The 72,089-nt window shown below is 46.5% G+C and overlaps 1 non-coding gene across 1 annotated transcript; it reads right to left on the reverse strand.

The window, feature by feature from the left end:
- Positions 1 to 50,441: 50,441 nt before the first annotated feature.
- Positions 50,442 to 50,548, reverse strand: LOC130043140 (U6 spliceosomal RNA). Its single transcript, XR_008795327.1, has one exon. It is a non-coding gene; the product is annotated as a U6 spliceosomal RNA (small nuclear RNA).
- Between the last annotated feature and the right edge of the window lie 21,541 nt (positions 50,549 to 72,089).

Genomic DNA, 72,089 nt, shown 5'->3' on the forward strand with positions numbered 1-72,089 from the left:
CCTAGCACGGGATCCAGTGGCGTGGTTATGGCAAGTGTCATGTTATGCTCCCTTCTGGGAGAGAAGAACATGTGACTCTGGATAGTGGCCGATGATTAGATTATCTCACACCAGCCAGAGGTGGCTTATGGGTGTGACTGCTGTTTCTGGAAACAGGGGGATACGGGTGAAGGATCCCCTTTCCTGGTTCCATCGAACCCTGAGTTCTCACTCAAAAAGTCCCTCATAACTGGGTTTCCTGGGGATTCAGTCATACGTTGAGGCTTGGCCCAAGCGTACGGAGAGTGACAGTGAGCAGGGCGGTGGTTGAGTTCTGGAGGTTTTCAGCTGGCGGAGCTGAGTCCCTTGGGGTGGGGATGCGACAGAGTTTTTAGGTTTGTCAGGATACTCCTATCACAGTGCTCCCATTCCTCTGTGTTTATTTGTGACCTCTTTGTGCATTGCTGGGTGTGACCCAAAAAGGAAAAAAGGACAAAAAGAGAAAGAAAGAAATATGGTTATCATGCTAAGTGAAATGAGTCAGAAAGAGCGGAACAGACATAGACTGACTGCACTCATTGTGGAATATAAACATGAGACTGACACCCAAGGGCAGTACACACAAGGCCCAGGAATATTACTCCATGGTTGCTACCCTGCCTCATGAGCTGGGGATGGGCAGCTGGAAAAGAGAAGAGATCACTAAGTCAATGAGGGTTAGAAGGATCGCTCGGGATGGGAGGTGTGTGCCAAAAATAGATAAAGGACCATAGGTGATAGCCCCTCAGTATCTGTATTGCAAACCATAATGCCCAGAAGTAGAGAGTATGGGGGAGATTGTTTGCCATAGAGGTAGGGGGAAGACATTGATGGGAGAAAATGGAGGGATGGGTGTTAGATCATTGTATGACTGAAACTCAAACTCAAGCTGCAATGTGGTCACCCTACCTGCTGTGCTATCACTCCAACCCAGTGTCTCATTTTTGCTTGGACTCTGGTTTGAACCGAGGCCCTGGTTTTCAGGTTTATGGTAGAGATCAAGCAGGATGTTGCAGTGACTCCTTTGGAATGGAAAAACATGTAAACCTCCACACTTCAGGCCTTCCTCTGTTATGTTTTGAGGAGCCACACCTGCTTTGCTCTGGCCGTACTCTTGGCTCTGAGCTCATCCATACCTGCGAGGGAGGACATAGGTGTCCTTATGGGAATCTGGACTTTGAATCCAGATCAGTCTTGTGCAATCAAGCACCTTCCCGCTGTATCAGCTCTGCACTCCTAGTATTCAGATTTTTATTACATTTCCCTAAGCATTGAGGATAAATATTTCTGAAAAGTTTAGGTGCTGGAGCGATAGCACAGCGGGTAGGGCGTTCGCCTTACAAGCGGCCGACCCGAGTTCGATTCCTCCGCCCCTCTCGGAGAGCCTGGCAAGCTACTGAGAGTATTCGATATGCCAGACACAGTAACAACAAAGTCTCCAATGGAGATGTTACTGGGCCCGCTCGAGCAAATCGACAATCAACGGGAGGGCCTTTAGGCCTTTACCTTTAGGATAATGGCCCTGTCATTGTTCTTTAATAGAGTGGATTAGAGATAGTTGAAATGGACTTGACTGTGCATAGAAAGATTTCTGATGGTTCTATGAAAGGATGGAACGGGCCCCTTGGTCAAAATATTTGACAAATGGTGGGAACCTGGCAGAATGCCCAAACTCCCATCTCAGCATGGTTGGTAGGCAATAACATCAGCTGTGATGACTAACTATAAAGGGTGTTCACATTCATGGATACCACTATCCTCATTTCATTTATATTAGGAGAAAAGATGACAACACCTTGTGTTTGCAAGTGGTATAATCTCAACCCTACTAGCCACCAGAATGATTAAAACTATTTTTGGTCTGTCCAAAGGACCAAGTCTGGGGATATGGTGTCGCCAGCAGGTCAATCTGTACCTCTGAGGTGAATGCATCAGCAGCCTAATGGCACAGTCAGACTTTCAGATACCCCAAAATTGCTTCTATTCCTTTGGCCAGACCCCAAAAACTTGGGGCAAAGTTAACCTAGAAAGTAAAGGGCCAAAAGTTAGGTATGTGGGAGACATACCCACAAACCACCTCTGGGTCAGCTATATAACTGAAGGCATGGCCTCTCTGGTTCCTGATCGAACTACTTAACAGCCATAATCCCAGAGGATCAGAAATGAATCTCGGAACCTAAAAGCTTTTGGCAAAAATGCGTCCTGTTCCTGCAGTATGTTACTGGGGCTGGGCCACTCCAGGTGGGAATAGGTTTCATGTCTTGGCCTGTTCCCCTTGGCGGCCTGGTGACCGTCATCCCCAGAGGCCACAAGACAGTCAGGTTTGGGCCTACAGTTATGAGACACACGGAGCCTCACCAGATGGTGGTGGAACCGGCCCTTACCAACCCTCCCCAGCGAGACCTCGAGTCACTGCCTTCTAACGGCCTCTCCGGCTCCTGATTAAGCTGATTAATGGCCATGATCCCAGAGACTCAGAAACAAATCTCAAAACCCAGCGGCTTTTGGCAGAAATGCAACTGGACCGCATACACGGCTATGGCTCCAGAGGCAAAAGGACTTAATCCAGAGCCTGACAGCTTGCAGCAGAAAAGTGAATGGACTCTGTGTTAAACTACGGTACCATACCTCCCCGGGAGGGACAGGGTGTTGCTCCTTTCCGTCTTTCTCCCCACTGGCAGCAAGGTGGCCGCCGCCTCAGAGCTTATTGGAAAGCCAGGTGTGTGCCAGCAGTGACGGGGCAACTGTAGTCTCATGGGAAGGGGTCGGTACTGGCTCGTCCTTCATGCCCTACTGAGGTCACAAGTTGCACCCCATGAGTGGCTCTCTGGCACAGACATGGCTCCAGAGGCAAATGGACTTAGTTCAGAGCCCGACAGCTTGTGGCAGAAAAGTAAATGGACCATGCGTTAAACTCCAGCACCATGCCTCCCAGGGAGGGAAACGGTTTTTCTCCCTTCCACCTCCCCACCTCCCCAGCAGCAAGGTGGCCACGGCCTCAGAGCTTATAGGAAAGGAAGGTATGAGCCAGCAGTGACAGGGCAACTGCAGTCTCGTGAGAAGAGGGGTGGTACCGGCTCGTCCTTCACTCCCTACTGAGGTCCTGAGTTGCCCCCCAAGAGCAGCACTCCGGCACAGCCATAACACAAGACGCACAGAAACCAATCTCTAAATTATCTGACTCTTTGCAGAAATCCAAAATTGTGTGGCCTCAATAGCGGCCATGCAACATTATATGATTCTCATAACCAGCTATAGAAAACAAAGTATTTCACAATGCCTTTTCAGAAATTCTGATTGTTGGGGGGAAATTCTAAACAATAATAGTGCATCTTATGTCGAAATGATGAATGTAACCAATGTAGAGAAGAGATAAGTAGAAATCGTCTGCCTCACAGGCATTGGGTGGGGTGGAATGGGGGTATATTGGGGTTAATAAATAAAACTATGAAAAAAAGTAAGGTTGAGTTCATGCCCAATTCAATCAGCTAATCAGTGGCTGAATAAATAGCAGTACTCCTACATAAAAAGACCAAGTCTACAAAATGATCTGGTACACTTTGGTGCCCATTAGCTCCTATGTGCCTCCGTTCATAGGGTTGGTTCATACATGGGATTTATTTATTGAAGTATGTTTTATGTAATTAATTCATGCTATACTTGGCAGTTCTTAGGAGTTTGTATTATTTTGGATACCAAGAATGGAACTCAGGAAAACCATATTTAACGCAAGCATTAAGTTACAGTACTATACTCTTTCCCCTTACTCTTGGTTGAAAACGTGTTTCTACAGCTGCATCCTGGGGTTTCCTTGTAGGTTAGAGTTCTCTGCTCTTGTGTTTTCAAGGGGTACAGTGTTCACTGTACAGTGCTCTCTGATGTTCTTCCCAGCCTTTGCTCCTGTCCAGTGTCTCTCCAGCTCTCTGGGTTGCTGCTAGGGCAGTTCCTCTGCATCTTCAAGGCTGGCTTCAGAGTCACTGTACCATCTTGATTAATGACTTCCCAGCGAAACTCATTGTCCCATGAGCCATTCACAATCTACTTGCCTGTTTTACTTGGAATCAACCTGCTTTTGTTTTTATGATGGACGTGTGTGTGGGAGCATTGGTTCCATGTTTGACAAGTGCAGGATCAAGGGACTCCGCCTTAACTCGCTGCCCTGAATTCTGTGACCTGACCCTCCAGCACTTGCCTCTCCTATCCTTTTTCCGATCTCATCCCCCTAGCACCGACTCACCTGGTCTTGCATAATGGTCTTTCTGCCCTTGGAACCTGGCACTTTAAGGCTCCTTGGTGAAAGGGATGATGTCACAGACGGAAGTCTTCCATGTGCACCTTTACTTCCTAATGATGTCAAGTGTATCAGGCCTCCTACGGGCACGCGTTTAAAGGACAAAGTGACACTTCAGTCGAAGGGGGACACTGAAGGCCAATCAGTGGCAGGACATGAAGACCTCTCACGTTCAGTGCCAGTACTGTGACTGACGGGATCGCACCAGATTTGGGGGCACTTTTGTGGTTGTTTTTCACTCCCCCCATCTATTTCCAGTGGGTTCCTGGGTCAGACTTGCTCCAGAGGGTTTAGGAGGATGTAGAGCTTTTTGATTGCATTGGGGGGATTTAGAAAGGCACAGGGCTCTCGGGTGTGTGTTCATTATCTTGGGGGCACCTCCGCCTCCAGGTCTGCGATGGGCAGCATGGCCTGGGTGCGGAGCTGAGCATTGGGGGCTGTGAGTCTTGAGGATGCTGGAACTGCTGATGGGAGAAGTCTTGACCATCCCAACCTTCTCATCCAGGGATTGTGCCGGCCCTGTCCTGCAGCTTTCGGTGTAGAAATGTGTATGTAAAATTGCCAGATCACTTTGAGGGGTATCTCGTCAGCCCCCCGTGGTGAGGGACCCTGTTAAAGCCCGTCTTTTTCATTGGCAGCTGCCAGGAGAAGTCCTGGGGGCCTGATCCTAGCATTTGGCTGAGGGTTGTACATGAATATATAAATGAACGTTGGACTCAGAGAGATGGTCTTGGTGGCTATTTGCAAATTATTTTTGTGAATGTTATTTCCTTCGTAAATACAAAGACTCTCTACTCAACATGTTATCTGTTCAGTCTGTCACTCTCCAACTATCCCAGACCTGGCGACCCCCAGATGTCTGGGTCACCTGATTCTATCCCAGAAACGAGGAAAAATGAAACTTTCTTACCAGTAATATTTGAAGCCAGGCCCTTTAAGGCTCTGGGCAACCGTGCAGGTGACGTCACAGAATCCAGGTCCTTTATCTGAGGAGCCTTGGCATTCTGGGTGGAAGTGCCAGAGGGCTGCAGAAGGTGAGAAGTGGATGAGTGGGCATCCAGTGGAAACTGGGGCAATCGATGCCATCGATGAACAACAGGATGATCGTGATAGTGGTGTGTTTTAGACCTTATCTGGTGGTTCTCAGGAGTCCCTCCCTGGGGATCCGAGGACACTTTGGGGTGTCAGGATGTGAGGCCATTACTTGGGCCCCTCACAAAGCAGAAACTGTCAGAGCTAGAGGGAGCCTCAGTCTCCCCCCAGATCGGATGGGGTGCGTGAGGGGACCTCAGCATTTACTTAGTTTTGGGGCATCTCCCAGCACCTGGTCAGTCACAGGGGTTCGTGATTATCCCAGTAGTGTCCGCAGGACATCCCGTTACTGGCCCCCTTTCATTCCTTAGGCTGATTGTGGAGTAGGGCTAAAGCACGGGATTCCCTCATCAAAGGGACTTGGGGGGCATTCTTTTTCCTCTTGGGGTGTCGAGTCCCACCTGGCAGTGTTCAGGGGTCATTTCTGGGGTTGCTCAAGTACCCCATATCTGGGTCAGCAGCATGAAGGAAAAAAAAAACCTTCCTCTCTGTCCTTTCATTCTTCCTGGGGGTCAGGTGGGAGGAGGGGCGGGGCATATTTTTTATATTCTTCGGGCTCAAAAGCATTTGGCAGAGCCTTTGATTTTCACTTGTCCCTTGTGCATTCAGTGGGTTCTGGGAGTACAGGGAGGTGGATGGGAAGCTTCTCTTTACTCTTTCTTTTTTTTTATTTTTCTTTTTGGGTCAGAACCAGCGATGCACGTGGGTTACTCCTGGCTCTCCATTCAGCAAGCACTCCTAGTGGTGCCAGGGATACCCAGAATTAAACCCAGGTCAGCCGCCTTCAAAACAAATGCATATTTGTCTATGCTATCACTCGGGCCCCAAGCTATAGAGCTTTAAGACAACTCAGTGTTGGGGGGTGGGTCCAGAGTGGTGCATCAGGGCTGTGCTATGCCACAGTGGGTCTGGCAACCAAATATGCGATCTTAGCAGGAAGTAGTTTGAGCACTTCCAGAGTGTGCCCTAAAGCCTCTAATAATGCAATTTAGGATCACTTTTGGCCACCACACCTTTATTGATTTAAATGAATTATCTAGTCTGTAGGAGTACAACTGCAAAACTTAGTTACTACTCCTGCCTCAGTACTCAGAGATCACTCCTGGCTGAGCTTAGGGCACCATATGGGATGCCAGGATTCAAACCTGGGTTGGCCGTGTGCAAGACAAGCACCTCACTTGCTCTGCTATCTCTCCAATCTCTTTTCACAGAAATTTCTTTATTATTTAACTTATTGTACTTTTTGAGGTCACAGCACCACTTAGTGCTCAGGGATTACTCTTGGTTCTGAGTTCATGTATCATTTTTAGCAGTGCTGGAGTGGGTGAGCCTATGTACTGTTGCATATTGACCCCAGCTTAGCTGCTTGATAGAAAAGCACCCTAGCAACTTATTATCTTTGCTAACCCTATATGATTATATTTCCTCAGAAAAAAAGAATTTCTGCCTCACCTGTCAAGATTCCAATCAACCCCCACTGTCCATCACTCCCAGACCAGGGTAGTGCCCTGCTGTTGAGTGAGTACTTGCAGAAAGGGGTTTTACAGGGACCAGCTGCAATAGGTTCTAAACGTCTTACTCTTAGGGGGTTGGTGCAGTAGCATAGCCAGGAACGCATTTGTGTTTCTTGCCGTGACCAGAGTTATCCCCGCCACACCTTGAGCATCACTAGGTATTACTCCAACCCTCCTACTCCGGAAATCGTCTTGACACATGAGCATCCTTTGAACATCTTTTTGAGGTTGGAGTATATCTCCTGTCTTCCCCGCCCCATTTTCCATAAACTTGGATATAGTCAGAGACTCTACCCCTCTGTGTATGTGTGTCTGAGATGCAGCTCCTCTCCTTGGGTCTATCTCACTACTTGGGGAGCAGATGAGGTGAGATTTGGGGCCACACCTGGCAGTGATTGAGGTCTGTGCCCTGCTCTGTGCTCAGGGGACTAGTGGACACTAGGTACCAGGGAAGGCCCTCTGGGGTACCAGTTGGCCGTCATCTGCTTCAGTCTGGTGTGCTCCTCCCTGCCCCTGTGTTCATAACTTCATTGAAAGTTCTTAGATGTGAACATTCTTGAGTCCTTTCCAAAAGTGGCTGTTAGGAGGAAAGGAAGGAGTTGGAGGCTCTGAGGAACATTATGGACTTCAAAATCTCATTTGGAATAAGTGTAATTTTTATTTACCTTTTATTCTTTTATCCTGTTTGGGACACAGCGGTGATGCTCAGGTGTTAGGTCTGGCTTGGCACTCAGGAATCACTCCTGGCGGTGCTTGGGGGACCGGATTGGATTCCGGTGACCGAACAAATGCCCTGCCCTCTGTACTATCACTCTGTCTTCAAGTATAATTTTTCATTTTTTTTCTTTTATAAAATCACTCACCCGTAGGAGTGAAATCATAGTTGGAAAACCTGGCCTGTGAACTCTGAGCACTTCTGGATGTGGTCCCAAAACAAAATAACAAACCCAGAGGATTGACCCTTGAAAACATATTTCTAGATGTTCTAGAAACTAGATTTCACACCGCTGCTGTTGGCAGATTTCTTCTCATTGCCTTTATTTGGGCAGGGGGAGGATTGGATATGCGGGCTTTTGCCAAACCCAGCAGTGCTCCGGGATCACTCCTTGGCAATTCAGGATATCAAGTTGAGTCTTCTGAATTCATGACAAGTGCCCTGCCACTCACTGTCAGCTCTTTAAGGCCCCTGCAAACCTTTGAAATTGCAGCCTGTATTTTCTGGCTCAGGTTTGCACTGGGACGCCCCAGGTGCCAGCAGCCCTGCCCTGACCGCTACCAGATGGGTCTCATCCCTGCCCTCTGTCTGTATCCTTCGCACAAAGTTCACATTATTTATATAGAATTTGAATTGATGTGATTATAGATAGTCCAGGAGTGCAGGACCTGTACTTGAAAGCAGTCTTCCACCTTACAGTCTCCTGTACAATGCAGGATTCCCCAAGCACTACTCAGGTAAGCCAAAAGTTCTGCCACCTGTAACCCCAAAACCCAAACCTGCATTCTACAAAACTGGCTTGTGCAGGAGGTTGATTTGTGAACAAATTATATATAATATATATATATATAAAATACCCACCACACACACACACACACATATATATATATATATATATATATATGTAATGTCATGCCCTATGGTATCTGCCAAAAGGTACCAAAAGGTACCTAGTGTGGTGTGGTGCTGGAGTATACAATTCAGCCGTGTACAAGGCCAGTACCCTACCAGATTATAGTTGTGGCACCTAAAATTTTTTATTTATTTTTGGTTTACCACACCCGATGGATATTAGAGTTTTCCCCGGCTCTTTTCTCATTGATAATGCTAGGTTTGGGGACCCTGTGAGGTGATAGGGATTGAACCCTTTTAAGCAGTGTGCCAGACAAGCAAGTCATGGTCTGTGCTATCTCTGTGGCGATCATAAAAATGCTTTTATGTTATTTTGAGAAGGTCGTGTTCTTTTTTCTGATTAACTACACAATTCACTTTTTTGCTTTTTGGGTCATAACTGGTAATGCACAGGGGTTACTCCTGGCTCATGCATTAAGGAATTTCTCCTTTCGATGCTTGGGTATCCATATGGGATGCTGGGAATCAAACGTAGACTAGTGGTGTGCAAGGTAAACGCCCTACCTGCTGTGCTATTGCTCCAGCCCCCCACAATTCACTTGTTGTGTGTTTTTGTTTTCGGCTCACAGCCAGAAGTACTCTGGGAGTAGTCCTGACTGTGCACTCAGGAATCACTTCAGGGGCGCTTGGGGTACCTATGGGAATTGGGGGTTGAACCAGATTGCCATGTTAACAGACGTTCCCGGACTCTCTGGGCGGCTCTCTCTCCCTGTATGCATTTGGTGTTCTCAATCCACTTATCATCCCGGACAGCTGTTGCTTTGAACCGGCGAAACAAGAATGAGGGCCAAGCTGGTTGCTGAGTAGTTGCAATTTATTCAATCCCTTGTCTCTCCCAGCTCTATCGAACCATCTCTCTAACTTGCTCTACAATGCTCTCTGTGACTCCTCTCCAATCTCCCCAGCCACTCTTACTCTCCGCTCTCAGCCTTCTCTCTAAGTCACAACCATCTCTAACTCTGTGTCTCTTCTTCTCTCAGTCTCCTTCAATCCCTCTGTCTTCGTGAAGCTGCTTTTTTAACTTCTCTCACCATGCCCCCCAACCACGCCTCCACACGGGAAGTGTAATGAAAAATGTTTTTCCAGACTTCCCCATCACCTGCAGCCCACCAGGGCAAAGCACACCTTAAGGTGTGTTTCTCCTCTCGTTAGACCAGCAAATAACTTAATATATTTAGCACAGCGCTTGGGCGTTTGCCTTGCGCCAGGCCTGGCAAGCTACCCGTGACATATTCAATATGCCAAACACAGTAACAGCAAGTCTCAAAATGAAGACGATACTGGGCCTGCTCGAGCAAATCGATGAACAATGGGAGGATAGTGACAGTGACAATGACAGTTTTGCTTCCTAATATTTACCTTTCTGCATGGACACAGTACTAGACATTTTTAGGCTTGTGGGTTGACACTCCTGGGCACTTCTCACCACAAACTCAGACTACAGTGCTCATGCCAGATCAATCACTCCTAATCCCATCAGGGTCCAAGTCTAGTTATTTCTATCTGATTCAGGACAGTATTTGTCCATGACCATGCCCTTAACTTATAGATAAGCATTATGGTAATTTGGCCAGGCACATTTCAATGCCAGGGTAGCTAGCTCACCACTTGCTCTGGGTCCATCCAGTCCATCTTCGGGATCCTGATTTTGGGGATCAAGGAAGTAAAGAACATTGAGGCTTAAGTCAAGAGAGCAGATGTCCAGGAGGTAATATTATCTGGAGATAATCAACTCCCAAGCCACAGGCTTGTCTTTGTAACTGTCTTCCTATATGCATACAAAATGCAATTGCTCTGAAATCGCTAACCACTCAAAGGACATTAAGGAAAAGGGAAAGACAGTGTTTAAAGGAAAAGTCTGATACAGAGACAAAGGTAATTGAAAGGTTGGGGGGGCAATCAACAAAGACAAGCTCCAGAGATCAGGAAGGAAGGACAAACCAATATTATCCTAAAATACCTGGTGATGTTCAGGGGTTTCTCCTGGGTCTGCACTCAGGTATTATTTCTGTTGGTGCTCCGGTATACTCTCCAGGATACTGGGGGTTGAACCTAGGTCGGCCATGTGAAAGCAACACCCTACCCCGATCTACAGTTTCTCTGGTCTCAATTGGAGACAGTTTAGATGAACTTTACTGTACACAGAATGTCGTTTGAAGGGATGGAAGGGACCCCGTGATAAAATCTTTTATAAGTGGGAATTCGGGTCAGCTCCCAAGCTCCCTACATCCCAGCAGGCCATTCCATTTACCTGTGATTACTCACAAGGTGGGTCACAGTCCTGGATTCCACCCATGTCACTTTACTAACATTAGAAGAAAAAAGCACATTTATGATTGGACAGAGCAAAATTCCATCCATCTCAGGGTGGATGGTGCTCAGGGGACCATTTGGAATTCTGGACATTGTACCTAGATTGACTGCATACAACCCACTGTACTAGCTTGTTACTCAGTTTGAAATTATGTTTCTGAAACGACCTCCTGGAGTTTTCCTTGTAGCTGAGAGTCCACTGCTTGTGTTTTGTCAAGGGGTAGAGCGTTGTCCAGAACGTGCTCTCTGATTTTCTTACCGGTCTTTGTTCCTGTTCCATGTCTCCAACTCTCTGGGTTTCTACAAGGACAGTTCCTCTCGTAATCCACAGGGCTGGCTTCGGAGTCACTGCTTTCACCCCCATCTGGATTTAGTACTTCCCCAAGAAACTCACTGTCCCATACCCTACCAGCTACGTACCGGCAGAGTTTGATTTCTTTTGACATGAAAACTCTCATGGCATAGACTACTAATTGGAATCCTTCTCTGCTCTTCTACAAGGAAGCAGCCAGCCCTGGTGGAATATCTCTTCCTGCACACTGTGATAAAGGCTCAAGTGAGCAATTTTTCCCCTATCCCCATGGGGATGCCGAGACAGGTGTCATGTTTTCTGAGGGTGATCAGATGAACACCCTTCCCATGTTCTCAGCACCATCCCCTTCCCTTAAAAGTTCTTCATGGGTTTTACAGCATACAGCCAAAGAGAAGGGCCACATGGAGGGCGGGGATCCACAGCTCCCGAAGGAAAAAAAAAAAACAGGTTCCAAAAAGAGCCGAGATCATCGGGAAGTCCCAGATGGGATAGGTACCGCATCCCGCCTCCCCCAGATGGAACCCCGGTGACCAAAAGCCTCTACAAGCACAGCTCGAGTATGCGGGAACTAGGACTTTTCCTCAAATCTGCCGGAACTACAACTCCCAGGTAACCTCTGATTCCGGAAGTCATGCCCACAGCCCACCCCCCAGCGCCATCTTTACAGCATACAGCCAAAGAGAAGGGCCACATGGAGGGCGGGGATCCACAGCTCCTGAAGAAAAAAAAAAAAACAGGTTCCAAAAAGAGCCGAGATCATCGGGAAGTCCCAGATGGGGTAGGTACCGCATCCCGCCTCCCCCAGATGGAACCCCGGTGACCAGAAGCCTCTACAAGCACAGCTCGAGTATGCGGGAACTAGGACTTTTCCTCCAAACCACGCAGCCACTTATGCGGCCACGCGACATCTCTCTATATACAAAGTAATCAATGGGAAGTAAACCACCCAACATTTCTCTCTGAAAATCAGAGTTAAGTTTGGAGCACAGCCACAGCCCCAGAAACACAAGGACTTAATGCATAACCCAGCAGCTTGGAGCAGAAAAGTGAACGGACTATGCGTTAATCCAAGCCATCATGTCTGCCCGGAGGGGAAAGGGTGTTGCCCCATTTGCCCTCTCTTCTCTGGGAAGAAAGATGGCGGCCACATGAGAGCCTTGTGGACAGCAGGTATGAGCTGGGGGTGTGGGGGCGACTAAAACCTCATGGGAAGGGGGGCGTTCCAGTCTGTCCTTCACGCCCTACCGAGGTCACCAGTTGCCCCCCGCAAGTGGCTCTCCAGCACAGCCACGGCCCCAGAAGCACAAGGACTCAATGTAGAACCCGGCAGCTTGGAGCAGAAAAGTAAATGGACTATGCGTTAATCCAGGCCATCATGTCTGTCCGGAGGGGAAAGGGTGTTGTGCCCCAGTCGCCCTCTCTTCTCTGGAAAGAAAGATGGCGGCCACATGGGAGCCTTGTGGACTGCAGGCATGAGCCGGGGGTGTGGGGGCAACTAAGACCTCATGGGAAGGGGGGCGTTCCGGTCCGTCCTTCATGCCCTACTGAGGTCACCAGTTGCCCCCCACGAGCGGCTCTCCAGCACGGCCACAGCCCCAGAAGCACAAGGACTTAATGCAAAACCCAGCAGCTTGGAGCAGAAAAGTGAACGGACTATGCATTAATCCAGGCCATCAAGTCTGCCAGAGGGGAAAGGGTGTTGCCCCATTCACCCTCTCTTCTCTGGAAAGAAGGATGACAGCCGCATGGGAGCTTTGTGGACAGCAGGTATGAGCTGGGGGTGTGGGGGCGACTAAAACCTCATGGGAAGGGGGGCGTTCTGGTCCGTCCTTCACGCCCTACCGAGGTCACCAGTTGCCCCCCGCGAGCGGCTCTCCAGCACAGCCATGGCCCCAGAAGCACAAGGACTTAATGCAGAACCCGGCAGCTTGGAGCAGAAAAGTGAATGGACTATACATTAATTCAGGCCATCATGTCTGTCTGGAGGGGAAAGGGTGTTGGCCCAGTTGCCCTCTCCTCTCTGGAAAGAAAGATGGCGGCTGCATGGGAGCCTTGTGGACAGCGGGTATGAGCCGGGGGTGTGGGGGCGACTAAAACCTCATGGGAAGGAGGGCGTTTCAGTCCGCCCTTCACGCCCTACTGAGGCCACCAGTTGCCCCCCACTAGCGGCTCTCCAGCACGGCCACAACTCCAGAGCACAGAAACCAATTTCTTAACTATCTGACTTTCAGTAGAAATACTTTCAGGGTCAATAAGTAAAATAGCAGAAATCCAAAACCAACATTTAATTCTTGAACCCAGCTGTAGAAAGCAAATCACTTCACAATGCTTTTTCAGCATGTCTGATTTGGGGGGGGGGGTAAACTCTAAATAATAGTGGTGAATCTTTTACTGAAACAATGAATCTAATCAAAGCAGATAGAGTGTTAACTAGAATTAATCTGCCTCACAGGGACTGGGAGAGGTGGTGGGTGGGGTTTTATTGGGGTTCTTCACGGTAAAAAAATAAGTATTGGTAAAGGGAAATGTGTTTGATATTTGCATGACTGAGACCTAAACCTGAAAGCTTTGTAACCTTTCCCACAGTGATTCAATAAATAAATGAATAAATTTAAAAAAAAAGTTCTTCATGGACAGAATCCCCAGAAATGTAAGCACTAAGGACAAACTTGAGTCCAGTGTCACCCTGGTGGGACTATGTGAACATTCACACAGGAGAGAGACCGGTTATATGTAAGGTTTGTGGGAAGGCCTTCATAGGATCCTAATACCTTATACACAGGAAATTTAATACTGGAGAGTTTGTATGCATGTAATGAATGTGTCGTGGCCTTTATCTGACTCTTACATCTTAGTATGCACAGAAAAATTCACACTGGAAAGAAACCATATCCTTGTACGGAGTGGGAAATCTTTGTTTATTTCACAAGCCTTAGTGCACAGAAAAACTCACAATGAAGAGCTAACCTATACATATGAGCAATGTAGGAAAGCCTTTGCTTATTCCTAAAGTCTTAGTTTTCACAATTTCCATTTTGGAGAAAACCCTTATATTTGTGAGGTAGGTGAAAAGGCCTTTCATTTCTTTTCAGGTCTTTCGCGGCATTGAAAAGTTCTTACAGTAATGACACATTATTTGTGTCACTACTGTAGGAGGGGTTTCACTTTCTATTCAAACTTTTTTGTCCACAAGAAAACACACTGCAGTGAATCCACATATTTGTAAGGAGTGTGAAAAGGCCTTTGCTTATTTCGCAAACCTTTTGAGGCACAGAAAGTTTCATACTGGAGATGAACCTTATGTTTGTAAAGACTTTGGCAAAGCCTTCGCTTCCCACCTAACTCCTTATTAAACATAGGAAAATTCATACTCAAAAAAATATGTATGGGTGTGAGAAGAACTTTACTCAATCCTCAAGCTTTGCTGTGTGTAGAAAAATTTATCCTGGATTGAGGCCTTTTATATGTAAGGACTGCAGGAAGATTTTCATGCAATTAGCATAGCTTTCTGAACAAGAAAATCCACAGTGCAGAGAAACCTCAAAAGTGTAAGGAATATAGAAATGTCTTCAGTTTGTCTTCAGCCCTTCCTGTGTATGTGAAAAGTCATTTTGCAGTGAAACCTTTTATATGTCCGGAGTAAGGGAAGGACTTTCCTGGATCCTAGGGCCTTATTATGCATAGGAGAATTCACACTGGAGAGAAACTACATATATGTAAGAACATGGGAAGCCCATTATTCGCACCTGCGGCCTTTGAAGAGAATAACTGGAGAAAATCCTGTCGTGAAGGTATAGAGGAAGGCCATCATGTTCCCTCAAGCTTTAGTGTTGGGATCGGGAGTTCCCTAGCCCTGGGAGGCGCGGAGAGACCAGATAGACACAATTCCTGCAGGAGTAAAAACGGGGTTTATTTAGACCAGCATGCTGGGGCTCCGCAGCATACCCCAAAGTGGGCAGTGGCTTAGAGCCCTGAGCTTCTTCAAAGGGGGTGTTATATAGGCTTTCATCAACCGTTACAACAAAACCTGCACATTCCAAAGATCATAGATTCAAAAGTCAGCAGTTACATACATCGATTGTCAGTGGCACAAGCGAGGTTATAGCCGGAATCATTAAGTCTTTAGTGAGACAATACATTCCAGGAATGGGCAATTTCCCCCAACCACCCGCATCCTGAGTTGTCCTTTACTCCAGTCTGCAGGGTGCTTTACTGAGACAATACATTTTAGGAACAGTAAATACACCTGAAACCTGTCACGAGAGTAGCCAAGCAGTTTTACAGAAAACAATGTTGCAAGTTAGCTGAAGCACACAAAAATTTGATGCCCTAGCAAGGATTCTTTCATTAGTAAATATAAGTTATGCTGGATCAATCAGTTCCATAATAACAGTGACTGGGGTCAGAACAGGAACCTTGGGTAAAACAATTTTAGTTAAAACAAGTGGGTGGAGTATTGATACAAAAGTACAGTAAGGAAGGAAATAATCCTGGTACGTGTGACAGCTTCCTGTGTTACTAGTAACATAAGTGAAAGGTACTTGCTCATTATCACCTGGACCATGGTTATGATAACGTCCTGGTATGTGGACTTCCGAGAATGTTAACTGGTAAATAATGATTCTTAGTAATAAACCAGGGTGGAAGGAATTAAATATGACGTAAATCACTTAATCACTTAACTCCCCGTTAGTCGTCGATTTGCTTGAGCGGGCACCAGTAACGTCTCCATTTGTCCCTGTCGCGTGCTAGTGTAGCCCAATGGCATCTGTTCGCTCTGGGAACATGAAGAGCCTCAAACCGATCGTTCATGATCTTGACGAAGAAATCTGACCATCTGGTAGGTGGGCGGCCACGCGGTCTTTTGACATCCCGTGGAAAAATAAGACGTAAATAGGTACAAAAATTGCATTTTGATGGGTGCTGTCAAGACTTACCTTGGTTTTATTCTTTGCTGTTGATGTTGGTGGGCACCACGGGTGACATATGTGAAGCGGGGAGGAGAAAGACAGTCACTTTCTCCCCACCCGCCTCTGCCACTCGGGACCCAGGGCTACTGGGTTCTTGTCTCGCCTCGCAGAAAGAAATTTCAGGAGTAGACAAGCAGTGAAACAAATAGATTTTATTTGGAGGATTTTTAGGTATGGAGGGAGGGAGAGAGAGTGAGACAGGAAAGTTAGACACGAAAGCATGAAAGTACACATCTCAAGAGGGGGGATGCGGGCGACCCTTGTGCTCGGGCACCACATGTGCTCGGCCACGTGGGCACAAGCAGCACATGGGCTCAGGCAGCATATGTGCACCCTTCCTTTGTTCCAGGTGGCCTTTATAGGGTTTCTCCAGCCTGTCCCCACATGAAGCCTCTTTCCAGGTAAAAGTTCGTTGCTAAGGAGGTTACCAGGGAGGTCCAGAAAGAGGAATTTCAAGGGGAGGCCTATATCCTGAGGGTCTGCGGATGGTCTTATCAGGCCATTTTCTGTATCCACAAGTTGGGTCATTCATAGAATTCTTCTTCCATTGCAAAGGGCCTATCCCTATCTACCTGCTGACATCGCTGTGACTCTGGCTTGGCTCAGAGGCTCTGGTTTGCGGGGTTCATCAACTATGATGCTGTGGTGAACCCTTTTGACACTGAATAGACAGCCAAACCTCCATCCTTCAGGCTCTTCTGTGTTATGTTCTGGGAGTCACATCCCCCTGTGCTGTCCATAATTTGTGTCCAGGTCAGCCACATGCAAGGAAGCACTTCACTCCCTGTAGCATATCTGTGCTCATGCCAGACACAGTAACAACAAAGTCTCCAATGGAGACATTACTGGGCCCGCTCGAGCAAATCGACGATCAACGGGAGGACCTTTACTTTACCTTTACCTTTACACAAACATTGAGGGTAAATGTTTTTTGACTTACACTTTGGAAGCAGTAAAATCCTAAGAATCTATTATATACCAAAATGGTAAACAGCATGTAGATCTGTTCAAAAGGCGAAGCCAGTCTACAAAGGGACCAGTGTGGTTTGTTGCCTGTTAGCCCCATGTATGCCTCCATGCTGGGGGTTGTTCTGTATGCTGTGTTTTATGTACTTAATTATCTATTTTCGCTTTGGGGGAAATCTAAAAGTTCTTACGGATTTCTCCTGGTGGTTCCAGGGCACTATTGGGCATGTCAGGGACTGATGTCAGGTGGACCGAATTCAAGTCAAGTGCCCAAACCACTATACTACCCCTCAGACCACTGTTGGTCTGAAATATTGTATCTGAAACTGCCTCCTGGGGTTTTTCTTGTAGACATGAGTCCATTGCTCTCATGTTGTTAAGGGGTAGAAGCCTTTCCTCCTGTTCTAGTGTCTCTCCGGCAGTCTGGGTTGTTACTAGATAAGTTCCTCTCTGCAACTCCAGGGCTGGTTTCAGAGTCACTATGCAATACAGGATCGGGGAACTTCTTTCTCCAGATGCCCAGTTTGTGACTGAACACTCTTGCTACCACTTCTCCACTCCTTAATGTGAGCCCATTCCACTTGCAGTACACTTTTCATTTTTTTGGGGGGGGTCATACCCAGCGGTGCTCACGGATTTCTCCTGCTCTTCTGCACTCCTGGTCCTGCTTGGGGGACCAGATAGAATGCAGATGATTGAACCTGGGTCAGCTGCGTGCAAGGCAAATGCCCTATCCACTGTGCTACTGCTCCAGCCAACAAGCCTTACACATTTACCTGCATTTTCCTAGTTGCTTTCTGTGCTGCTGGTGTCTGGCCCTTTAAGACAGCTTGCAGAAGCGGAAGTGACATCACAGCAGGGCATTTTGGTGTTAGCGTTTAGGTGAGGGGTGAGGTTGCTGTCCCGCATGGAAGGGGTCTGTGAAGGCCAGGTTTGTGGCAGGGCACTAGCTGCATCCCGGTGTCCAGCGCACTATGAGAGGTGGGGTCAGGTCAGCTTGGAGGCCGCTCTCAGGCTCCTTTTTCAACCGTTTCCCGATATGTAGGTGGTTCCTGCGCGTGGCGGGGTTTGGTGGGGGAGGCAGAGCTTTGGTGAGTGCAGTGGGGGCTGTGCAGGGGCGCCGGGGTCGCTGGTGTGAGTGCGTGGTTCTGGGGTTCCCCTGCAGCTCCGCCATGGGGCAGTGGCGGGTGGGAGTGGGGCTGAGCGCGGGGTCTGCAGAGCATGGGGGCTGGGCCTTCCTGACCCTCCCAGCACGGGACTGCACCGGGCCCTGGCCTGGACGCTTTGGCCCGGACCTCCCTGCTGTAAAAGCTGCAGATTCACTTAGAGGACTTGAGAGATAGCACAGCGGTTAGGGCATTTGCTTTGCATCTGGCCCACCCAAATTCTATCTCCAAGTTGGACCAAATCGGGTTCCTCAGCGCAAAGTCAGAAGTTTCTCGTCCATATCGCCAGTGGTGCCTCCAAAACTATAAAAGGCCTGTTTATTTTTGAGGGGTCGGGGTGGAGGGACGGTAGCTCCCCAATGGCAAATGACACTGTAGCCCTGGGTCACTATTCATTAGTGGCCTGGATGTCCAGAGCCATCCTGTGTGCGTGGATATAGGGGTGGTTGAGGTTTGCAAATGAAAATTTACTTTAGGGGTATTTTTGGTTTTGGGGGGCACATCTATGGAAGCTCGGGGTTTATTTCAGAAGCAGCACTCTGCAATTATTTTTTTTTAATCTTTAGCCGTCACGTGAGATGCTGAGTATCAATCTGTGTCTGCGAGGGAAGCGCCCCTCCCAACTTACCATCTCTAACTCCACTTTGTTGTTTTTTCTAGCATATAGAATTTCTGTACCCTAAAATCAAGTTGAAAATTGCACCCCGACTCTTCATCTCTCCCTGATCAGGGCAAAACGCGGCTGTTACACTGAGTGCTGAGAGTTGTGTTCAAATAATGTCTGGGTATGTGCTGCGTGCATTTGGTGGCCATGATTAGTCTCGCCACCCTGGCCAGTGAAGGGTGACAGAGGATCGAAGAAGGAAACAGGCCAGGCTCTTGGTGATCTGCTGGATATTAACTTAACAATGTTTTAGGCTTCATCTGTGAATTGCCCCTTTTGCTCCTCCCAGAGAAGAGAATCATGTCCTTGCTAACATCCCTAATTTAGTTAAAGTTTATCTTTAACCTTTTCTTTGTATTTTCCTCTCATTGTCTCAGTTCCCCAAGTCAGTCTTGATTACTTATAAGCCATAACTTTCTGGTAATTCTCAAGTTCGTATCTGTACTGCTTTGTAGTTGAACTGCTGTGTATTTGTACCTGCTTTTCTATTTCTCCTTTAGATTTTTTATGTCTTTACTATGCAACAATGTGTTTGGTTAAACACAGAAAGACCATCAATTCTATGCTCCTAATATTTGGGAGTTGATTGACTCTGAAGTTATTTACTCCTGGGCATAATTGCTTGGTCATCATTACTTGACTCATGCTTCAGTTACTGTAGTTTCAACACCCCAAAAGTGAGGTTCTGCTGTGGGACTTGGATGGACTCGGTGCAAGTGGCAAAACTACCCGGGTTCCAAAATGGAACATTCTAGAAAGCAGATATGCATTGTCTTGATGCAAACTGTTACAACGTTAGAGACAGGAGCCCCATGGGGAAGGACAAGCTGAACTGGCCTGAGGACTTAGTCTAGGATTTACAGTAAAAGCCGTGCTTGCTCTCAGAGCCCAGAGAATTAAGTGTTAAAATCCTTATTTGCTCTCAAAGCCAAGAGAACTAAGTGTTGGGATCTTTGTCTCTTACTGTGTTTATCCAAACGACTGCAAGTATTGATAACTTATACAACTAGGTGAAAAGATAAAAGCAATGTAGATGTCCCTGGGAGACAGAGTGTCTCTTTGAGTGAATCTCTCCCTGAGAATTTCTTCTGCCAAATGTTTATCTGCGTAAATGAACAGTCACTCCTATGCCCTTAGCTCATGCCTCCTCAGACGTTCTATAAGTATGGTAGCTGTTCTGCATTAAACGGGGGGCCATTTTCACCATCAGGGTGTGGTTTTCTGTCTCCCTGTCTCTCTGTCTCTGTTGGGAAGGGACCCGCATTTTACTTTGTGGACTCACAGTGATCAGTTGTTCTTTATTCCATTCTTCTGTGCACTATACCAGTCTCCCACTGCTCTTTATCCCTTTCTTCACCCATGTCCCACAGGCTTTATTTCCCATCCCACAGAGTTAGGGGTAGCAACTACACAATTCCATAATAAAAATTTTTAATGTTATTTTAATGTCAAAACAGGCCCCTTTGGTAAAGTCTGTTTTCTTTGTACCATGGGATGCTGTGCTACATAAATGCAGCCAGGAAGGAAATTATCCCTTAGTGTGTAACAAAGTTTTTGTGATGTCAGTCTATAAGGGAAAGTCTGTGCCAGGGTTCCACAATTTAAACTTGATGTGGATGTTAACATGTACTTTTTGGATTTTCTGATGAAAGCCAGGAGGAATGTGAATTAAAAGGCAAAAAAAATTTCCTTCGCACAGGGCTGTCAAGGCTCACCCCTTCTTATTATTTGTTGTGACTCTGTCTAGACTTTTTTTTTTGCTTTTTGATTCACACCTAGTGATGCTCAGGTGTTACTCCTGCCTCAACAATCAGTAATTGCTCCTGGCAGTGCCTGTGGACCATATGGGATGGGAAGGATTGAAACTGGGCTGGCCCCATGCAAGGAAAAAGTCCTCCCCCTGGACTATCGCTCCAGCCCCTGTGACTTGGTTTTGAGACCCTTGGTTTGGGGGATGATGGAAGAGAAACAGCCACACCTTCGTTCTTCAGGGCCTCCTGATTCATATTCTTTGGAGCCACACCCAGCTGAGTCCTAGACCTCACTCTCAGCTGAGTGATCCATACCTGGGGGACTCAGGATCATTATGGGTTACCGTGGTTGGAGTCCCGGTGGGATGTGTGTCACCAGCTCCTTCCCCCATGCCATCTCTGCCTCCCATGTGTTCAGGTACTACTTAGCGTTATGTAAGTACAAAGGATAAATGTTTCAGAAAGTGTCATCTTAGTTAAATGGCCCTGGCAAGGTTCTTAAATGGAGTGCCGTGAAGACAGTTTGTTTTTAAATTTTAAACTTTGTTTTCCCCATCTTTTTGGATCATATCCTGAAATACTCAGAGATTACTCCTGGTGGTACTCCAGGAACCCTGTTAAACCTGGTGCAAGGTAAATGTCCTGTCTGTTGTACCTACTTTTGGGCCCCTATTTGAACCAGTTTAAATGAACATTTCTGTGTTTAGAAAGACAGGAAAGGATGGAATGGGCCCCTTGAGTCAAATGTCTGACAAATGCCGGGCATATGGGTCAGCTCCCCACATCCCAGAAGGCTGTTCCATTTACCTATGATTACTTACAAGGTTGGTCATGTTCCTGGATTCCCCCCACAAGTTCAATAATATCACATAAAAAATTAAGTGTTTTATTTAGAATTAGCAAAGTCCGCTCAAAGTAGTAGTCACCAGAATGATAAAAAGGATTCAGATCTGTTTAAAGGACAAAAACGGCTCCAAGGTAAACAAAATGGCTTGCTGCCTATTATCCTCCATTTTTAGGGTCGGAATATATGATTTTGGTGCAGCCTGGCAGTGCTCAGGACCTACTCCTGGCTTTGCACTTCGATGGTGCTCAGGGGACCATTTGGAATTCTGAGGGTTGAACCCAAATTGACCGCATGCAAGGCAAGCGCCGAAGCCACTGTACTAATCTCTTGCCCCATGGTCTGGATTTAAAATTGTGCTTCTGATTCTTTCCTTGTAGGTAAGAGTGCCCTTGTTCGGGGTTTTCAAGGGGTAGTGCGTTGATCATACAGTGCTCTCTGATATTCTTACCAGCCTCTCTCTTCCAGTGTCTGTCCAGCTCTCTGGGCTGCTGCTAGGGCAGTCCCTCCCTGCATCTCCAGGGCTGGGTTGCAGTCACTGCTTTCAACCCATCTTGATTACTTCCCAACGAAACTCAGCACTCAGTGAATTGTACCAACCTTCCTGTTTTACCATGAATCACCCTAGCTGCGTTTTTCCTGTTGGACTGTGTGTGAGACCATTGGGTCATTGTTTGACTGACCAGTACAGGATCAGGGGTTCTTATCCTCAACCCCCCACTGTGTGACCCACCACTCTCCACAGCCACCTCTCTACACCTTTATCCAGTCCATCCCCTTTGAAGCACAGATTCACCTAGGTGGGCAAAAAAGGCCTCTGCATCTGGACAAGGGCCCTTTAAGGCTCAGGTTCCCGCAGCAGTGGAAGTGGCGTCCCAGGCCAGGGACCTTCGGATATTTTTTTTCTCTTCCCATTGTGGTTGCCTGATCAGGCCGCCATTGGTCTAGTGGTAGAGGAGGAAATGGCGGCCCTTCATGTAAGGGGAATTGTGAAGACCTATTTTTTTTGTCAGGAAGCGAGTGGCGGTTCATGAGCGCGCAGTGCTTCCTGTTCTCCCCCCTGGAAGCACCAGGGCCCCTCCAGTTTGGGGGGCCCTTTTGTTCTTGTTTTTCTCTCATTTCTGATATCAGCCATTTCCTGAGGCATGAGGGATGCTTTAGGGGAACCCAGAGGCTTTAGGGGGTGCAGGGGTTGTGGTGTGTGGGGGTGATCATGGGGTCCCCTTTGGCCACCATCACCTCCAGCTGCATGAATGGTCAGCAGGAGGTGGGTGTGGGGCTGAGCGCAGGGGTTGAGCTCAGGGTCTGCGGGACATGCAGAGGGCAGGGCTTGGTTGTCCCGACCCTCCCAGCATGGGAATTTGCTCTGGCCCGTTCCAGAGCATTTGGCCCTGGCATCACTCATTCGTGTAGAAACTTCAGATTCACTTTGGCCCTGGCATCACTCACTCGTATAGAAACTTCAGATTCACTTCAAACGGCAGGGCCCAACCCCCCACCCCCCACCCCCCGTTGTTGTCTGTCCTTTGATTGGGTTTTATTAAGGCATGCGGGTCCCGGGGCTGAGATCTCCAAGACTGCTCACGATCGGTGCTGAGCATCCTCCACCCAGATCCTCCAAATTCCAGTAGGCAAGTGTCAGACCCACCAACTGGCCCCCTGGTGCCGTGTAATCCCATCAACGGCCAAGACCCAGAGACTATATTATTTATCACGGTCACGGTCCTCCCGTTGTTCATTGATTTGCTCGAGTGAGCCCAGTAACGTCTCCTTCATGAGACTTGTTACTGTGTTTGGCATATCAAGTACGTCACAGGTAGCTTGCCAGGCTCTGCCATGCGGGCGAGATACTCTCGGTAGCTTGCCAGGCTCTCTGACAGAGGCAGAGGAATCGAACTCGGGTCCGCCATGTTGGCTGTGTGCAAGCTAAATGTCTTACCCACTGTGCTATTGCTCCAGCCCTATATTATTTATAATTATAAAAAAGTTTTCATGTTGTAAAATATGGAATAACTTTCCTGTCTTTTACTCATAAGGAATCTTTTCTGCTTTGGTTGTGAAAATAAAGTATTTTCCCATTCAAAAAAAAAAAAAAGGTAATGCAAGAGAAATGTCCTCCCTGCTGTCCTGTCTCTTTGGCCCCTACTCGAAACAGTTTAAATGAACTTTACTGTGCGTAGAAAGATGTTTGAAAGGATGGAAGGGGCTCCTTGATTCAAATGTCTGACAAATGTTGTGGATATGGGTCAGTTCCCCACATCCCAACACTCCCCAGGCACCCCACATCCCAGCGGGCCCTTCCATTTTCCTGTGATTACTCACAAGGTTGGTCAAGTTCCTGGATCCCACCCGTCAGTTCAATATTATCAGAGAAATAAAATAAGAATTCTATTTGGAATTAGCAAAGTTCCATCAATCTCGTAGTCACCCCAATGATAAAAAGGATTCAGATCTGTTTAAAGGTTATAAAAGACTCCAAAGTGACCAGAATTGTTTGCTGCCTATTATCCTCCATTCTTAGGGTCGGAATATACTCTAAGTTTTTATGTGTACATATATGTACATTGATGTAAATTTGATATATATGTAATTTATGGGCTGGAGCAATAGCACAGCGGGTAGGGCATTTGCCTGGCACGCAGCCAACATGGCCGGCCCAAGTTCAATTCCTCAGCCCCTCTCGGAGAGCTGGCAAGCTACCAAGAGTATCTTGCCCTCATGGCAGAGCCCTGCAAGCTACCCGTGATGTATTTGATATGATTAACACAGTAACAACAAGTCTCATGATAGAGACATTATTGGGCCTGCTCAAGCAAATCGATGAACAACGGGAGGACCGTGATCCGTGATGTAATTTATATGATATACATTATGTATAGTACAAATACTCCATATATTATATATGTCAAAAAATCTTTCCTCCCGTTGTTCATCTATTTTGCTCGAGCAGGCCCAGTAACGTCTCCATTTTGAGACTTTTTGTTACTGTGTTTGGCATATTGAATACGCCACGGGTAGCGTGCCAGGCTTTGCTGTGCAGGCGAGATACTCTCGGTAGCTTGCCTAGCTCTCCGAGAGGTGCGGAGGAATCGAACTCGGGTACACTATGTTGGCCGCTTGCAAGGCAAAAGCCCTACACACTGTGCTATCGCTATATATATAAATAATGTTTGTTGGTGGTACACACCTGGCAGTGTGTAGAGCTTACTCCTTGATTTTCACTTTGATGGTGCTCAGAGCACCATTTGGAATTATGAGGATTGAACCCAGATTGACCACATACAAGGCAAGCGTCCACCCCACTGTAATATCCCTCTTGTCCATACTCTGGATTTGAAAGTGTGTTTCTGAAACTACCTCCTGTGGTTTTTCTTGTATGCAAGAGTCTACTAGTCAGGCATTTTCAAGAGGTAGCATGTTGGCTGGAGAGTGCTTTCTTATTGTATTACCAGGCTTTTCCCCTTTCCAGTGTCTGTCTAGCTCTCTGAGCTGCTACTAGGCCAGTTCCTCTCTGCATCTCCAGGGCTGGCTTCAGAGTCACTGCTTTCACCCCATCTTGATTACTTCCTCATGAAACTCAGTGTCAGGTGCCTTGTACCAACCTGCCTGTTTGACCTTGAATCAACCCACATGTTTTATTTTTTTCCTGATGGACTGTTTGTGAGAGCATTATTTCAGTGGTTGACTGACCAGTGCAGGATCAGGGCTCTTGTCCTTACCTCAGCCCCCCACTGTGTGACCCACCACTCCAACAGCTGCCTCTCCACTACTTTATCCAGTCCAGCCCCCTTAAAGCACCAATTTACCTAGATGGGGACAGAGCGTCTCTCTGCATCTGGACCATGGCTCTTTAAGGATCCTGGTGGGTGCGGAAGTGATGTCACAGAACTGGTCTTTCAGCATCCTTTCTATTCTAGTCATGGTTGCCTGGCTCAGGCTGCCACAGGTCTCGTGGGTAGAGGAGGAATTGGCGGCTCTTTATACAGGGGGACTGTGGAGGCTGATTTTGTGGCAGGATACTAGCGGCCTCCCAGTCGCCTGCACTGTGAGTGGCAGAGCTGGTCCAGCTTGGGGGTGCTTTCACCTTTGTTTTTCACTCATTCCTGATATCCAGGAGGTTCCTGAGGTATGGCAAAGGCTTTAGGGGGACCCAGAGGCTTTAGGCTGTGGAGTGGGGCCTGTGCCAGGGTGCAGGGTTCGCACGTGTGAGCAAGTGATTGTGGGAAGGTCCCCTTAGCCAGGATCGCCTCCAGCTCCGGGAAGGCTCAGAGGGGGGTGGGTCCTGGACTGAGGGACCTGCACAGGGTGGGGCTTAGCCCTCTCAAACCTGCCAGCACTGGTCTTAGCTTGGCTGTTTCCAGAGCCTTTGACCCTGGCATCACTAGTGTAGAATCTTCAGATTCACTTCAAAGGGCAGGGCCCCAGCCCCCTTGCAGCAGAAAACCCAATTCACCTCTGTGCTTTGATTGGCTGTTGTGATGGGAAAAGGCGACCCAGTGGCTCATTCCCTGTGGGTGGGTGACGTTTGCAAGTGAAATTTTTTTCTTTTCTTTTTTCTTTGTTTTCTTTTCACATATTTATTTATTTATTTATTTTTGGGTCACACCCGGCGATGCACAGGGGTTACTCCTGGGTCTGCACTCAAGAATTACTCATGGCGATACTCAGGGGACCAGGTGGGATGCTGGGAATTAAATCTGGGTCGGCTACATGCAAGGTAAATGCTGTGCCGGCTCTGCTTTTCCTCCAGCCCCTTCATTATTTTTTGGTTTGGCTTGTGTACCATATCTGGAGATGCTCAGGGTTTACTTTTGGCTCTGCAGTTGGGAATTCCTGTTGATGGTACTCGGGGATCATATGGGATGCCAGGGATTGATCAGGGTTGGCAACGTGCAAGGCAAATTCCTTTACCCACTTTACTGTCTCTCGTCCCAACTTTTATGTCTTATTTTCTAGGTCAAGAATTTCTGCTTCCTAAGTTCCAGTTGCAAAGCATTGTTTCGTGTGACACTGTCCCAACTTATAAACATAAAAAACCCAAAATCCTCATTGATCCTGACATTGATTCAATTAGGTTAGATGATTTCAATGGCCCCTGCATTCTCAGCTTTGTGGGGACTCGGCCTTGCCTTCGTACATGCATCCCGAGCTCTGTACTGAGCTACAACCGAACCCAGACTTGGGTGTATTTTTTTTGCTTGAAACTGGTGCTTCCTTTTTCTGTATAGAAATAATTTCCACTTAATGTGTTCTTCGTTGAGTTGAGAAAAAATGGACACATGTAATAACAACACTTCTGTCAATTTTTCATGAACATCGTGCAAAACTATTTGGTCATTCCAGGAAAAGCCATATATGTGTCAATAATTGTATTTCCATGGTGGAAATGTTAGACCTCAAACCTGCAGGGTTTGACTTTTTTTTGACATGGAGACCCTCAAGAAATCAAGAAATAATTGTAAACCTCCTCTGCTGTTCTCTAGGGAAGCAACCAGCCTCAGCGGAATGTCTCTGATCTTGTGCACCGTGACAGTCTCGAGTGAGCAGTAGTGCCTGCATCACTGTGGGGATTCTGAGACAGGCAGGAATTCTTCAGATGGGAAAAATCCCAGGGCTGTTAGCAGCACGGACACAATTTGAGTCAGCCACCACACAAGTGCCATCACCTGAATATCCACACAGGAGAGAAATTGTAAACATGTAAAAAATGTGGGAATGCTTAGATCTATCCTCATACCTGATTATACATAGGAGAATTCATACAGGAGAGAAACGCTATTCATCCAAGGAATATGGGAAGACCTCAAGACTTAGTATGCATAGGAAAATTCATTTAGAGAGACCTTATTTATGTAAGGATAAGGAATTTTGAAGACCTTTATTTCCTTCTCAGGGGTTTCTGTGCATAGAAAATTCATGCAGTAGAGAAACGTTACTCATGTAAGGACTGTGGGAAGACCTTTACTTTGTACTCAGAACTTACTAAGCACAGGCAAATGCACACTAAAAGAATCCATATATATATATATATATATATAGTGTGAGTCTATATATATATAGTCTATATATATATATTTGGAAGGCATTCACTTACCTCTCACTCATTATTACATATAAGAACATTCATACTGGAAAGAAACATTATGTATGTAAGGCAAGCAGGAAGGCCTATATTATTTCCTCTAGCCTTAGTGATCACAGAAAATTCATATGGTAGAGAGCTTACATATGGAAGGACTGTGGGAAGGCCTTCATTCAAAATTGATATTTTACTAAACAGAAAATTTCATACCAGAGAGAAACTCCATACATGTTAAAAAAGGCCTTTGCTCTACATTCAAGCCTTAGTATGCATAGGAAAATTCATAGTGGAGAGAATCACTTAATCACTTAATCACTTAATCCCCGTTATTCATCGATTTATTCGAGCGGGTGCCAGTAACGTCTCCATTCATCCCGGTTGCGTGCTAGCGTAGCCCAATGGTATCTGTTCGTTTTAGGAACATGTAGAGCCTCAAACCGATCATTTAGGGTCTTGACAAAGAAGTCTGACCATCTTATAGGTGGGCGTCCACGTGATCTTTTGATGTCTCGTGGAATCCAATCAGTAATGGCTCTAGTCCAGCGGTTGTCTGTAAACCTCATTACATGTCCAGCCCATCTGATTTTTGATGTCTTGGCAAATGAGACAGCGTCTCTGATTCTTGAGCGTTGACGAAGATCAGAACTCCGGATTCTATCTCTCATTTGAGTGAATCGTGATATTCCAAGCATAGTTCTTTCGATTCCTCTTTGAGAGACCCGAATAGTGTTCTCATCCTGTTTTCGTAGGGTCCAGGTCTCTGAGGCATATGTTAATGCAGGAAGAATAGTGGAATCAAAGAGATGTGCTCGTAGTTGGAGGTTCTTTGTCCTTTTAGTTATTTCTTCAATGCTCTTGAAGGCATTCCAAGCCGCTCTCTTCCTCCTGCGTAACTCAGGTGCCAGGTCATTCATCATGTTGATTTCTCGACCTAAGTATATATAACTGTTGCATTCGGAGATGGTGGTTCCGTTGAGAGCGAATGGAGCGTCAGGAACAAGGCTGTTTCTCATAAACATTGTCTTCGTAAGATTCAGCTGTAGTCCAACCTTTCCACACTCACGGTCAAAGTCCGCAAGCATTTGTGCCGCTTGGCTGATGTTTGGTGTTATTAGAACGATGTCATCAGCAAAGCGGAGGTGGTGTAGTTGCCGACCATCTATCTTCACTCCCATGTTTTCCCATTCTAGTCGTCGCATGATGTTCTCGAGGGTGGCACTGAAGAGTTTTGGTGAAATGGTATCACCCTGCCATACCCCTCTCTTGATATGGATGATTACTTCTTTGTAGAATGGTGAGATCTTGGTAGTGAATCCGCAATAGAGCTCACGAAGGATCCTGATGTATTGAGTTTGTACGCCCTGATTGGCTAGGGCTTCCATGACCGCTTCCGTCTCAACAGAATCAAAGGCCTTCTTTAAATCAATGAACGTTAGACAGAGCGGCATCTTGAACTCCCGAGATACCTCAATGAGCTTGGTTATTGTGTGGATATGGTCGATGGTACTGAATCCTTTTAGGAATCCAGCTTGTTCACATGGTTGTCCTTCATCTAGTGTTCTGCTAATCCTATTCAGGATGACTCGAGTGAATAGTTTGTAGATGACAGACAATAGGCAGATTGGGCGATAGTTGCCAATGTCGTGGATGTCTCCTTTCTTGTATAGTAGTACAGTCTTGCTGGTTTTCCATTGGGATGGAACCTTGCATTCAGACAGGTAGTGTGTGAAGAGTCGAGCTAATGTATTGATGAGTACTGATGGTAAGTTCTTCAGTTGTTCAGGTCTGATCTTGTCTGGGCCAGGTGCTTTTTGTTTCTTTACCGACGAGATGGCATGTTGGATTTCGGAAGGGAGAACATTGGGAACGACATATCCATCATGTGGTATGTGGTATGTGGGCAAGTGGATGTGGCTATTAAAGAGATCTGAGTAGAATTCATGAATAATCTTCTCCATTGTCCTTCTGGAAGATGTGATAGATCCATCATGATGTCGGAGGGCAGTCATCTTGGTTTTGTAGTTGGTGAAGGACAGGCGGGCATTACGAATGTTTTTCCCAGCTTCTGCTGCATCTACCAGTACTGCTGCTCTCCTGTTTTTGAGGTCATCCTTGATGGCTTTTCTGCACTGTTTTGCCAGTTCGGACGTTTGCTTGTGGTTGCCTGAGGCACGTGCCACGCCACGTTGGTGAATAAGTTCAAGAGTGTTCGAAGAAAGACGGTTTTTTGTGGTTATCTCTCTCTTGGCATTCCTTGCACAATCATGGAGGTGCTGAATCATTCGATCGTATTCCTCATCAATGTTGTCAATGACGGCATCTTCCCATGTTGCTGCAACAGAGCCAAAGAGTTCCCAGTTGGTGGTTGTTCTGGGAGTCTTCTTCTTAAACCTTGCATTCTTTTCTCCTCGTTCTGTGAGGTAGAATTTTGCACGAAGAAGACGGTGGTCCGATCCCGTTTGGAATTTTGGGACAACAGCAACATCGGTTAGGCAAAACCGCCGATTGAATATGATGTGGTCTATTTCATTGTGGAACCGTCCATCGGGAGACTCCCATGTGGAGAGAAGTCTTACATATATCAGGAATGTGCAAAGGCCTTCACTCAACCGGCAACTCTTCTTACAATCCATAGGAAAATACAAACTGGAGGGAAAACTCATGTTTGTAAATGTAGGAAGGCCTTTGTGTGCCTCTCTAGCCTTTGTAGTCTTTGTAAAATGCACATGGGATGAGTTGACCCCGAAGAACTGTCCCCAAGTTTAGAACAATCCCCCTAGAGAAGACGAGTTTTATTTAGACCAGGAAGGTTAGGAGGGGGCTACAAAAGTGCAGCCCAGAAGCTAAGAATCCAGCATGAAACACTTCCCATGACATCATCCTGTAAGGGAAAGGTACTCCGTGATTATCACCAGGGCTATAGTTATGCCAGTGTCCCGGCATTTAAACTTCACAGTGTGTTAACTTGTAAATAACAGTCTTGGTTATGGAAGACAGGAGGAAAGTGACTAAATAAGTACCAAATATAAAAGGAAAAACCTCTTGAACCAAAAAAATCTTTTAAAAATTAAAGAGACAGTCTTACCAACCCTAAAACCAGATATAACAATGTTCACATGAATTTGTTTTCTCCACCTATTGATATTAATATTGCAAATTTGTTATCTCAAATTTTATTTTATTCATTTTTTTGGCCTTTTGGGTTACATCTGGCGATACACACAGGGTACTTCTGGCTATGCACTGAGGAATTATTCCTAGCGGTGCTTGTGGGACCATATGGGATGCTGGGATTCGAATCTTCATAGGCCGCACAGGATCCCCTGGGTGTCCCGAAAGGATCTCTCCGCACTTGTAGCCTGGCCCTTTAAGGCTGCTGGTGGAAACGGAAGTGACGTCACAGACAGGGCCTTCCTGGTACCTGTGTTCTTGCTGACAGAGATGGTTCAGTCAGTCCCAACATTGTTACCTGGGTGAAGGATGGCATGGAACTACCTGGAAGCGGTTCTTGAAGGCGGATTTTGGGGCAGGAGAGGGGCGACTCTCCGTCTCTGCACTGTGAGCAACGCGTTAGCGTGGGGGACGCTTTTACGCTGGTTTCTCACTTGTTCCCCAACATCCAGGTGTTCCTGAGGCATGGCGGAGGCTTTAGGGGGACAGGGAGCTTTGGGGGGCAAGGTGGGGGCTGTACTGGGGCGCAGTGTTGCGGGTGTGTGGGCGTGGTCCATGGGGGCCACTGAGGCCTTGATGGCCTCTATCTCCATGATGGGGCAGCGGCGGGTGGGGGAGGGGCTTAGCACGGGGGTGCTGGACCTGCACAGGGCGGGGGTCTTGGCTGTCCCAACCCTCCCGGTAGTCCCATATTGTAGCCTTTGGCCCTAATCTCGTAGCTGTAGAACCTCCAGATTTGAAGGGCAGAGCCGCAGTCCCCCTCACCCCCCCCCATGATAAGGGTCCCCTTGCTGTACATCATTTTCATTGCCGCTGTGTTGGTTCGTGACATTCGGGGGCAGTGGACCTGCAGGTGGCTGGGTTTGCCAATGAACATATTCTCTTGGGGCTGTTTTTGGTTTGGGGGTTGTTTTAGGGGGCGTTGGGGAGAGGGGGCATCCTCAGAGATTTCAGGGCTACCTCTGGCTCTGGGCTTAGGTATGATTCCTGCTGGTGTTGCTGCAGGACATAGGTACGGGGAGAATTTACCGGGTCAAGGCAAGTGCCCTACAGACTTCATTGTATGTCCAACAACACTATTGGTGTTTTTTTTTCAGATCACAAGTTTCATCTCATGTTAAGTTGCAAAGCACCCTCCACTCTTCATCTCTTCCTGAGCGGGTGACCTGTGGCTATTGGGATAAATTCTGAGGGTAGAGATTTTTGTTGTCGTTTTTTAAATTTTTCCCTTTTTTTGAAGGAAGATACTTGTTTATTTGTGTGTGTGGGAGGGAACTTTGATCAGGACTCCTGGTACTTTTGGAAGAAATTTATGTAGGAAGGGGCAGAGCGAAAGTACAGCAAATACTTGCCTTGCACACAATAAATTTGGGTTCAGTCCCCTGCATCCTAGTGATCCCCAAAGCTTCCAGGTTTGAAACCCTGAGTGCAGAGTTAGGAATACCCCCTGAGCAATGCTTGTGATGGCTCAAAGAAAAACACACACACACATACACACTTGCACACACAGGAAAACATGTACTTGCAAGAAAAGAGAATAATAAGCCTTCCGTGAAACTATGGAAATGCCAGAAACCAGAGTTTTAAGAACCCACTCTTTTACTATTGAAATGTTCCTCTCTAGTTTTACTTTGCACATGATTTTTGTTTGTTTGTTTGTTTTGCTTTCTTATAGTTGTCCTGTTGTTGCTGTAGTTTTGGACACTCCATGTAGTGTTCTGCCCTTACTTCTGACTCAGCTCAGGGATCACTGCAGCCAGGGCTCAGCGTGGCCAAGTATCGTACTTGGGTCAGCTGAGAGTAAGACCACTCCACCCCCAAAATAGAATATTTACAGTATAAGTAATCTTGAGAAGTTCCAAATGACAGGCACAGTACATAATATGGTCCTTAGTAAATAAATGCCTTGGATATTTGGATTTATTTTCTATAAACCTGGGTGATTGCATCGTTTTCAAATATATTCCTGCACAACAGGAGCGAGTATAAGATGAGACTCATGCAGATGTACTGATGCAGGATTAGAGTAAATCAGGACTCAGACGGGCCCAGGTCCAGCAGGACAGAGCACGGCTCTACCTCAGGCTTATCTGGACCCAGGAGTGACCTTGTTCCCCTGGACAGAGTGTACAGGTGCATGCCCTTGTCCACCCTGCAAGAGAGTGGCTGAAGGTTTGTCTACCCTAAGTCCCAGTCTTTCCCCATGTCAGAGCCTCATTCCAGGCTGTAGTTCCCAGGGGGAGTACTGCTACCTGCCTGCAGGGGGTGCTGGTACTCCGGAACTCCTGAGTCCCCTGGCTCGGCCTCTAGGGAATTTTTTGTGCTCCATGGAGGAATCTGAGGATCATAGAAGGCTGCCATTTCCACTGCTTTCACCCCGTCTTGATGACTTCCTCACGCAACTCAATGTCAGTTGCCTTGTACCAACCTGCCTGTTTGTCCTTGAATCAACCCACATGTGTTTTTCCTGATGGACTGTGTGTAAGATCATTGTTTCAATGTTATACTGGCCAGTGCAGGATCGGGGGTCTTCCTCTTATCCTCAGGCCCCCACTGTGTGAGCAAACACTTTAGCAGCTACCTCTCCACTCCTTTATCCAGTCCGTCCTCCTTGCAGCATGAATTCACCTGGGTGGGCACAGAGGGTCTCTGCATCTGGACCATGGCCCTTTAAGGCTCCTGGCAGAAGCAGAAATGATGTCATAGACGGGCCCTTCAGAAATCCTTTCTGTTCTTGTTGTGGTTGCCTGGCTCTGGCCGCCATTGGTCTCGTGGGTAGAGAAGGAACTGGCGCCTGGCCTGACAGGGAAACTGTGAGGCCGATTTTGTGGCAGAACGCAAGTGGCCTCAGGTGATCACCCTGCGTCTTGGCACTGTGAGTGGTGGGGCTGCGCCAACTTGGGGGGGTGCTTTTACGCTTGCTTTCCACTGTTCAGTATGTCCAGGCGGTTCCTGAGGTGAGGTAAGGCGAAAGCTTTCAGGGGACCCAGAGGCTTTGGGTGGTGCAGTGGGGGCTGTGCCAGGCACAGGGGTCGCAGGTGTGAACAAGTGATCCTGGGATTTCCCTTGGCCAAGATCTCCTCCAGCTCCTGGAAGGGTCAGAGTCCGGTGGGTCTGGGGCTCCGGGACTTGCAGAGGGCGGGGCTTAGCCCTCCCGAACCTCCAGCACCTGACTTTGCTTGGCCCTGTCCGGAGCCTTTGGCCCTGGCATCCTTAGTGTGGCACCTTCAGGTTCACTTAGAAGGGTGGGGCCCCCGCCCCACTGCAGCAGGGGACCCAGTCGTCCTCTGTCCTTTGTTTGACTGTCCTAATGCGGTGGGGCCACCCAGTGTCTCAGTCCTTGCAGGTGGGTGGCGATTGCAAATGAAACTTTTTCATTATTATCATTTTGGTTTGGCTCTTGTACCACATCTGATGGTGGTTAGGGTTTACTTTCGGCTCTGCAGTCGGGAATTCCTGCTCGTGGTACTTGGGGACCATAAGGGATGCCGGGACTTGATCTCGGTTGGCTGCATGCAAGGCAAGTTCGTACCCACTTACTGTCTCTGGTCCCAGCTTTTGTATTTTTCTCTAGGTAAAGAATTTCTCCATCCTAAGGTCCAGTTGCAAAGCACCCCACGCATGTAATCTCTCCCTGACCAGATGACCCCCAGCTGTTGTGAGTACTGGGGGTAAAGTTTTGTTTTCCTTTTTTAAGAGAAATAGTTGATTTTCGGGGCGGGGAGGGGTGTTGTTGGGGAAGCTTTGTTCAGGGTCACTCTTGATGTGGTGGAAATAATTCACTTAGAAAGGGCCAGAGCAATAGTACAGCAAGTAGGGTACTTTCCTTGAAGCAGCCAACCCAGGTCTCTCTATGTCTAGTAATTTTATAGTCCCTGAGCCCCACTAGGACTGAACCCTGATCCCAGAGCTGCAAATCCCTGAGCACTGCCAGTTGTGGTCTAAAATTGAAACATGTGCATGCACATACACATATACACAGAGAGGCTATTAGAGCAATGAGAGAGAGGAGGAGTATTCACGAGAAATCATGAATTTTTGCAGAATAGAAAAATACAGAAAAAGTGGCTTAAGAATCCACTTCAAATGTTTCACTCTAGAGTTTGTCTTTATCCTAAGTGTTTTAGGTCTGATCAGTAAATTTCCACTTTTGCTCCCCCCAAAGATGGTTATAGTGCTCTTATGAGCACTCCTAATCTATCCTTACATCATAAAGTCAAACCTTCTGGTGACTCTAGACTTTGTATCTGCAGTCATTTATTTGCATTTCCCTTTCCGCTGTAACCTGTATAATCTATAATCTATCACTATAGAGCAATGTTCTTTGCTTCAAAACAGAAAAACCATTCATGATAAGCTCTTAATATTTATGAGTTAATTGACTCTAAATATATATACTGCTGGCCATCAATCATAATTACTTTACTCAGGCTTCAGTTGCTGTAGTCGCTAACTCCAGAAAGCTGGATCCCAGCCAGCTTTTAATCTTAGCTCCTGGACCCCAGAGAAGTAAGTTTTGGGATGTTTCTCTACTGTGTGTATTGATAATTTCAAATATTAATACGAAGTAAACTTAATTGTTTAGTATTTACGAGCAGGGAAGGAGAAAAGCAACACAGATGCATATAGCCCATGAGCGAATTTCTCAGCAAAGTCTCCCGCAGAACGTCTCCTTGAGTTAATTCCCCTGCAAAGAATTATCTCTGTTGAAACGCTTGACCTCTGTAAATGGTGAATCACAATACGTGACGTTCTGTACCTCAGAACCCCTCAGATGTTCTATAAGTATGCTATTCGATTCTGAATTAAAGATTGACTATGCACTATCCATTGGCCATCAGTTGTTGTGGTCCCTGTGTCTGTATTTCTTTGGAGAGACAGAACACTGAACGTGTTACCATGTGACCTACCAACTCACTATTCTTCACATCTGGCGACCTGGTGTGTATGCCTCAGAATTGACACTTGGGTATTTTTTGTTGTTGTTCTCTTGTTTCATTATAGTTACCTTTTGAAGTTGCAGTATTTTTGGTAATCACCATTCATTGTCCGTGGCTTATTCCTGCCTCTGATGTCAGGGATCATTTCCTACAAGGATCAGGGGCCCATATATATTCTAGTATATTGAACCTGGGTCAGCCAAGTGCAAAGTGAATGTCTTATCCACTGTATTACCACTCCAGGCCCCAAGATATAATATTCATAGTTTCAAAGTAGATTCACTCTAGAAATTCCTGTTGTTAGACACACATAACATCATGGGTCATAGTAAACACCCTAGTTACTTGGATAGTTTTGTGATACAACACACTTTTTACATGGTTTTCAGAGTGATTCTTGCAAAATAGGAGCAAGTGCTGGATGAGGCTCATGTGCTGATTGGGGATTACAGTAAATCAAGACCAGGATGGGTCCAGGTCCAGAGGGTCAGAGCTGGGACTGCCTGGGGCCTACTCGAGCCCAGAAGTGACCTTGGTTCCTGAAAGAGAGCTCCCAGGTCCGTGTCCTACCCACTCTGCAAGAGGACAGCTGAAGTTTTGTCCACCCTGAGTCCCTGTGACTGGCCCCACGGCAGAGCCAATAATGGCGCTGTGGTCACGGGGGCCTGCAGGGGCTGCAGCTACGTGAGAGTTCCTGGCCTCAGAGTTAGTCTCTGGCCTTTAGGAACTTCCTGTGTGGTTCCCTAGGTAGAGTACCGGACTTGGGCAGCACTGGGGTTTCCTCCCCTGTAGGCCTCAACCACTCCTGTCCTGACAGCAGCTGGGTCACAAACCATTTCTCTCTCCCCGAGAGACAGGAACATCTGTCAGTGTCTCGCCGTGGATGTTTCTGTGAACCAGTGTCCAAACATCCAGCTGGTCACTACCTTTCTCGCTCCAATGCAGGGACTTCTGGTCAGGTGGGGGCCGGGGCTGGTTGTGCTCCTCTCTGGTGCCCACGGCTCAGGTACTTGCATGGAGCCTCCTGTTGGTCCACAGGAAAAACAGGCAGGAGATGGTGAGATGGCCTCTGCCACACCATCTTCAGGTGGGAGAGTGAGAAGACAACGCAGTGCAGTGACATGTAGTACAAACTTCCCAGGCTGATCGTCTCTGATTGTTTTAGGAAGGAGCCTGTGGATCCGGCTCCTGGCCTGATTAATCAGCTCTGTTTGAGGCCGCTGTTTTATTTTTTTTTTGATTTGAATAAAGTAAAGGCCCTCCCGTTGATCATTGATTTGCTCGAGTGGGCCCAGTAACATCTCCATTGGAGATTTTGTTGTTACTGTGTTTGGCATATCGAATACATCACGGGTGGCTTGCCAGGCTCTGCCGTGCGGGCAAGATACTCTCGGTAGCTTGCCGGGCTCTCCGAGAGGGGTGGAGGAATCGAACTCCAGTCGGCCATGTTGGCTGCGTGCAAGGCAAACGCCCTACCGCTGTGTTATTAGTGGTGCTCAAGGATCATTCCTTTCAAGACTGGGGTACCAACTGTATAGGGTGCCAGGGGTCCAACGCTGATTAGACTTATTTGTTTGTTTGTTTTTGGAAGATGTTTAAGGGGAGGGGCCATACCCAGTGATGCTCAGGTTATTTCTGATTCTGTACAAAGGATAACCATCTGCCAGTTCTTGAGGAACTATAAGGGACGGCGTTATTACCAGCCCTTAATGCTGTCCCAGACCCACTGTTTTGTTACTCTACCCTGCTGCTTTGTTTTCTTTCATGTTAATTTTTGTGCTTCAGTGTATATCCTCAGGCTTCCTCTTGGCTCTGTGCTCCAGATTCACCTCTGACAGGCATCAGGGGAATCCAGGTGTGCTGCTTATGTATGTACTCTGATGGCTACAAATGTCTCAGACCCCAGGACATGTAAAGGTAAAGGTAAAGGTAAAGGCCCTCCCGTTGATCGTCGATTTGCTCGACCGGGCCCAGTAACGTCTCCATTGGAGAATTTGTTGTTACTGTGTCTAGCATATCGAATACTCTCGGTAGCTTGCCGGGCTCTCCGAGAGGGGCAGAGAAATCGAACTCCGGTTGGCCATGTTGGCCACTTGTAAGGCGAACGCCCTACCCGATGTGCTATCGCTCCAGGATATGTGTTTCTCCTATTTTGTCCTTCCTGCTCTGAGAGCCTCACCTGCTCAGTCACACAGTCTCATGTTCAGATGATGCTGTGTGTGCAGGTCTGGGCATGTGCCTGTCCCAGGGATTTGGGGCAGAGAACCTTAGGATCAAATCACTTTTACCATCTTTGAGATGAATTCGGGGAATCCTTTATATTTGTTAGGACTGTGGGAACCCATTCAGTTACTCCTCCTTATTACACATAACTTACATGTGTAAATGATGGGGAAAGTCCTACATTATGCCCTCAAGTCTTAGAATTACAGGAAAATTGGTCTTGGAGACAGACTCTACATATATAAGGACTGTGGGAAGGCTTTCATTCAAGCTTGGTGTTTTACTAAACACAGAAAACAATCACACTGGAAAGAAACCATATAAATGTCTGACATGTGGGAACGTCTTCGCTCTACCCTGTAGCCTTACTATGCATTTTAAAAGTCATAGTAGAGGGCTTTCGTGCCGCCAGCAGGTCAATCTGTACCTGTGAGGTGAGTGCATCAGCAGCCTGATGGCACCGTCTTACTTTCAGATACCCCAAAATTGCTGCAGTGCCTTTGGCCAGACCCCAAAAACTTGGGGCAAAGTTTACCAAGAAAGTAAATGGCCAAAAGTTTGGTATGTGGGAGACACACGCACAAACCACCTCCAGCTCAGCTATAGAATTGGAGGCATGGCCTCTCTTATTCCTAATTGAACTACTTAATGGCCCTGATCCCAGAGCCTCAGAAACCAATCTCAGAACCCAAAGACTTTTGGCAGAAATGCATCCTGTTCCTGCAATTGGTTACTGGCGCTGGGCCACTCTAGGTGGGAATAGGTTTCATGCCTTGGCCTGTTCCCCCTGGCAGCCTGGTGACCGCCATCCTCCAGAGGCCACTGGACAATCAGGTTTGGACCTGCAGTGATGAGACACTTGGGGCTTCACCAGATGGGATTGGAACCAGCCCTTTCCTCCCCGTCCAAACGAGACCCCGAGTCGCCGCATAAAAATGGCCTCTCCTGCTCCTGATCAAGCTTATTAACGGCCATGATCCCAGAGACTCAGAAAGAAATCTTGAAACCTAGTGGCTTTTCGCAGAAATGCATCTGGATCCCATATAATGTGGCCGCCGTCTCAGAGCTTATTGGAAAGCCAAGTATGTGCCGGCAGTAACAGGGCAACTGTAGTCTCATGGGAAGGGGGTTGGTACCGGCTCATCCTTCACGCCCTACCGAGGTCACTAGTTGCCCCCCACGAGTGGCTCTCCTGCACAGCCATAACATCAGATGCACAGAAACCAATCTCATAATCATCTGGCTCTTTGGAGAAATACATAATCGAGGCCCCATGGCATTATATGATTCTCATAACCAGCTATAGAAAACAAAGTATTTCACAGTGCCTTTTCAACAATTCTGATTATTTGGGGGGGGGGGGAATTCTAAACAATAATGGTATATCTTTTGTCGAAATAATGAATGTAATCAATGTTGAGAAAAGGTAAGTAGAAATTCTTGCCTCACAGTCATTGGGAGGGTTGGGAGGGGGGTATATTGGGGTTCTTAGTGGTTAAAGGTGAGTTCTGGTGAAGGGAAAGGTGTTTTATCATTGTATGACCGAGACAAACCTGAAAGCTTAGTAACTTTTCCCACAGTGATTCAATAAATATAAGAAGAAAAAATTATGAAAGAAAAAGTAAAAAAAAATAATAAAAGTCATAGTAGAGAGAAGTCTTAAATATGTAAGAAAAATGCAAGGCCTTCACTCAACCCATGACCCTTACTAGCCATATCAAAACATATACTGGAGAGAAATCTTATCTTTTTAATGTGGGAAGGCCTTTGCATACGTCTCAAGCCTTGTAGACATCATCAAATGCACACTGGATGAGTGATTCCTAATAACTATTCCCACATTCAGAGGAGTGCCCCTAGAGAAGACAAGTTTTGTTTGGACCAGGAGTGTTAGGGGGCTGCAGGAGTGCAGCCAAGAAGAAAGTAATCCAGGTAGCGTGTGACAAGCTCCCAGTGACATCAGTACTATAAGGGAAAGGTACTTGCTGATTATCACCCGGGCTTCAGCTTTAGCAGTGCCCCAGCATTTGGACTTCACGTGTATATTAACTTGTAAATAATGGGTTTTGGTAATGAAAGTCAATAGAAAGCTGACTAAATAAAAATTAAAAATCAATATGTAAAAACCTATTGAAGCAACAAAAAGCTTCAAAGATTCTTAGAGTCTTAAAATCCTGCAATCAAATATAACAATGTTCACATAAATTTATTACTACATCGATTGATATTGCAAGTTTGTTTTCTTATCAATTTTAATCCTAAAATTTTATTAGCAGTTGGGGATTTTTCTCTTTAGTAAATTAAATACATACATATTTCACCACCCCTCACTTTGGACTGCCAAGGTTCACCATTGTCTCAGTCTTTGCTCTGATTCTGGCTTGGTCCAGAGGCCCTGTTTTGAAGGGGTTTATGGCAGAGATCAACCATAATGTTGCCAAAAATTTTTGTGAATCAAAAATCAGGCAATTCTTCATTCTTCCCACCTCGCTGTCTTATGCCTGAGGGTGCTGTGATCAGGCCCTACACCATAGTATGGGGTGGGATGGCCTCACTCCTGTCCCCTGTGTATGTCGGTCAGGACGTGGTGACCTTCCCCGATGTGGCCATGAGCTTCACCCCAGAGGAATGGACGGGGACCAGAATGCTAAGTATGTGCAAGGAACAGGTGAGCCCCAATTTGCTGGAGTATCTCCCCAGTTGTGGGCCTTATTTATTATGAGTCCAAATTATTTTTTTTACTTTGTTTCATTTTGGGGTCCATCTGGAAATGCACATGGTGACTTCAGGTTCTGCACTCAGGAATCACTACTAGTTTGATACTTGACATCCAATATGGAGCCCAGGCATGGCCAGGAGTATTTCCTCAGCCCAGAGCCATGAATATACCCTATACATTGCTGTGTATGTGACTCAAAACAAACGAAATAAATTTACTTCTCTTTCCACATTTAACTTGGGTGTTGTGCTTTTGCTCTTGGTGTTGTTTCCGGAACACACTAGGAATTTTTATTGTCTTTCATTTGTAACTATTAAATTCCATTCATTTATTTTTTGGTTGTTGGGCTACACTCAGTGGTGTTCAGGGGTTACTCCTGGTTCTTCCCTCAGTATTTACTCGTGGCAGTGCTCAGGGACCATATGGGATGCTGAGATTCGAACTCTGGTGGTTTGCATGCAAGCCGTGCCCTCTATGCTGTCATTACAGCCCCTAAGATCATTTATTTCTTAAAGTCTCACCCCCTCATCTGCTGTTAGTCTCAGTGCTTGGGGTGACTTCAAGTGTTCTTCGGTGATCAGGTGTAGCCCAGCATCAAATCAGAGGTTCCTGCATGCAAAGCATGTTTCTGAATCCTTTGCATTGTCACCTGGCCTTCATCGGACTCTTTAAGTTTTTTTAAAATTTGTTTTGGACCAAACCAGCAGGACTCAGGGTTTGATCTTTGTCTCTGCACTCAGGGATCATGCCTGGCTGGTGGTGGACAGTATGGAGTTGTCGGGGATCATACCTGGTCTGACCATTGACAAGACCATTGCCCCACCTGCTGTAATACCTGCTACCCTCCGTCTTTCCCTTTGTTTTTAGCTTAATATAAATTTGGGGGGATTTCCATCATTTTCCTTGTTGGATGCTTGGGTTTACTACTGACTCTGCACTCAGTGAGAGTGAACTCAGGACCCTCCAGATGCTGGTGTCCTGGACACAGGGCCCAGCAGTCATTGTTCTTGTGGATAAAGGACAAAGTAGAGTATCTTCTTGGAAAGCTGACTGTGAAGGCCAATTTTGTGGCAGGAGACAAGGCCTCCTGTGAGCACCCCACACTTCTCTGCCTCTGTACTATAAGAGGGTTACCTGTTCCAGCTTGGGGAGCGCTTTCACACATTTTTTCACTTGTTCCCTGATATCCAGGTGGTTTCTGTGGAGCAGTGGAGGCTCTCGGGGACACAGCTTTGAGGGGTATGATGGGGGCTGTACCAGGGTGCAGGGTGCGTGGGTGTTAGTGCATGACGTTGGGGGGCCCCTGCAGGCACGATCGCCTCCAGGTCAGCGATAGGCAGAGGCGGGTGGGAGCAGGGTTGAGCAGGGGGACTGCAGGTCTTGGGGTGAGGGACCTACATCAAAGCACTGAAAGCCTTTGTTTTCCACATTGCAGACCGAGGTTCCATCCTGCTAGCAACAACCTGGATTGATTTCTGAGTGCAGAGCCAGGAATTACCACTTAGCATCAGCTGTGTGGCCTCCAAAAAAACAAAATAGAAGATTTATTTTGATTGGGCTGGAGCGATTTATTTTGATTATTTTGATTGATTAGTTTGATTGGGCACAGCAGGTAAGGCATTTGCCTTGCATGTGGCCTACCCGGGTTTGATTCCCAGCTTCCCATATGGTCCCTCTGCAAGAGTAATTTCTGAGTGCAGAACCAGGAGGAAACCCTGAGCATCGCCAGGTGTGACCCAAAAAGAAAAAAAAAGAGTATGTAGGAATATGTTAAGGAGCAAAGCACCTTTCTCATTTCATCTCTCCCTTAGCAGGCTTCCCCTCGCTGTTGTTTTGTGTAACGCTGGTAAAGTAAGATACTGGAAGGAAGATATTTGATTTTTTGGTGAATAGGAGCTTTGCCTAGGGCTCACTGCTGGTGTGCTTGAATTATTTAGAAAAGGCAGGGGACTGGAGCAATAGCACAACGGGTAGGGCGTTTGCCTTGCACGTGGCTGACCCGGATTCGATTCCCAGCATCCCATACGGTCCCCTGAGCACTGCCACGAGTAATTCCTGAGTGCAGAACCAGGAGTAACCCCTATGCATCGCCGGCTGTGACCCAAAAAGCAAAACAAAACAAAACAAATACACAATACTTTTAAAGTTACCTTTATAATACATTATTTACTCAATAATTCAAAACTCTCCCAAATAAAATTTTCTCAAGGACCTAACATTATATTTTGTATGCGTCCAATTTTGTTTTCTTTAGTTTCATTTTTCAGCCACGCGATGATACTTCGGGGTGACTCTGGGTTCTGCACTCACTTATCACTCTTGGTGTTTGCTTGGGGGATCATCTGGGATCCGGGGATTGAATTGGGCCAGTTGCGTGCAAGGCAGCAAAAGTGAAGATTGTGTTGTTTGCGTACTTTCAGTAACTTGGCTGGTTATATCAGGGACACATGGGCTAGGACTCTCACCTTTTCATTGTCACTAATCTCTACATTGATTATGTGGGGGCAGGGTATTCTAGGGTGAAGCCAGCTGTAATCCCCTGGATGGTAGGAGGAGACCTGAGGCCGGGGAGGAGAGGCGTGTATGCAGCTGAGTGTCTGAGGACCCTCCCAGGCTCGGCCCTGGGCATCGTGGGTGTGCCCTGAGTGTGTGTGTGAAACATGCTGCTGACCCCAGGGAGCCTCGGGCTCCTGGATGCAGGCATCTGTGCTCTACTCGCACAACCCTTCGCTCCCCTGGAGTGATCCTGTGCTTTGCTTTCTTGGCTTGTTCCAGTCTTATTCATTAGTCATGTGTTCATGAGATTCAGGGTCCTTTGTACCCCTTTCCGTTACCAGCCTGGCTGCACAGCCTGTATTGTTGGGGTGCCCTTTTCAGGAGCAGCAGAACCACCTTGCACCCCACCCTCTCTGTCACTAAGCTTGTCTTTGCCCTCAGGTCATTTGCATGTTTTTTGAGTATATGAAGACATTTTGTTTTGTATCGGTTTGGGGTCTGATGTTGCCAAGGGGTTTATTCCTGGCGGTCCTCAGGGGTTCCTTTGGGCAGTGCTCAGAATCCTGCCCCTGTCAGCCTTATGCAAGGCAGATGCCCTACCTGCTATTCTCTCTCTGATCCACTATGAAATATTCTTTTGTTTTTATGTTAAAAAGTCATTGAGTGAACCCATAATAAAGCTAGTTTGTGCTGAAGTCATAGTATAGTGTGGAGGGTGCTTGCCTTGCACAGGGTTTGAGTTGCAGTTCCCATAGGATCCTCAAATATCTCTGGTTCTAGTAAAATAGAAAAGCCAAAAGGCTAGTGTGTGATTGCCAGGCTTCTCCCAGCAATAATCCCAAAGGATCGTCCCTTTGCTCTGGGCCTGTTTGGACAGTGAGAACCACAGAGATGTCATCTACCTGCTCGGCCTGTTCACCCAAGAGTCATTCGACTCATTCTTACCTGACTTGCTGTGATTTATTTAAGAACTCAAATCACAGTCTCAGGATTTGGCATAGGTGCACTCTGACTTGGGAATAGGGTCACTGAGTATGTGTGAGCTGGTAAGAGTCACACATTCAAAAATGAATATCATTATACCCAGCGGGATAGATCAGTGGAGCAAGCATGTGACTGGAAAGGTGGGGTTCCGGGTTCTCTCCCTGCCATTACATCTGTGGTCTCTGGACACTGCAAGGAGAAAATCCAGAGTCTTATCCTGGGAGTAAAAGACACTTAGCCTTACTGGGTACTGAAACTGAAAAAAATTCTATTATTTTTCATATCAATAAAGTACTTTAATTTTTTAATCTACTGAAAGCAAACACAAGTGGTAATTGTTTCAAAGAATTGGTTTGTCAGTTCATGCTGTGTTTACAAAAAATGAATATGAAGCCCCCTCTCTCCTCTCTCTCTCTTCTCCCCTCCCCCCCCCCCACCGCCGCCTGAATTTGATGGTCTCAGGCTGCTTCCCTCACCCTTGGCCAGGTGACAGCCATGGGTCGATGACGGACAGAATGAGGTCCAGGCTCCTTGGTATCAATTGCAGTTTCTTCCAATCTCCTCTCAGTTCTCCTCTGATTCTCCTTCCATGAATCTCCTTCATTTCTCTTGGATTTTCCCTCTCAGATTCTTTCTTGATTTTTTCCCTTGCCAACTTTTATAGCATTAATTATCCCCCAAATCATGAGGGAGTTGGGGTAGCAATTACACATAGGCGAGGTCATACAATCAATGGATGTATGGTCCCTCTCTCAGAGGAAACATCTTCTAGGACAAACTCTTTCAGCAAGAAGACCCACCTAAAGGTGAAATTCCATCTATGGGTGCGTTTTTCCTTCCCTTAGTCCAGGAACCATATAAACATTCATCTTAATTCTACTCCTTAATAAAATTAGTAGTCATTTAATATGGACACAGTAATAGATACATTAAGCTGGGGACATCTTACTATAGATCTCAGATTACAGTGCTCAGGCCAGATTAGTCTTTCTTAACCCTAGCATGGTACCAATCTAGTTGTTACTCTTTGGATCATGACAGAATTTGTCCATGACCATGCTCTTAACTCATATGGCATTTTGGTCTAGCCCATTTTGATGCCAGGGTATGTCACAGCTAGCCGTGAGTCCATCCAGTCCCTCATCATGACACTGCCTTTGGGGTGCTAGGGACTAAGGGCAACTGAGGCTTAGATTGAGAAAGCAGATGCCAGGTATGAAGTATTATTTGGTGTCAATTAACTCCCAAGTTACAATGTCAGAATATTAACTATCTTCCTATGTCTATACAAAAAGGGTGTTGCTCTAAAGTAATTATGCCAAGGACATAAGGAGAAGAGAAAAGCAGTTTTTCACTCAGATTTCTGAGGATTCAGACCTTACAACTTAACAGAGTCTGATTAGGAGAAATATTTGACAGACCAGTTGGGAAAGCAAAGCACAGAGATGGAAGTTACAGAGAAACATAGAAGAATGGGAGTGCCTCAGGAGCACTGTGGGAAGCCTAAGCTCCCTCTGGCAAGGGAGGAAGGACATATCAATGTTAAACCTAAAGTGTTTAGAGCTATATTCCAAGAAATAGAGGAATGGGAGTGCCTCAGGAGCATTGTATGGGTGTAATCCAATAAAACTTAAACTCCCTGTCACAAGGGAGAATGGACATACCAGTGTTAAACCTAAAATGTTTAGAGCTATATTTTCAACAGAACAGTGTAGTAGTTGGTCTGGAGCGATAGCACAGCGGTTAGGGCGTTTGCCTTGAACGCGGCCCTTGAGGCTGCTCCAAGTTCGATTCCGCCGCCCCTCTCGGAGAGCCTGGCAAGCTACCGAGAGTATCTCGCCCACATGGCAAAGCCTGGCAAGCTCCCCGTGGCATATTAGATATGCCAAAGACAATAGCAACAAGTATTACGATGGAGACACTATTGGGCTTGCTCGAGCAAATTGATGAACAATGGGAGGACAGGGTGGTAGTGGGAAGATAGGGGAAGTTGAAGATAGGGGAGGTTGTGCTGCGTCCAGCCTTCTACACCATCCCACAGCTGACTCTCGGGATCAGAGAGAAGATCGCCAGTACTAACAGGTCCCTTGAATGCTTTCTGCGGACATCCCAGGGATTTGGGATGTTGGGTCCCCACACCATCAAATCTCGAATGAACTCCAAAATTTGGAGTGTTTGTTCACACCAGGTTACAGGCTGTTCTGCCAGGCAAAGCAGCAGCCTCCCAAGAGAAGCACAGTCTGTTGGTTAGAAAAAAAAGCACATCCTGACTCACCTGTCCATTTCATAAGCACCCACAAAATTAAATTCACCAGACCCACATCCTGGTACCCCGTAAATTTATCTAAGCATAGTGACGCAAGCATAGTTACCGAAGCAAAAAAAAAGCGAATACACAAAGTAATCAGCTATTGATGTTTACTACCTCACTTTGGGGGGACCCTAGCCTATTTTTCCTGTTTGCACTCTGTGACGATCTGGCACCCTAGTGGAATGGTTACAAGAAATTGAGTATGTTTTTGTAATAACTCCGCTAAAAAGTAAACTTGTAAACTAAATTAATTTCATATTCTTACGGTAACAAGCACCAAATCATCATAGCCAAACAACAGATCATAGATCAACACGTCTGAAAAAGAGGCTTTCTCCTGTACTACTACTGTACAGTTATTCTTTCCCACTGGTTCAAATTTTGAAGAATTATAGCTTAATAAATCATCAAGTATTAAAATATTAAAAGATTATTTAGCTGCACAGCAGTTAAGGGACTTTCTGTTCATTTGTCTGATCCATGTAGAATCACTGCTATGTAGACTTTGAGCACTGTTTGAAGAGTTGCTGCCCATAGCTCTCAAGGATTAACTGGAGAGCACCGTTTGCTCTGAACACACACACATACAGAAACAGGAATTTTTGCGTACACAAATGTCTTCCCAGTCATTACCAATCCCTGAGTCCCCTTCTGGGCTACCCCTGACCCCTTTCTGAGCCACGTGAATCACTTAGTTTCTGAATCTCTCCTATCATTGTGAAAACAAACAGTTGAAGCTACTCAAGACCTGGACTTTCAGTGTGATATAAATAAACGTGGGGACTCAGAGAGGTCTGAGTGGCTGTTTGCAAGAATGTGAATTTTATTTCCTTCGTCAAAACAAAGACTTCTGATTGACGTGCTATCTGTTCAGTCCGTCAATCTCCATCTATCCCAGACCTTGCAAATATCAGATGTCCCGATCACCTGATCCTATCCCAGAAACGGGGAAAAATGAACCTTTCTGACCAGGCAAGTACCTGGTCAGTAATATTTGAAGCCTGGCCCTTTAAGGCTCTGGGCGCTCTGCCTATGACGTCACAGAGTCGGGACCCTCTTTCCCTGCGCGTCTTGGAAGTCGGCGGAAGTGCTGGCGGGCGGCTTAGGTGCGGAAGGTGAGGAGCGGGTGAGGGGGCACCCAGGGCGCCAGAGGGGTCCAGGAAGGTCGGTTTCCCGCCGGCCGCCCGAGTGGTCGCTCTGAGAGCCTGAACCTCCGCCGGCTCCGCCTTGTGGGCGGCGGGGTCGCTCCTTGGTGGTGGCCCGGGGTGGCGGCCCCTCACCCGGGTCGCACCGAGAGCTGCTGCTGAAAGGTTTATCTTATTTATAAATTGATTTTTGGGGAAAAACGATCATTTTTACGGAGTAGAAGTTACTTAGAAAGATGCGTAAGGGGGGAACGTAGAAAGATGCGTAAGGGGGGAACGCGGCCGGCCGGGTTCGATCCCGGCACCTCACAGCATCCGATCACGGCCTGGAGTGAGCCCAGAGCCGGGAGTAACCCCTGACCAAAGCCCCCCAGCGCCCCCCAAAAAGGTGGGTGGGTAGAGGAAGCACGTGGTGGAGAAAAACGAATTTGAAACGCTAAGGTCGTTCTGAAAGCTCCAGAAACAAGGACAATAACCGAACAAACAAAAGTGAAAAAAGTTTTAATTTTTTTTATGTGATTTAGCCCCTTACCCGGTAGCGCTCAGGACTACCCCCTGGGGATCCGAGGACCCTTTGGGGTGTCGGGATGCGAGGCCAGTGCCCTCCCTGCTGACCCGTCGCTCGGGCCCCTCACAAAGCAGAAAGAGTCAGAGCTAGAGGGAGCCTCAGTCTCCCCCAGATCTGATGGAGCGGGTGAGGGCACCTCAGCGTTCATTTAGTTTCAGGGCGACGACCAGCACCTGGTCAGTCACAGGGTTGGGTGGATCATCCCAGCAGTGTCCACGGGACATCCCGTTACTGGTGCCCTTTCGTTCCTTAGGTGGATTGTGGAGTAGGGATAAAGCATGGGATTCCATCATCAAAGGGGTCTGGGGCGCATTCTTTTTCCTCGTGGGGGGTGTGAGCCCCACCTCTCTGTGTTCAAGGGTCACTCCTGGGGTTGCTCAGGATACCACATATCTGGGTCAGCAGCATGAAGGAAAAAACAACCTCCCTTCTGTCCTGTCGTTCTTGAGGGGTGTCGGGTCTGGATGGGGGTGGGGCTGGGCACATTCTTCATATGCTTGGGGCTCAAAAGAATTTGACAGAGCCTTTGGTTTTCACTGGTTCTAGTGCATTCAGTGGGTTCTGGGAGTTCAGGGAGGTGGGGAGCTTCTCTTTCCTTTTTTTATTTATTTTGCATTTTGGGTAACACCCAGTGAGGCATTATGGTTACTCCTGGTTCTAAATTCAGCAAACACTCCTACTGGTGCTAGGAACGATAAGCGATGCCCAGAATTAAACCCACGTTCTTCACCTTCAAAAGAAATGCTCATTTGTCTATGCTGTCACTCAGGCCCCAAGGTGTGGAGCTTTAAGCCAACTCAGGTTGGGGTCTGGAGGGGTGCATCAGGGTGGTGCTACAGTGGGTCTTGCAACCAAATATGCAATCTTAGCAGGTAGTAGCTTGGGCACTTCCAGAGTGTACTCTAACCCCTCTAATAATGCAATTTAGGATCACTATTGGCCACCACACCTTTATTCGTTTAAATGAAATAATTATTTAATCTGTAGGAAGTACAACTGTAAGACTCAGTTACTTCTCCTACCTTTGCACTCAGCAATCACTCCTGGCCAGGTTCAGGGCACCGTATGGGATGCCAGGATTCAAACTTGATTTGGCTGAGTGCAAGACAAGCACCTCACCTGCTATACTATGTCTCCAATCTCTTTAGACAGAAATTTCTTTTTTTTTTTTTTAAATTTATTTATTTTATTTTTGTTTTTTACAGTTGTAGATTTACAATGTTTTGTGCTTGGGTTTCAATTATACAATGATCAGATACCCATCCCACCACCAGTGCCCGTTTTTCACCACCATGGATAATATCCCTCCCACCCCCATCCCCCCATCCCCCCCTGCCTCTGTGGCAGGGCAATCCCCTGTGTTCTCTCTCTCCGTTTGGGTGTTGTGGTCTGCAAAAGAGGCATTGAGTGGCAAACATGTTCAGTCCATAGTCTACTTTCGACATGCATCTCCCCTCCTGGGAGGATCCTCCAAACATCCTTTATTTGGTGCTCCCTTCTCTATCTGAACTGCCCTTTCCTCTAGGATACCCGGCTGGCCTCTAAGTTATGGAGTAATCAACCTGGTGCTGAAATGAGATCAATTCTTTTTTTTTTTTTCCCCTTTATTTTATTTTATTTTTTTTAAAGTTGTAGATTTACAATTTTTTGTGCTTTGGTTTCAATTATACAATGATCAGATACCCATCCCTCCACCAGTGCCCATTTTCCACCACCATGGATAATATCCCTCCCACCCCCATCCCCCCATCCCCCCTGTCTTGTGGCAGGGCAATCCTCTGTGTTCTCTCTCTCCTTTTGGGTGTTGTGGTCTGCAAAAGAGGCATTGAGTGGCAAACATGTTCAGTCCATAGTCTACTTTCGACATGCATCTCCCCTCCTGGGAGGATCCTCCAAACATCCTTTATTTGGTGCTCCCTTCTCTATCTGAACAGCCCTTTCCTCTAGGATACCCGGCTGGCCTCTAAGTTATGGAGTAATCCTCCTGGTGCTGATCTCAGCTATTCTTGGGTATTAATCTCATACTTTGTTACTTTATATCCCCCAGATGAATGCAATCTTTCTATGTCTATCCCTCTCTTTCTGACTCATTTCGCTTAGCATGATACTTTCCATATTGTACCACTTGTATGTAAATTTCATGACTTCATCTTTTCTAAGAGCTACATAGTACTCCATTGTGTAGATGTACCAAACTTTCTTTAACCAGTCATCTGTTCTTGGGCATTCAGGTTTCTTCCAGTTTCTGGCTATTGTAAAGAGTGCTGCAATGAAAAAATATGGAACGCTTCACGAATTTGCGTGTCATCCTTGCGCAGGGGCCATGCTAATCTTCTCTGTATCGTTCCAATTTTAGTATATGTGCTGCCGAAGCGAGCACAGAAATTTCTTTTTTTTTTTATTTTTAGGGTCACACCCAGCGATGCTCAGGGTTTACGCAGGCTTTGCATTCAAGAATCACTCCTGGCAGTACTGGGAGACCATATGGGACTTCGGGAATTGAACCCAGGTTGGCCGCATGGAAGGCAAACACCCTGCCTGCTGTACCACCGTTCCGGCCCCAGAAATGTCTTCATTACTTAATTTATTGTATGTTTTTTGGCCACAGCAACAGTCAGTGCTCAAGGGTTACTCTTGGTTCTGAGTTCATGCATCATTTTTAGCAGTGCTGGAGTGTGTGAGCCTATGTCCTGTTGCATATTAACCCCGGCTTAGCTGCTTGAAAGAAAAGCACCCTATCAACTTATTAGCATTGCTAACCCTATGTGATTATATTTCCTCAGAAAAAAGAATTTCTGCCTCACCTGTCCAGATTCCAAGCATCTCCACTGTCCATCTCTCCAAGACCAGGGGTGTGCCCTGCTGTTGAAGTGAGTACTTGCAGAAAGGGGTTTTCCAGGGACCATCTGCAATAGGTTCTAAATGTCTCACTCTTAGGGGCTGGGACAGTAGTACAGCCAGGAGGGCGTTTGTCTTTCTTGCGGTTACCAGAGTTATCCCTGCCACAACATCACTAGGTGATATTGTCCCCTGAGCATCACTAGGTATGACTCCAACCCTCCCACTTCAGAATTTGTCTTGACACATGAGAATTTTTTATGCATCTTTTTGGAGTTGGAGCGTTTCTCCTGTCTTTTCCTCTCCCTCCCTCCCCGCCGCGCTCCATTTGCTACAAACTTGTAGATACTCAGAGACTCCCCCCCTCTTGTGTCTGTGTGTCTGAGATGCAGGGGGAGCCATGCCATGTCCCTCAAAGGTAAATCAGGTGCTCAGCACTCTGAGCTCCTCTCCTTGGGTGTATCTCAGTATTTGGGGAGCAGAGGAGGTGAGATTTGGGGCCACACCTGGTAGTACTTGAGATCTGTGACCTGCTCTGTGCTCAGTGGACTAGTGGACACTGGATACAAGTGAAGGCCCTCTGGCCTTGCAGGTGGCTTGCATCTGCTTCAGTCTGGTGTGCTCTGTCCTGTTTATACCTTCATGGAAAGTTCTTATATGTGAAATTTCTAGAGCCCTTTCAACAGATGGCTGTTAGGGGAAAATGAAGGAGTTGGAGTTGGAGGCTCTAAGCGAAATTATGGACTTTAAAATCTCGTTTGGGCTAAATTTAATTTTTCTTTTTTTCTTTTTTCTTTTTGGGACACAGCGTTAATTCTCAGGTGTTATTTCTGGCTTGGCACTCAGGAATCACTCCTGGCAGTGCTTGGGGGACTGTATGTGATGCCAGGGATCGAACATATGCCATGCCAACTGTACTATCACTCTGGATCCAAGTGTAATATTTCATCCTCTTTTTCTTTTATGAAATCACGTAACCATAGGAGTAAAATCATAGTCTGAAAACCTGGTGTGTAAGCTCTGAGCATTTCTGGTGTGGTCTCAAATCAACAAACCCAGAGGACTGAGCGTTCAGAAAATATTACTAGATTTCACACCTCTTCTGTTGGCAGTTAACTCCTCATTGCCTTTATTTGGGCAGGAGGAGGATTGGCTATGCGGGGTTTTGCCAAACCCAGCAGTGCTCCGGGATCATTCCTTGGCAATTCATGTTCTGAAGTTAAGTCTTTTGCGTTCATGCAAGTGCCCTGCCACTCACTCTCAGCTCTTCCAGGCCGCTGCAAAACTTTGAAATTGCAGCCTGTACTTCTGGCTCAGGTTTGCACCAGGAGGCCCCAGGTGCCAGCAACCCTGCCCTGCCCTCTATCTACCAGCTGGGCCTCATCCCTGCCCCCTGCAGTATCTTTCTCACAAAGTTAATATTATTTATATAGAATTTGAATTCCTGCAGTCAGAGATAGACCAGGAATGCAGGACCAGTCCTTGCAAGCAGTCTGCCATGGTACAGTCTCCTTTACAACACAGGATTCCCCAAGCACCACTCAGGTAAGTTCAAAGTTCTGCCACCTGTAGCGCCCAAATCCAAACCTGCATTCTACAAAACTGGTTGGTGGAGGTTGACTTGTGAACAAATTACGTATACATATAGATATAGATATACACACATACACACACACACACACACACACATATGAAATGAAATTCTGTCATGAATCAAAAAGGGGGATAACCAGACTCTTATAGATAAGCATTATGGTACTTTGTCCAGGCCCATTTCGATGCCAGGGTAGCTAGCTCACTACTTGCCCTGGGTCCATCTAGTCCCTCATTGGACCCTTCTTTTGGGGATCGAGGAAGTAAGGGCAACTGAGGGTTCAGTCAAGAGAGCAGATGTACAGGATGTAATATTATCTGGAGATCATCAGCTCCCAAGCTCAGGCTTCTCTTTCTAACTGTCTTCCTGTATCCATACAAAAAGCAATTGCTCTGAAATAGCTAACCATGCAAAAGACATTAAGGTGAAGAGAAAGACATTATTTACAAGTCAAAGTCTTATCAGTTGACAAAGGTAATTGAAAGGTTATGGGCAATCAAGAAACATAAGCTCTCACCTGCCAGGGAGCAACGGCAGACCACTATTATCCTACAATACCTGGTGATCCTCAGTGGTTTCTCCTGGCTCTGCACTCAGGTTTTATTTCTGATGGCGCTCTGGGAGACGCTACAGGATCCTGGGGATTGAACCTAGGTTGGCCATGTGCAAGCAACACACTACCCATATCTACAGTGGCTCTGGTCTCAATTGGAGAGTTTAGATGCACGTAACTGTGCACAGAATGTTATTTGAAAGGATGGAAGGGACCCTTTGATGAAATCTTTTATAAGTGGGAATATGGGTCAGGTCCCAAGCTCTCCACATCCCAGCAGATCATTTCATTTACCTGTGATTACTCACAAGGATGGTCACATTCCTGGATCCCACAGATGTCACTTTACTAATATTAGAGGTAAAAAAGGAAACATTTATGATTGGATAGAGCAAAATTTCATCCATCTATGAGTCAGATGGTGCTAAGGGGAACATTTGGAATTCTGAACATTGTACCTAGATTGACTGCATGCAACGCACTCTACTAGCCTGATACTCTCAGTTTGAAATCATGTTTCTGAAACTGCCTCCTGGGGTTTTCTTTGAAGCTGAGAGTCCACTGCTTGCGTGTTGTCAAGGGGTAGAGCGTTGGCCAGACCTTGCTCCCTGATATTCTTACCAGACTTTGCTCCTGTTCCATGTCTCCAGCTCTCTGAATTTCTACTAGGCCAGTTCCTCTCTGAATCCCCAGGGTAGGCTTCGGAGTCGCTTTACTCCCAATCTGTATTTATGACTTCCCCAAGAAACTCATTGTTCCGTACGCTACCAGGTACCTACCTGCAGAGCTTGATTTCTTTTGACATGAAAACTCTCATGGCATAGACTAATAATTGGAATACTGTGTTCTTCTACATGGCAGCAGCCAGCCCTGGTGGAATGTCTCTTCCTGCACACTGTAATAAAGGCTCAAGTGAGCAATTTGGCCCTCATCCCCACAGGGATGCCGAGACAGGTGGGATGTCTTCTGAGGGTGATCAGAAGATCACTCTTCCCATGTCCTCAGCACCATCACTTTCCCATAGAAGCCCATAATGGACAGAATCCCCAGAAATTTAAGCACTGAGGACAAACTTTTGAGTCCAGCATGACCCCGGTCAGACTATGTCAACATCCACAGAGGAGAGAAACCGTTTAAGTGTAAGGACTGTGGGAAGGCCTTCAATGGATCCTCATACCTTATATGCAGGAGATTTCATACTGGAGAGTTTGTATGCATGTAAGGAATGTGCTGTGGCCTTTCTCTGACTCAAAAATCTTATTATGCACAGAAAAAGTCACACTGGAAAGAAACCATATGCATATATGCAGTGGAAAGTCTTTGCTTATTCCACAAGCCTTAATACACAGAAAAACTCACACTGGAGAGATAACTTATACTTATGAGCAATGAAGGAAGACCTTTGCTTCTTCGTGAAGTCTTAGTTTTCATAATTTCTGTTTCATAGAAAACCCTTATATATGAGGTAGGTGGAAAGGCCTTTCATTTCTTCTCAGGTCTTTCTGAGCATAGGAAAGTTCTTACAGGGGAATGAAACACTATATGTGTCACTACTGTGGGAGCGTCTTTACTTACTATTCAAACTTTTGTGTCCATAAGAAAATGTACATTGCAGTCAATCCATATATATATAATATATATGTAAGGAGTGTGGCAAGGCCTTTGCTTATTTCACAATCCTTTTGTGACACTGAAATTTTCATATTGGAGACAAACCTTATGTTTGTTATGACTTTTGCAAAGCCTTCACTTTCCCCTAACTCCTTATTAAACGTAGGAAAATTCATTCTCGAAGAAAATATATGTAGGGGTGTGGGAAGATTTTTACTCAATCCTCAAGCTTTGCTGTGTGAGAAAAATTTATCCTGGATTGAGGCTTTGTATATGAAATGACTGCAGGAATATTTTGATGCAATTGGCATAGCTTTCTGAACAGGAAAATTCACAGTGGAGAGAAATCTCATAAGTGTAAGAAATGTGGAAAGGTGTTCAGTTTGTCTCCAGCCCTTACTGCGCACGTGAAAAGTCATTTTGCAGTGAAACCTTACATCTGTCAGAAGTGTGGGAAGGACTTTCCTGGATCCTCGTGCCTTATGCATAGGAGAATTCACACTGGAGAGAAGTTATTTATAAATATACATATTTATATATGTAAGAATATATATATTTATGCAAGAACGTGGAAAGTGAATTATTCTCACCTGCAACTTTAAAGACAATCCTGGAGAAAATTCTGTAGGTAAGGAATATAGGAAAGCCTTCATGTTCTCCCAAGCTTTAGTAAATATAAAAATTATGTTGGATCAGTCACTTCCATGATAACTATGACCGGCGTCAGAACAGGGCCCTTAGGTAAAACAATTTTAGTTTCAACAAGTATGTGGGGGATAGATACAAAAGTGCAGGAAGGAAGGAAATAATTCTGTTATATGTGAAAGCTTCCTGTGATACTAGTACCGTAAGTGAAAGGTACTTGCTGATTATCCCCTGCACCATGGTTATGACAATGTCCTGGCATGTGGACTTCCCAGTATGTTAACTGGTAAATAATGTTTCTTAGTGATAAAGCAAGGAGGAAGGAATTAGATAAGAAGTAAGTAGGTACAAACATTGCATTTTGCTGGCTATTGTCACGACTCACCATGGTTTCATTCTTTGCTGTGATTTTGACTTGGCTCAGAGGCCCTGCTTTGCATAGATCATGGCATAGATCAACCAGGATGCTGTGGTTAGCCTTTTTTGACGTTGTATAGACAGCCAAACCTCTATTCTTCAGGCCCTTCTGTGTTATGTTCTGGGAGTCACATCCCGCAGTGCTGTCCATAATTTGTGTCCGGGTAGAGCCACATGCAAGGAAGCACTTCATTCGCAGTAGCATATCTGCACTCATTGTATTCAGTTTTCCATTTGATTTACACAAATATTGAGGGTAAATGTTTTGAGACTTACACTTTGGAAGCAGTAAAATCCTAACAATCTCTTGTACACCAAAATGGGACCATATAGAATCCAGATGATTGAACCTGAGTCAGCTGCGTACAAGGCAAACACCCTATCCACTGTGCTTTCGCTCCAGCCAACCAGCCTTACACATTTAACTGCATTTTCCTAGTTGTTCTCTGCGCAGCTGGTGTCTGGCCCTTTAAGGCTGCTTGCAGAAGCGAAGTGATGTCACAGCAGGGCATTATATGTTTGCATGCAAGATGCTGGATTAGGCCTCCATTTGTTAAGCAGTTGAAGGGAGAAGAGGCTGTCTGTCCATCGTGGAAGGGGTCTATGAAGGCCGGTTTCGTGGCAGGACACTAGCAGCCTCCCGTGAGTGCCCTGCACCGCGCCTCCTGGTTTCTGCACTGACGGGAGGAGCAAAGCCAGCTCTAAGGACACTTTTAAGCTTTTTCAACTGATATCCAGGCGGTTCCTGCGGCCCGGCCCGGCGGGGTTTTGTGGGGGACTCGGAGCATTGGTGAGTGCAGCGGGGGCTGTGCCGGGGCACAGGGGTCGTGGGTGTGAGTGCGTGGTTCTGGGGATCCCCTGCAGCTCCGCTGTGGGACGGTGGCAGGTGGGCGCAGGGCCAGGTGTGGGGGGGCGCTGGGCCATCCCTACCCTCCCAGCTCGGGACTGCGCTGGGCCAAGTCTTGGACGCTTTGGCCCCAACCTCACTGCTGTAGAAGCTGCAGGTTCACTTAGAGCACCTGAGAGGTAGCACAGCGCTTAGGGCGTTTGCTTTGCATATGGCCCACCCAAGATCGATCTCCAAGCTCGACCACGACGGGTGCCTGAGCGCAGTTAGAAGTTTCTCGTCCACATCGCCGGTGGTGCCTCCAAAACTATAAAAGGACTGTTCATTTTTGAGGGGCAGCTCCCTAATGGCAAATGACACTGTAGCCCTCAGTCACTATTCATTAGTAGCCTTGATTTCCAGACCATACCTTGGGTGGGGTACTAGGGGTGTTTGCGGTTTGCAACTGAAAATTTACTTTGGGGCTATTTTTGGTTGTATTTTGGGCACAAATATGTAATGCCGGGGCTTCCTTTAAGGAGCAGCACTCTGGAATTCTTTTTATTTTAAGTTCTTTAGGTTTCATGTGAGATGCTGAATATCAATCAGGGTCATCCTGGGAAGCCCGTCCCAGCTTAATATCTCTGACTCCACATTGTTGTTTTTTTCTAACGTAGAATTTCTGTATCCTAAAATCAATTTGAAAATTGCACCCCGACTCTTCATCTCTCCCTGATTAGGCAAAACCCAGCTGTTACACTGAGAGTTGTGTTCAAATAATGTCTGGACATGCGCTGCATGCCTTTGGTGGCTATGATCAGTCTCCCCACCCTGGCCAGTGAAGGGGAACAGAGGATCAAAGAAGGAAACAGGGGCCAGGCTCTTGGTGATCTGCTGGATATTAACCCAAAGTGTCTTAGGCTTCATCTGTGAATTGCTTCTTTTGCTCCTCCCAGAGAAGCTTATCATGTCCTTGGTAACATCCCTAATTTAGTTAAAGTTTATCTTTAACATTTCCTTTGTATTTTTCTTCGCGTTGTCTCAGTTCCCCAGGCCAGTCTTGATTACTTATATACCATAACTTTCTGGTTATTCTCAACTTTGTATTTGTACTGCTTTGTAGTTGAAGTGCTGTGGATTTGTACCTGCTTTCCTGTTTCCCCTATAGCATTTTTATTTTTTCACTCTACAGCACTTTTCTTTGGTTAAACACAGAAAGACCATCAATGCTTATACTCCTAGTATTTCGGAGTAGATGGACTCAAGTATATCTACTCCTGGGCATAATTGCTTGGTCATAATTACTTGACTCGGGCTTCAGTTACTGTAGTTCCTAACACCCCAAAAGGGAGGTTCTGCCATGGAACTTGTATGGACCAGGGGCAAGTGGGAAAACTACCCCAGCTTCAAAATGGAACATTCTAGAAAGCACATGTGCATGGTCTTGATGCAAACAGTTACAACATTAGAGGCAGGATCCCCATGGGGAAGGACAAGGTGAACCTGCCTGAAGACTTAGTCTGGGATTTACAGTAAAAGCCTTGCTTGCTCTCAGAGCCCAGAGAAGTAAGTGTTAAAAGCTTTATTTGCTCTGGTGGCTGGAGAGATAGCACAGCGGGTAGGGTGTTTGGCTTGCACCCACGGCCAACCTGGGTTCGATTCCCAGCATCCCATACGGTCCCTTGAGCAACGCCAGGAGTAACTCCTGAGCACACAGCCAGGAGTATTCCCTTGTATCACCAGGTGTGACCCAAAAAGGCAAAAAAAACCTTATTTGCTATCAAAGCCCAGTGAACTAAGTGTTTGGATATTTGTCTCTTACTGTGTTTATCCAAACAACTACAAGTGTTGATAACTTATACAACTAGAGGAAAAGATAAAAGCAATGTAGATGTCCCTGGGAGACAGAGTGTCTCCTTGGGTAAATCTCCCCATGAGAATTTACTCTGCCAAATGTTTATCTGTGCAAATGATCAGTAACTCCTCTGTTATGGTGCTTACGTGTCCTTTTTGATGCCAGGGTAGCTCACAGCTCTCCTTGGTCCATTCAGTCTCTTGCTTTTGGGGTGCTAAGAACAAAGGACAGCTGAGGCTTAAGTCTCATAAATATGGCAGTGCCCAGGAGTATATAGTATCTCCAGTTAATTAATTAACTCTAAAGTTATAAAAGCATAATATTGCCTTCCTTTGTCTAGACAAAGCTGAAGGCTGGGGGCATGGACATCCCAATCCTCCCAGCACAATCTTCCCAACCTGGGACTGCACTGGTCCTTGTCCAGGATCAAAAAAGGGATATTTTTCTAAAGTAAACTGTAGAGGATATAAACGAAAGAGAAAGTCAACATTTTATTTACAAATACAAAATCCAGAGATCTCTGGAGAATCTGACTTTACAATTCACAGGTTGTGATTAGGCAAAATGGGTGAATAATGTATAGGGGAAGCAGAGCACAGGGAATTAAAGATGAATACTAAGGAAATGGGTGTGATTGGGATGGGTGTTACTCAGTAAGCCTCAGCTCCTTGTAGCAGAGGAGAAATGATGAACCAATGTTAAACCTAAATTGTTCAGAACTAGAATCCAACCAGGGTAAAGGGTTTTGTTTTTTTAAGCAAGAATGTTTTGGTTTTCCAGGAGTCAGGACATTTGCTCAGGAATCCCACTGGGTGTGCTAGGAGCACGTTTACTTAGTCCTGGAGCCATAGTATAGTGGGTAAGGACTTAACCATCCAAGCAATCGACCCAGGTTCTATGCCCTGCATCCCATATGGTCTGTACCAGAGTGATTCCTGCGTGTAGAGCTAGGAGTAAGTCCTGAATCTGCCGGTTGTGGACTCGAAACAAAAATCACAGAAAGTCACACTTATATATACACACATATATGCACAAACAATGGTGAAAGAACAACAGGGATTCAGGATAAACTGTGAGTTTGTGTAGCAGGGATGGATAAAAAATATGGGATTATTTTTACTTATTATTTTTACTTATTATTTTACAATGCTCAGGAGACGATATGGGATGCTGGGAATCGAACCCAGGTTGGCCGTGTGCAAGGCATACACCCTACCCGCTGTCCTATCTCTCTAGCCCCAAGAATAGGGGATTTTTAAGGACCAGAAATTTGACTCTTTTAATGTTTCATTCTCGAATTTGTCTCTGTACATCATTCCCCCCCGCCCCCCGGTTCGGTTGAATTTGCCTTTTTTCTTGTTATATTTTTCACCACAGCCTACAGTGCTCAGTGTTTACTCTTGTCTCTGAGCGCAAAGATCATTTGAGAAGAGTCAAGGTAACAGTCTGTGTTTAGATATCATTGATTCGATGTTAGGTGAAAATGCAGGATCAGGCGACTTCTCCTTACCCCCAGTCCCCCATTGTGTGACCGACCAGTCCAGCATTTGCCTCTCCACTCCTCTATTCGAGTCCATCCCCCGTGCAGCACAGATTCACCTGGGTGGCCAAAAGGTTCTCCGTGCCTAGACTCTGGCTCTTTACAGTACCTAATGGAAGCGGAAGTGATGTCATAAGTGATGTCATAAATGTCATGGTTCATTTTCCATCCCTCACTCAGACACTGGGGCTGTTGCTCACTTGGCAGAGGACAAGTAAATTTGCTCCCCATCCTGGAAGGGGAACTCTGAAGAAGGATTTAGTTGCAGGATTCGAACAACCTCCTGTGAGCACCCTGCGCCTTCCCGTTTCCACACTCTGAGACGAGGGGCCAAGCCAACTTGCGGGGCACTTTTGCGCTGGTTTTTCACTTGTTCGCCAACATCCACGTGGATCGTGAGGTGTGATGGAGGTTTTAGGGTGACGCAGAGCTTTGGGGGTGCAGTGGGGGTTGTCTCAGGGTACAGGTGTGACAGTTGTGAGTTCGTGATTCTGGCGTGCCTCTTTCGCCACAATGGTCTCCAGCTCCGGGATGGGGCAACAGTGGGTGAATGCGGGAATCATCCGAGGGCTTGGCTATTCCAATCGTCCCAGCAGTCCCATGTTTGAACCATTGGCCCTAAGCTCGCTTCTGTAGAATCCCCAGATTTGAGGTGCAGAGCTTCAGCCCCTCCATCTAATGGCAGGAGACTGTTGCTAGTCATCTTCATTTTCTGCCGTGATAGCCGCGATCATGCGGGGTATATGGGGGGGAAGGGGGCCTGCAGGTGCAGAGGTTTACCAATGAAAATGTATTTGGGGGGCTATTTTTGGTTCTTTATATTTTAGGGGGAGAGAGAGCACCTACGCGGAGATGCTCATGAGTTACTCGCGTCTCTAAGCTCAGGTAATATCCCTGGCGCTGCTGGGGGCCATATCGGATACAGCGGATTGGTTGGTTCATCTAGTCAAGCACCCAGTTCACATTATTGCCTTCTAACCACAATACCAGTGTATCTTTTTCTGGTTCATGAATTTCAAGTCCCTCACATCAATCTTCAAAGCACTCCTGACTTTTCATTTCTCCCTGAGCAGACGACACCTGCCATTGTGGTAAATAGTGAGGTTCCCAGAACAGAGTGCCCAGGTGCATGTCCTTGTCTACCCTGCAAGAGAGTGTCGAAGATTTGTTCACTCTAAGTCACATGGTGTAGCCAAATTCCAGGCTAAGGTTCCCACGGGTCAGCACTGCTGCCAGCTGCAGAGGGGCGCTAGTATTCGGGAGCTCCTGGGCTGAGAGTCGGCCCCTGAAAGGGCCTACAGGGACTTTCCTGTGGGAGCCAGAGAGGAATCTGGGGATCAGAGAAAGCTGTCTTTTCCTTCCCTGTCTCCTGGTCCCAGGCTCATCTCCTGAAGTGCAGCACAGATGCCAACAAAATTTGCATCCCCAGCGGAGACAGGAGCTTCTGCCATTGTCTCCCAGAGGTAGAATTGTGAGGCTGTGCCCGAGGTTGTGGGTGGTCTGAGATCAGGAGTGGGAGGAGGTGCTCCTGTCTGGTGCTCAATGTTCCTACTTCTCCAGGTCTTTGCACGGAGCCTCCTGCTGATCCTCAGAACAACAGTGACAGGAGAAGATGGTGACGCGGCTTCTGATTAACCATCCCCAGGTAGGAGTAGAGGGATAGAATAACATGAGATAGTACCAGGAGTGCCCAGGCTTCCTGGACCATCTGTTTTCAGTTTCTTTTGTACGAATTCCAAGATGAGACTTCCGATCGGACCGTCCCATTCTGCTGTTTGAAGCTGCTTTTGTATATGTTTGTTTTGTTTTATTTGACTTTGGGTCCGACCCAGTGGTGCATGAGGAATACTCAAAGCTCAGTGCTCAATGCTCATTCCTGAAAGGTCTAGGTGATGAATCAGATGCTGGAGGTTCAAAGGTTTCATCTTGGGTTTTCTGTTTACTTTGGGGTGGCAGAGCAAGGATTCTCGCAATCATTCCTTGTGCTTCACTCTGGCATTTTCCCTGGAAGTGCTTATGGACCATATGGGATGTTGGGGATCGCCAGTCCTACATGCTTTCCCTGGAATAGCTGTCCTCTTACGCCAACCTGCTGCTTCGGCTTCTTTTGCATTGTTTTTTTCATCAGCTGTCCTCTTGACTCTGTTCTCTGGATTCAAAACTGACTGGCCTCAGAGCACCCTGGGGTGTGTTGGCCCCGTTTGCGCCCTGGCAACTACAATGATTTGGGCCCCCAGACTTGCTTTTCTCCTGTTTTGTCCTTCCTACTTTGGAGAGACTACCTGCTCGGTCATATAGTCTTACGTTCACATAATCTTGTGTGTGGATTTCTGGGCATGCGGTGATCCCAAGGAGAAAGAGCCAAGGATCTCTGCGGCCAGTAGAGATGTTGGGGTCAAGAAACTTCTACCTTCTTTGAGTGGGATTTGGGGCGGTCCTGTGCAGTGAGTTCCTACAGGCACACATGCCATGCACTGCTCTGAGTAGTTGTCTATATGGACTGTCGAGTTCTAAATCCTAGTGGTCATGAGCTGTGGGGGTGCAGCGGTGAATGTGCAGTGGTTTTTGCTACACCCAGGGATAGTCTTTTGGATAACACAAGTCTGTGTCCAGGTGATTCTCTCTACAGTGCTCACTGGACCAGTGGTGCTCGAATTGGCCGGGGGGTTACCAGGAAAGGCAGATACATCCAAGAACCTTCTGTATAACGTCCTCCCACTTTAGCAGATCCAGTTTCCTTTTGTGATTTTTGGGGCCCATCAGGCATGCTTGAGCAAGAAGGCTGGTTCATTCGGAGTGGAGAGGCCCAGCGACAATATTGGACCCTGGGACCTGGCCTCAGAGTAGTGGGAATGAGACTTCGTGTGCTGACTCAGGACACAGTGTCCTTCCATGATGTGGCTGTGAACTTCACCCCAGAAGAATGGTCATGCCTGGAGGCCTCTCAGCGGAAGCTCTACAGGGACGTGATGCTGGAGACCTACCAAAATCTACAGGCTGTCGGTGAGAGCAGTGTGGAGCCAACCATGTCTAAACAGACCCGCGTGGGCCCCCTGGGGTTGGGCGGCAGCTGTGTGTCCAACAGTAGCTCTGTGACGGGCGTGCAGTAGCTCTGCCCTCCCTCGTTTTTTTAGGGTTCATCTGTGGATACTCAGGGCTTACTCTCTGCTTTGTCTTCAGGAATTACTCTTGTGGGGTTGCCGGACTCTATGGGGTGATTCAGATCAACCATTTTCGACTGTGTCCATGGGAAGATCCCTATCTGCCCAGTTATCGCTCAGGTCCCTTTAAATAGTTCCATCCATTGTTGCAACAATTTACTTGTGTACTACACAAAATTTTGTGTGTTTAATTGGTTTTGCTATTGCCTTTGTTTGGGGGGCACAGTCCACAGTTCTCTTGGCTCTGTGCTAAAGGATGACTAATAAGAGTGGTCAGGGGCCATATGGAACCGTATCTTGAAACCTCTTGGCAAGTTAAATTGTCGTTGCCTCACCCCCAGTACTTTTGCACCAGTCACTCACGGTTTTTGCATTTTATTTTTTCCATAGGGATTAGGGATTATTCCTGCCTCTGTATTCAGGATCCACACCTGGCCTTGCTCCAAGACCATATGGGATGCCTGGGATCAAACCCACATGTGTGTGCAGCACTTCTGTCTTATCTGCTGTACTATCTCTTTCCCACCACACGGGATTTGATATCTCGTCTCTCAACTCATAAGATGCTGCCCTATTTCAGTGCTTTGATTTACTTCTAATGGTTCTTGTGAGATTTCAGCAGGACTTAGGGTTTGCTTCTGAACTCTGCACTCAGGGATCACTCCTGGCTGGCATGAGGGACCCTAGGAGATATCGGGTATCACAACAGGTTTGTCCATGAGAAACTCGTGCTGTGCTCTCTTTCTGGATACATTTTTAGCTTAAAAAAATAAGGGTCTCTTGTCACCCTTGGACATTTCCAGATTTATTATGCACTTAGTTTTACTGAAATCCGTGAAAAGTTCATGAGGGGCTCAGGAAACTCCATGTGCTGCTGGGCCTAGAGAGACAGTACAGGGAGGAAAGTGATTTTCTTGCAAGCAGCGCATGTGGGTTAAATCCCCGGCAACCCATGTCATCCCCTAGCACCAGCAGCAGTGATTTCTGGTACAGAGTCAGGAGTCTCACCTGATCGTTTCCAGCTGAGACCCAAAACAAGACAAAAAACAAAAACATACTGTGCTAATCAACCCCCTGTAGGCCATACACAAGGCCAGGTGTAGAGTATTTGTGATATTTTCTTGGGTCTTACCTCTCGAATAACTAGAAATATGTGAAATTTTGGAAATGGACATTCTCCATGCTTTTCAGATATATGCCCACTTATATCAGGAAAACATGGGCATTTACCTGTCACCTTTTCCCTGTGACTTATCCATGCCTCTGTCTCTGTTGGGGCAGGGCGCACTGGAATGAAGCCTGCAGTGATCTCCTGGCTGGAAGGAGGAGCTCTGAGGTCGGGTAGGAGAGGCGTGTGTGCGGGTGAGTGTCTGAGGACCCTTCCTGGCTCAGGCCCTGTGCAGTGTATGGGTGCCCTGAGCATGTATGAAACACGCTGCTGAGACTGGGGCCTTGGTCTCCTGGATCCTGGGGTCTGTGCCGCACTCAAGCTGCTCTTCATTTCCCTGGACTGTCAATAACAGAATGATCCTGTAATTTGCTTCCATGGCTTTCGAATAAGTAAGACCATAACAGAGATAGTTTGGATCTAAACGATAGTACAGCAGGGAGCGCCTTGCAGTGCCTGAATGTGACCTGTTCAATAATCTGCTCAAAACCTGGTTCCCCGAACATCACCAGGTCTGCTCAAAAACAAAAACATAATCTAGTGTAGAATTGCCAAGATCCTCACAGTTTTCCACTATCCGAATCTTTTGTTTAGTGTGGGACACTTTGGACTTTGAGAACCACAGAGATGTACTCTTAACCACATGGCATCATTTTGCTACGTATTGTGACATGTGTGACGTGTGAATTGCATGTTGTCTTCAGTTTCAGAACTGAAACCGCGACTTCAGGATTTGGCATTACAGCACTTTGATTTGGGAATGGGGTCAGCATGTACGAGTGAGTTGGTAAGATTCACGAATACAGAATAAATATTATTATGCCAGCAGGAGTGGACCAAGTATGTGATTGTAAAGGTGGCAGGCTGGGATTGGCAGGGAGAAATTTCAAAGCCTGATGCTTGGAGTAGAGGACTCTTAGCTTTGCTAGGTGCTGAAATCAACCATGTATAAAAAAAATACTGTGAATTTTGATTGGCTTGACAGTGGTCGTTGTTTAGAAACTAATTTGTGCGCCCTAGAGATGGTGCAGTGAGAAATATACTTGCTTTGCACAGGGATGGATGGTCCTTATCCAGCACTCCTTATAGACACCGTAGACCCACAGAACTGATCCTAGACACTGCATGGTGTGCCCCTCCACCCATCCAACCACCAATAAATAGAAACTACAAAACAGAAAGAACAAAAAACTTCATTGATCCTGAAAGCCATCACTTGTGGTGAGAGCTTTGCAATGGCCACGTGGTCTGTCTCAGCTGCGTTACGATGCAACGTGGTCTTCACCCCTGCATCACAGGTTCCACTCTGAGCTTTAACCAAACCCACTGTGGATGTATTTCAGTTTCTCTTGAAATGGATGTGTCCGTTTTCTATAGAAGGAATTATTTCTAGTTGTATTCCTTCATTAATTTAAAAGGGGGAAACTCACAGAATTTACTCTCTATCCATCAATTTTGTGCGTCCAACTTACGGTAACATGAAGTCATTCAATTGTAAGACAATTCATATTTCAATATTTGCATTTGTGTGGTGCATATGTGTGAAAACACATCTGAAGGGCTCAGTTTTTTGACAGGAAGACTCAGTGAATAAGTCAATAATTAGAATCCTCTGTTGTTCTACAAGAAAGCTGCCACCCCGAGTGGAATGTATCTGATCCTGCACTGTATGATAATGTCTCGAGTGATCAATCCTGCCCTCCGCCCCATGAGGACGACGAGACAGGCGGGATGTCTTCTGAGGGTGATCAGAATGGTGAGAACTACCTCACTCTGAAGAAGCCCTCTCCTGGAAAAAGTTCCTTGGAGTGTGTTATTCTCAGTTCACAGACACAAAATTCCCCAATTGGGCACCTGCTAGGGAGAGAAGCACTGTTTATAGTGAGTCCCTCACAGCAACATACCCTCAACCACAGTCACCGTGAGCAGAACCCGTCTACGTGTAAGGAATGTGGGGGAGCCTCCCCATGTTCTCAGCACTGTGGTGTTCCCTTAGAAAACCACAGTGGACAGAATCCCCAGAAACGTCACCCCCAAGAACAAAGTGTGAGTCAAGGGTTACTCCATCATGACCATATGAATATAAATTCAGGAGCGAAACCTTTTGCATGTGAAGCATGTGGGAAGGCCTTCGATCAATCATCACATCTTATTATGCATAGGAGAATTCATACAAGAGAGAAACCTCATGAATGTCAGACATGTGGGAAGGCCTTTTTTCAGACCTCCTGTCTTAATAGACCTAGTGGAGGGAAGCCTTATATATGTCAGGAGTGTGCTGATAACTTTATTCGATCCTCAGGCCTCAGTGTACATAGAAGTATTCACACTGGAGAGAAACCGTATATATGTAACTAATGTGGGAAGGCCTTTGCGAAAGCCTCAAATCTTAGTGGACATAGAAGAATTCACACTGGAGAGAAACTGTATATATGTATGGAATGTGGAAAGGTCTTTGCTAGCGCTTCAAGACTTACTGTACATAGGAGAATTCACACTGGAGAGAAACCTTATATATGTGAGGAATGTGGAAAGGCCTTTGCTACAGCCTCAAGCCTTAATGTACATAGGAGAATACACACTGGAGAGAAACCGTATATATGTAAGGAATGTGGGAAGTCCTTTGCTGAAGCCTCAAACCTTCGTGTACATACGAGAATTCACACTGGAGAGAAACCGTATATATGTAAGGAATGTGGGAAGGCTTTTTCGAAAGCCTCAAGCCTTAATGTACATAGGAGAATTCACACTGGAGAGAAACCGTATATATGCAATGAATGTAGAAAGGCCTTTGCTACAGCCTCAAGCCTTAATGTACATAGGAGAATTCACACTGGAGAGAAATCTTATATATGTACGGAATGTGGAAAGGCCTTTGCTAGAGCTTCAAGACTTACTATACATAAGAGAATTCACACTGGAGAGAAACCGTATATGTGTAAGGAATGTGGGAAGGCCTTTGCTACAGCCTCAAGCCTTAATGTACATAGGAGAATTCACACTGGAGAGAAACCGTATATATGTAAGGAATGTGGAAAGGCCTTTGCTTTGGCCTCAAGACTTAGTGTACATAGGAGAATTCACACTGGAGAGAAACCGTATATATGTAAGGAATGTGGGAAGTCCTTTGCTGAAGCCTGCTGAATTTCACTCGGGCTGCACCTATGCCAGTATTCTTGTGCTTGGAATTGCTTGTTTGTTAACTTGTAAATAATGGGCCATGGTGATGAAAATAAGGAGGAAGGTGACTCAATAAACAGGTACAGAAATACCCTCCTGCTCAGAGCTGTCATGGCTCACTACTCGGTTATTGTTTTCTATGCTTCTGGCTTGGCCCAGAGGGACTGGTTTTGCAGGAATTATGGCAGAAATCAACCAAGATGCAGCATTGAATACTATGAAAATGGAAAAATAGGTAATCCTTCATTCTTCAGTATTTCCTGTGTTAGGATTTGGGATGCTTGAGCACCCTGCAAATCCTGGTTTGGCAACTTGAGCATAGGTCAAGCCAGCTTGTATGGTGCATTCACGCTTGGTCCTTACTTGTTCTGGATATCCAGGCTTTAGTGGATGTGGAGCTTTTGAGGGGTGCATTGTGTGCTGTTCTGTGGCTCAGGTGTCATGGGTGAGGGTGCATTATCTTGAGGGCCCCTGCAGCCACCATCGATGCAGGTCCAAGACGGCACTGGAGGTTGGGCACATGGACTTCAGGCCTTGGTGTGAGGAGCCTGCAAAGAGTGGGGGTCTTGGTCATCTCGTTCCTCCCTACTGGAGACTGTGAAGGACCCTGTTTGGAGTCTTTGGACTGGACATAACACTTATTGAAACTCCAGATATGTTCACTGGCAGCCCCAAAGGAAAGGGCACTTTTGCCGTCGGTCATTTTCATTGGCTTCAGTGCTGGGTTTCGCACTTTGGGGCGTGTTTAGACAAGTGAGAGGTATATGCCTTGAAAATTTACTCTTTGGATTATATATATATTTTTTTGCTTTTTGTGTCACACTCCGCGTTTCACATGGGTTTCTCCTGACTTATACACTCAGGAATTACTCCTGGTAAAGCTCAGGGGACCATATTGTTTCTGGGATTCGAAACCGGGTTGGTCACGTGCAAGTCAAACCTCTTACCCGCTCTGCTATCACTTCAGCCCCTCTTTGGATTAATTTTAATAGATGCTTTTATTCAGGGGAGTTGGAAGGGATTCTTTGATGCACAAGGTTTGCTTCTGGTTGTGCATCTCAGGAATTATTCTGTGGTGCTGCTGGGTACCTATCGGATGGGGAGGCTAGCATCCTAGTCGCTTCAAGGTGATTCCAACCCCACTATTGGTGTTTTTTCCCCATATATAGAATTTCTACAACACGGGATTATGGTACCGCCAGCAGGTCAATCTGTGCCTGTAAGGCGACTGCATCAGCAGCCTGATTGCACCATCAGACTTCCAGATACTCCAAAATTGCTGCTGTGCCTTTGGCCAGACTCCAAAAACTTTGGGCAAAGTCTTCCAAGAAAGTAAACAGCCAAAGTTAGGTATGTGCAAGACACACCAACAAACCATTTCCTGCTCAGCTATATAATTGGAGGCAAGGTCTCTCTGGTTCCTGATCAAACCTCTTAAAGGCTATGATCCCAGAGACAAATCTCGGGACCAAGCGGCTTTTTGCAGAGATGCGCCCCATACCCGCAATGAGCTACTGGCGACAGACCACAACAAGGGGGATCCCACTTGGTGGCTTTGTGGCCAGCATCTTCCAGAGGCCATTGGAGAGACAGGTTTTGGCCTGCAGTGACAAGACATGCAAGGCCTCATGGGATTGGGCTGGGCGCTGCACTTTCCTCCCCACCTCAATGAGACCCCGAGTCGCTGCCCATGTACGAACTCTCTGGCTCTTGATCACTGTTTAATGGCCATGATCCCAGAGTCTCAGAAACTAATTTCGGAACCCAGCGGCTTTCAGCAGAAATGTGTTCTGTTCCCACAGTAGGTTACCAAAGCTGGGCATTTCAGGTGGGAATAGGTTTCGTGCCTGGCGGTTCAGTGGCCGCCATCTCTGAGGGCTTCTGGACAGTTAGGTTTGGGACTGCAGTGAGGAGACATGCAGGGCCTAATGGGATGGTGGTGGAGCCGGCCCTTTCCCCCCCACCCCAATGAAACCCCGAGTTGTCTGGCACCTATGATTGACCTCTATGGCTTGTGATCAAGGTGAGTAATGGCCATGATCCCAGAGATTCAGAGACAAATCTCGAAACCCAGTGCCTTTTAGCAGAAATGCATCTGCAGTAGGTTACTGTCCCAGGTCCACCCCAGGGGGAATTGGTGCTGTCCCCCTAACTGCTCCCCCTTGGCAGCTCGGTGGCCTCCATCTGCCAAAGGCCTTTGGAAAGTCAGGTTTGGGCCCACACTCACGAAGATACATGGGGCCTCGCAGGATGGGTGTGGAGCTGGCCAATTCCTCCCCACCCCAACAAGAGCCTAAGTCATTCCCACAAACCACCTCTCTGGCTCGTGATAAAGCTGTGTAATGGCCATAATCCCAGAGACTCAGGAACAAATCTCGGAACACAGCAGGTTTTTGCAGAAATCCCTCCAGATTTAGTTGTTAAAGTTTCAGAATTCCAAAATCATATGCTATTTATAACCAGCAATCGAAAAAGAATTGTCTACTGTTGCATTTTCACCAGATCTAAGTGCCGGAGTAAAATCCCAAATAATAATGGTGGGTCTTGTGTCAAAATATTGAATGTAATCAAAGTAGAGAGAAGAATGTGGAAATTATCTGCCCCACAGGTAGAGGAAGGCTGTGGAGTGGCGTTATACTTGGGTTTTTAGTGATGGAAAATGGGCAAGGTGAAGGGATGGGTGTTTCATTGTATGACCGATACTTAAACCTGAAAGCTTTCTAAGTGCTCTCCCATTTCCCCCCGTTTTCTCCCATTTATTTAGAAATAGCTAGAGTAATAGTAGAGCAAGTAGGATGTGTACCTTGCATGTGGCCAACCCAGGAGTCCTCCAGTCCACAACATATTTTCATTGCTCATTGGACATTGAGCGTCCCCTTCTCATCCCTAGAACATGTAATGTGTGGGTGTGGCATGGGGTAGGGGTGTCTTCTCCCCGGAGCTGTTCATTACGGAGAAATCCAGTGCTTTGCTTTCTTGATTTTGTTGTGATTCTTCCCTATCTGCCAGGTATGTCAAGTAGTCCATGTGTTTCAAGGCTCTTGTTTTCCCAGTTGTATAACTGGCCAGACTGTACAACTAAAGGGTCGGGTACCCTTTCTGGACCCCGCTCAGTCAATCTGACACCCTGCATATCTTTGCCTTTGGATCATTGTCATGGGTTTTTGAATATGGGAAGAAATTGAGTTTTCTTTTGTTATGGGGCCTGGGGATGCTCAGCAGTTATTTCTGGTGGTTCTCGTAAGTTGCTTTTAGCAGTGTTCAAGGATCAAACCCTGTCAGTCTCATGCTAGGCAAATGCCTATCTACTGTACACTTGTACGCACCAAAAAATGTTTTATTGTGTGTATGTTAAATTCTGACTGGGAGCCCAGAGTGAATGTAATTAGGACCAGAACAGCAGTGCATCACTGCTGTTCTCGCCTTACAGATGCCCCCTAACTTCGATGTCCAGCTTCCCCTATGGTATCCCAAGCATCACTGGGTCTGATTAAAAACAAAACCCAAAAGGATGTTTTGGGTGATTGCCGAGCTCCTCCCAGCAACACTTCCCGCAGATTTTCCCTTTCTGTAGGCTTGCTTGGACTGTGAGAACTATGCAGATGTCCTCCAACTGCTTGGTCATTCAACTGCATTCCATTCAACATTGGACTAATTCTCATTGTGCATTTTGTTTGATTTCAGAACTCAAATCACAGGTTTAGGATGTGGCATTACAGGAATTTCTTTAGGGAACAGGGGTATTGCATACAAGTGTGCTGTAAGATTCTCTTGTTGAAACTATTATGCCATTGGAGTGCTCAGTGGACCGAGCATGCGACTTGAAGGGTGGGCTCCGGCTCCATCCCCACAACCACATCTATGGCCTCACCATCACAGGAAAAATATCAGAGTCTAATGCTGGGACTAGAGGGTCTTTAACCTCAATGGGTGCTGAAATCTGGAAATGTATTTTATTGTATTGTTTTTTAAAGTTTTCATTAAAATGCCAGTATTTTCAATGTTATTGATAGTTGTATTTAGGCGTACAATCATTGAACACCAATTCCTGCATCAGCTTCCCTCAACCCGTGTTCCCGTATTCCCTCCCCACCCAGGTGCCCACTCTGCCCCCGCCTGTCATCTGGAAAAGCACATGACTAGGTTTCAGTGGTTACAGCTTAGATCTCTTGTTTTACTTCTGTTGCACCTGACTGGGAGCCCAGAGTGAATGTAATTAGGACCAGAACAGCAGTGCATCACTGCTGTTCTCGCCTTACAGATGCCCCCTAACTTCGATGTCCAGCTTCCCCTATGGTATCCCAAGCATCACTGGGTCTGATTAAAAACAAAACCCAAAAGGATGTTTTGGGGATTGCCGAGCTCCTCCCAGCAACACTTCCCGCAGATTTTCCCTTTCTGTAGGCTTGCTTGGACTGTGAGAACTATGCAGATGTCCTCCAACTGCTTGGTCATTCAACTGCATTCCATTCAACATTGGACTAATTCTCATTGTGCATTTTGTTTGATTTCAGAACTCAAATCACAGGTTTA

This window comes from Sorex fumeus, unplaced genomic scaffold, assembly GCF_029834395.1.
Source record: "Sorex fumeus unplaced genomic scaffold, SorFum_2.1 ptg000114l, whole genome shotgun sequence".
Taxonomy (NCBI): domain Eukaryota; kingdom Metazoa; phylum Chordata; class Mammalia; order Eulipotyphla; family Soricidae; genus Sorex; species Sorex fumeus.